Source organism: Schistocerca nitens, chromosome 9, assembly GCF_023898315.1.
Source record: "Schistocerca nitens isolate TAMUIC-IGC-003100 chromosome 9, iqSchNite1.1, whole genome shotgun sequence".
NCBI lineage: Eukaryota > Metazoa > Arthropoda > Insecta > Orthoptera > Acrididae > Schistocerca > Schistocerca nitens.
This window is the reverse complement of record NC_064622.1, coordinates 34,933,063-34,984,147: the sequence shown is the minus strand read 5'-3', so window position 1 is coordinate 34,984,147 and position 51,085 is coordinate 34,933,063. Positions and strand designations below refer to the sequence as shown.

The 51,085-nt window shown below is 42.8% G+C and overlaps 1 protein-coding gene across 1 annotated transcript; it reads left to right on the top strand.

Moving 5' to 3' along the window:
* Positions 1–5,703: 5,703 nt before the first annotated feature.
* LOC126203874 (trypsin-7-like) lies at positions 5,704–45,442 on the top strand. Its single transcript, XM_049938254.1, has 2 exons — positions 5,704–6,170; positions 44,919–45,442. Exons 1-2 carry the CDS (start codon positions 5,781–5,783, stop codon positions 45,315–45,317), a joined length of 789 nt encoding a protein of 262 aa, XP_049794211.1. The 5' UTR covers positions 5,704–5,780; the 3' UTR covers positions 45,318–45,442.
* Positions 45,443–51,085: the final 5,643 nt, after the last annotated feature.

The following is a 51,085-nucleotide window of genomic DNA, read 5'->3' as shown; positions in this document are numbered from 1 at the left end:
GGCTTCCCACTGCAAAAAGGAGAGCAAAGTGGCACGAATGATCCTTGCCACGTCGTTTTTGAGGCCATCGTCTGTTCAGTAGACCCTTAAGTGAATTGCTGATGACAGCTAACCTTGCCCATGAAGCAGAAGCCTAGATCGCAATTTGCAGCATCATACGGGTGTGCGCTGTCCTCTTCTTCTGGGCACCTGCAAAATATTAAACCATCGGCTCTCCGAGTAGTCGGTGTCTGTGTACAGCCGTTCATGCCCCGCGTCGACCATTATGACTCTGCACACTGCACTGCCAGGCTACACTTCACCGAACAGTTTATTCTTAATGTGATTACCCCACTGACAGTGACTTCCATATATCACGCGTAATACTACGGAGTGCCCCTTAATTCTTTTAAAACGCAAGCTATCATTCGTGATTCTGCCCCTCTGTGCCGACTTTGAATTAATTAATTACTTGTATTTAAAAACATATGTGTTCTGTTCTATCTGACGCAATACAAAATTCCTAATGAAATCGGTCTCTGCAGCGTATGGCATTGTTTTAGGTAATAAGGCATCAACATACGTAGAAAATTTGTCTAGAAATAAGAGCAACGAACATGTGATTCTGTTGCGACGGAAAACGCGACTGATTCAGAAACGGATAACAAGATGCCTTCTCCTACAGCAGCAAAGTAATTTAATGTTCGGTGTAACATTCTCAACAGTAGAGTTTTAGAAAAAGAAAAATAAAGGTGCAGTAGATGGTGAAAACGTTATGGGACGAATAACGAGTGTGTTCAGTGAAGAACAACGACAAGAAAACCTTAAGTATATTTTTGAAACGAAAAAGTTGTTTTTTGGATTTACAGCTACGGTTAGCAGTATTCCATTTGACATAGCAGAACAAAATACCACATTATTACTACACTGTAAGTAAAAGCCAAATGACCGCTACGGTCGCAGGTTCGCATCCTGCCTCGGGCATGGATGTGTGTGCTGTCCTTAGGTTAGTTAGGTTTAATTAGTTCTAAGTTCTAGGCGACTGATGACCTCAGAAGTTAAGTCGCATAGTGCTCAGAGCCAATTGAACCATTTAAAAGCCAAATGAATACGAAATACATGGACAAAAGGAAGTAAACTGTTTAATGATTCATAAATAATCGCCATTACTGTTAATACACACTGTGAGACAAGGCGAAAAGAGTAAGTAGCAAAGAAGAAATAGATTTAAACGTCATGCATGATGCGGCACTTTCTAATGCGTCTTAGAGTTTATGACGTCTTATCAACTGAACTACCTTTTTTTCCTTTTTTTTAAATCGTCAGTCTAACCTCTTAATCTCAGAGTAATACTTGGAATATAGTTCGAAATGTAAAAGTACTTACCACTACACTTGGAATGTGGATGGAATGTTAAAGTACTTACCACTACATCCACAGTTCTTTACTAGATAGCCTATATCCTAATCTCAGTTTCCTTCTGCAGTTTCTACCCACTACAGCTCCCTTCAGTACCATGGACGTTACTCCGTGATGTCTTAACATTTATCCTAGCATCCTGTTGCTTCTTCTTGTCAGTGTTTTCCATAAATTCCTTTCCTCGCCTATTCTCCAGAGAACCTCGTCATTATCTTACCACCTAATTTTCAACAGTCTTTATCACAAATGCTTCGATTCTCTCCTCTTCCGGTTTTCCCACAATCCATGTTTCACTACCGTAAAATGCTGCGCTCCAAACGAACGTTCTTAGAAATTTCTTCCTCAAATTGAAGCCTATGTTGAATACTAGTAGACTTCTCTTGGCCAGGAATGTCGTTTTCACTAGTGCTGCACTACATTTTTATGTCCTCCTTGCTCTATCGATCATGGGTTATTTTGCTGCCTAGGTGGCAGAATTCCTTAATTTAATCTACTTCGTGATCACCAATCCTGATATTAATTTTATTGCTTTTCCCATTTCTGCTACTTCTTATTACAACGATATACTTTGGGATAAGTATATTCTGTTTGAAAATTTGTCGCAAATACAGTAAGTAGTAAAGGAGTAATAAATTGTAAGGTCATGCCTCATACAGTACTTTCACTGCATGAAAAGTAGTAAGTCATACATTTTTCCTTTCATCATTTTGTAGAAATCCTCAGCTACAAAAAAAAAAAAATGTCGTAAGTATTTAAAATTAAGGGCAGAGTTTGTTGCAAGTCGGTAAGTGCTCTCATGCTGAAGTACTGGATGAATAATGTCTTCTTTTTCACTCTCATCCCCACTCCTTTAACAGGCAGATGGTTCTTACCCACACAGCGATAGCTGCCTGGCAGTAAGTGTTATGTGTACCAAATTAGTTTGAAATCGGGCGTGAGGTTAAGGAGGAAATGTGGAACACACACACACATACATACATCTTTCTGGTATGTACAAGGGTCACACTAAAAGAAACGCACACTATTTTTTTTAAATCCACCTTTTATTCTACATGTTTGAAAGTTTTACAGTGTGTAGATACATCCTTTAGGAACAATATTTTCATTTCTCCACATAATTTCCATCTCTCTCAACAGCCTTACGCCATCTTGGAACCAGCGCCTGTATACCCGCACGGTAAAATTCTGGACCAGCCTGTTGGAGCCAATGTTTGGCAGCGTGCACAAGGGAGTCATCATCTTCAAACGTTGTTCCACGACGAGAGTCTTTCAGTTTCCCAAAGACATGATAGTCACATGGAGCCAGGTCAGGACAGAAAGGTGAGTGTTTCAGTATTGTCCATCCGAGTTTTGTGATCGTTTCCATGGTTTTTTGACTGACATATGGCCGTGCATTGTCGTGCAACAGCAAAACATCCTGCTTTTGCCGATGTGGTCGAACACGACTCAGTCGAGCTTGAAGTTTCTTCAGTGTCGTCACACATGGATCAGAATTTATGGTGGTTCCACTTGGCACTCTGTCCACAAGCAAGAGTCCTTCGGAATCGAAAAACACAGTAGCCATAACTTTTCCAGCAGAAGGTGTGGTTTTGAATTATTTTGCTTGGGTGAATTTGCATGATGCCACTCCGTTGATTGCCTCTTCGTCTCTGGCGAAAAATGATGGAGCCATGTTTCATCACCGGTCACAATTCTTCCAAGAAATTCATCTCCACCATTTTCGTACTTTTCCAAAAGTTCGGTGCATACAGTTTTTCTTGTTTCTGTGTGAGTCACTGTCAACATCCTAGGAACCCACGTAGCACAAACCTTTTTTAACGCCAACACTTTCAATATTCTACAAACACTTCCTTCCCCTATCCCAACGTAGCGTGACAATTCGTTCACTGTGTTGCGTCTGTCAGCAGTCACCAATTCGTTAACTCCCTGCACATTGTCTGGAGTGTGTGCAGTACGAGACCTGCCGCTGCGAGGGCAATCCTCAATATTACCATGCCCGCTTTCATCACGTAACCTGCTTACCCACCGACTAACTGTACTGCGATCGACAATAGCATCTCCGTACACCTTTTTGAACCTCTGTGGATGTTTCCCACTGTCCCGTTTTCACAGCACAGGAATTCTATGACAGCATGTTACTTCTGACGAACGTCAAGTGTAGCAGCCATCTTGAAGACATGCTGTGACGGCGCCACTCACGGGAACAGGTAAAACTAAGTTTGAAAACAAGCAGGAAGGGTAGATATACATACTATAAAACTTTCACACATGCACACTGTAAAACTTTCACACATTCAGAATGAAAACTGTATTTTTACAAAAATAGTGCGCATTTCTTTTGGAGTGACCCTCGTATTGACGTCATGTCTCTATGTCAGTTGATGTCAACAGACTGATTCAATAAAACTGACTGGCAGACACACTACTGGACATTAAAATTGCTACACAAAGAAGAAATGCAGATGATAAAAGGGTATTCATTGGACAAATATATTATTCTAGAACTGACATGTGATTACATTTTCACGCAGTTTGGGTGCATAGATCCTGAGAAACCAGTACCCAGAACAACCACCTCTGGCCGTAATAACGGCCTTGATACGCCTGGGCATTGAGTCAAACAGAGCTTGGATTGCGTGTACAGGTACAGATGCCCATGCAGCTTCAAGACGATACCACAGTTCATCAAGAGTAGTGACTGGCGTATCCTCTGGCCGTAATAACGGCCTTGATACGCCTGGGCATTGAGTCAAACAGAGCTTGGATTGCGTGTACAGGTACAGATGCCCATGCAGCTTCAAGACGATACCACAGTTCATCAAGAGTAGTGACTGGCGTATTGTGACGAGCCACTTGCTCGGCCACCATTGACCAGACGTTTTCAATTGGTGAGAGATCTGGAGAACGTGCTGGCCAGGGCAGCAGTCGAATATTTTCTGTATCCAGAAAGTCCCGTACAGGACCTGCAACATGCGGTCGTGCATTATCCTGCTGAAATGTAGGGTTTCGCAGGGATCGAGCGAAGGGTAGAGCCACCGGTCGTAACATATCTGAAATGTAGCGACCACTGTTGAAAGTGCCGTCAATGCGAACAAGAGGTGACCGACACGTGTAACCAATGGCACCCCATTCCATCACGTTGGGTTATACGCCAGTATGGGAATGACGAATAAACGCTTCCAATGTGCGTTCACCGTGTTGTCGCCAAACACGGATGCGACCATCATGATGCTGTAAACAGAACCTGGATTCATGCGAAAAAATGACGTTTTGCATTCGTGCACCTAGGTTCGTCGTTGAGTACACCATCGCACGTGCTCCTGTCTGTGATGCAGTGTCAAGGGTAACCGCAGCCATTGTCTCCGACCTGATAGGCCATTCTGCTGCAAACGTCGTCGAACTGTTCGCCCAGATCGGTTGTCTTGCAAACGTCCCCATCTGTTGACTCAGAGATCGAGACATGGCTGCACGATCCGTTAGAGCCATGCGGATAAGATGCCTGTCATCTCTACTGCTAGTGATACGAGGTCATTGGGTTCCAGCACGGCGTTCCGTATTACCCTCAAGAACCCACCGATCCCATATTCTGCTAACAGTCATTGGATCTCGACTAACGCGAGGAGCAATGTCACGATACGATAAACCGCAATCTCGATAGGCTGCAATCCGACCTTTATCAAAATCGGAAACGTGATGGTACGCTTTTCTCCTGCTTACACGAGGCATCACAAAAACGTTTCACCAGGCAACACCGGTCAGCTGCTGTCTGCGTATGACAAATCGGTTGGAAACTTTCCTCATGTCAGCACGTTGTAGGTGTCGCCACCGGCGCCAGCCTTGTGTGAATGCTCTGAAAAGCTAATCATTTGCATATCACAGCATCTTCTTCCTGTCGGTTAAATTTCGCGTCTGTAGCACGTCATATTCGTGGTGTAGCAATTTTAATGGCCAGTAGTGTACACATCACTCCACTGCTGCGAGTTCATTGCGCTTTTGAGGGACACGTAACTGCCTGGTACCAGTCCTACACCACCAGCAGCCTTCAGAGGGAACAGTGTGCTCCGTTAACTGAGTGAGTGTGTGATTCTTCGTCTCACTTGAAGCCACACTTTCTACTTCCCAGTAATTGTATATCACATGAGATCTATACTTGAAAGCAATTGACCAGTGCAGACTAGATAAACGACCAGACGTCTAAACGTTTAACGATAACAAGGCACTTTATTATATCTATATGCATGTTATCGGCACTGGAGACACGATCTCGGCTGATGCTGAATGTCGCCAGAAGTCCCATTGTTCGCGGAGTAATCTGCGCCCTGACGGCGCCTGGGCGGTATAAAAGCGGCCGCTCCGCCCGTGCCTCGCACCCTGCCACTGCCATGACGCTGGCAGTCCTCGTCATCGCCGCGGCGTGTCTGCTGGCGCCGCCGTCGCTGGCGGCTCCCTGGCTCAGGACTCGCGGCCACGTGCTCGTCATCAACGGCACGGAGGCCGACATCGCCGACTTCCCCTGGATGGTGTCGCTGCAGATCCTGGACGACCACGTGTGCGGCGCCTCCGTCATCAGCAGCACGTGGGTGCTGACGGCGGCGCACTGCGTCTACGTGTGCCAGCTGTACGCCGACCGCCACAAGAGCATGCGCGCCGGCTCCTCCAGCCGTGCCAGTGGCGGCGTCCGCCTCGACGTCGCCCAGATGATCAAGCACGCCGACTTCCAGATGCCCACCGACGAGGACCCTGACGTCGACTACGACATCGGCGTCATCCAGGTGAGGGGACATATAACTGTACGTTAGTGGTGCTTTTCTGTCGCACCCTCGACCCTCACCACTAGTCAGCGTGACTGGTTGATGATGAAACGAGCCCACAGAACCTTGTTGTTGTTGTGGTCTTCAGTCCTGAGACTGGTTTGATGCAGCTCTCCATGCTGCTCTATCCTGTGCAAGCTTCTTCGTCTCCCAGTACTTACTGCAACCTACATCCTTCTGAATTTGCTTAGTGTATTCATCTCTTGGTCTCCCTCTACGATTTTTACCCTCCACGCTGCCCTCCAACACTAACTTTGTGATCCCTTGATGCCTCAGAACGTGTCCTACCAACCGGTCCATTCTTCTTGTCAAGTTGTGCCACAAACTTCTCTTCTCCCCAATTCTATTCAATACCTCCTCATTAGTTATGTGATCTACCCATCTAATCTTTAGCATTCTTCTGTAGCACCACATTTCGAAAGCTTCTATTCTCTTCTTGTCTAAACTATTTATCGTCCATGTTTCACTTCCATACATGGCTACACTCCATACAAATACTTTCAGAAATGACTTCCTGACACCTAAATCTATACTCGATGTTAACAAATTTCTCTTCTTCAGAAATGCTTTCCTAGCCATTGCCAGTCTACATTTTATATCTTCTCTACTTCGACCATCATCAGTTATTTTGCTCCCCAAATAGCAAAACTCCTTTACTGCTTTAAGTGTCTCATTTCCTAATCTAATTCCCTCAGCATCACCCGACTTAATTCGACTACATTCCATTATCCTCGTTTTGCTTTTGTTGATGTTCATCTTATATCCTCCTTTCAAGACACTGTCCATTCCGTTCAACTGCTCTCCCAAGCCCTTTGCTGTCTCTGACAGAATTCCAATGTCATCGGCGACCATCAAAGTTAATATTTCTTCTCCATGGGTTTTAATACCTACTCCGAATTATTCTTCTGTTTCCTTTACTGCTTGCTCAATATACAGATTGAATAACATCGGGGTAGGCTACAATCCTGTCTCACTCCCTTACCAACCACTGCTTCCCTTTCATGCCCCTCGACTCTTATAACTGCCATCTGGTTTCTGTACAAATTGTAAATAGCCTTTCGCTCCCTGTATTTTACCCCTGCCACCTTTAGAATTTGAAAGAGAGTATTCCAGTCAACATTTTCAAAAGATTTCTCTATGACCACAAATGCTAGAAACGTAGGTTTGCCTTACCAGCGCATTTAACCTGCACCATCGCTGCTCACCCGTTGCTCGATACGAATCTCGCCGGAAGATTTTTATGCCTCGAGTTGCGATCGTCGTTGCCAGTCACGAAGCTTGAACTGTGATTGCCTGTCTCAGACTCACGCTAGCAGACCCATTGTTTAAAGAACTACACCTCGTTTTACGCGCTTCCTCACACAGCAACTAAGTACTTTTATATCCCCACCCACGTTCCATACTCAGAAAGTCACTGTGTAGTGTGTGGTGGAGGGTACTTATTGTACCGCATATTGAGGTTTCTTCCCACTTCATTCACGTTTGCAGCACAGGAAAAGTAATTTCGTAAATTTCTCTGGAGATGTTGTAATTATTTGAGTCTTGTCTTCGCGATCGCTGTAATTGCTCTATGTAGGGGGCTCCCTTTATTTATATTCAATATTGTCTGACCGTCCTATTTGGTTTGGATCCCACACAATTGACCAGTATTCTAGGATGGTGTTTTATAAGCAGTATCCTTTGTACCTTGGCTGTTTTTCCTAGTGTCCTACCAATGAAACCACCATGTAAGATGGTAATGTTTGTTGTCAGCTTATGAGAGCTATATGCGGCGATTATAAACGTGTACATATTTCAGCCTTATTTGGACGCAACGTTACCTGGGAATACATGCATACGTATCACTGGAGTATTGTAGGGTTCCCGTTAATAGTTCAGCCGTGCACTACAAGCAGATATCGGCTACTAGGGTTGCGGAGGACGCGTGGTGTGCCCATATCGGTTTTTTAGGGTACAGAAGCCCCTCCAAAGACCTATAAGATGCATTCTGGGTCCAGAGAGTGTGACACTGGTCACAAATATTGGAGAAATAAAATGTTAACACAGTATTAATTAACAGTAGGAACATCTACATAAAAGTGTTGGAACTAGTCTCGCTTATAAACGAAAATAATTCCTACATAATACTACGGACAGAAGGCTGGCTCCAACTAGAAGTCAATAGCAATGAAATTCTGCATTCCGATTGGAATGTATATGGCAAAGATAGGCTGAACGTGATGGTAGAGGTGTTTTTTATTCCTATAAAAATACGGTGATATCTAGCGACGTTAGTACAGATTCCAAATGCGAAATAATTTGGGTGAAGACATGCGTTAAGGGTTGATCAAACATTGTTACGAATGCGCTTATAGACGTCCTGCCTCAGCGGTAGAAGTGGTGGAACAGCTAAGGGGAAACTTGGAGAATATTTCGGGCAAATTTCCTGGCAATGTGACTGTTTTATGTGAAGATTTTAACGTATCAGCTGCATACTGGTTTCGGACATAATCATGTTAAATTATTCTAAATGCTTTACATAAAATTACTGTGAGCAGTTAACCACTGAATCGACTTTTGAAGATAATATCTAAAACCTGCTAGTGGCAAATGGACCCTAACCTTTCGACTCATTTAGTGTGGAACAGGGAATCAGTGATCACAAGTCTATTACAGCATCACTGAATTAGGCACTAAGTAGGAAGACAAAGAAACAGATTTCAGTTTACCTGAGCAGTCAGCAAGAAAATGTCGTCTTCAGCACTACCAACACAGAGTATCAATGGAAAAAGTTCAGGAGTGCGCGGGATTAGCCGAGCGGTCGGGGGCGCAGCGGTCATCGACTGTGCGGCTCGTCCCGGCGGAAGTTCGAGTCCTCCCTCGGGCATGGGGGTGTGTGTTAGTCCGTAGGATAATTTAGGTTAAGTAGTGTGTAAGCTTAGGGACTGATGACCGTAGCAGTTAAGTCCCATAAGATTTCACACACAAAAAGTTCAAGAGCAAATGGTTCAAATGGCTCTGAGTACTATGGGACTTAACTTCTGAGGTCATCAGTCGCCTAGAACTACTTAAACCTAACTAACCTAAGGACATCACACACATCCATGCCCGAGGCAGGATTTGAACCTGTAACCGTAGCGGTCGCGCGGTTCCTGACTGTAGTGCCTAGAACCGCTCGGCCACACAGCCGGCGTTCAAGAGCATTCAGCACACAACAATCTTTAGAGAGGTATGTACAGAGGGATGAAAAGACCCGCCGATGTTCGACAGTCATGTTAGAATGCTGCTACTAACGTAAAGAGAGATTCACAGCAAATTTAAACGTAGCCAAGTCCCACGGACAGAGTTAATGAAGCCAAATTTAGCTTAAGGAGAGTCATGGGCGAAGTGTTAACAAAATTTCGAAAGTAAAATTCTGTATACTGACCTGATATAAAATACACTCCTGGAAATTGAAATAAGAACAACGTGAATTCATTGTCCCATGAAGGGGAAACTTTATTGATACATTCCTGGGGTCAGATACATCACATGATCACACTGACAGAACCACAGGCACATAGACACACGCAACAGAGCATGCACAGTGTCGGCACTAGTACAGTGTATATCCACCTTTCGCAGTAATGCAGGCTGCTATTCTCCCATGGAGACGATCGTAGAGATGCTGGATGTAGTCCTGTGGAACGGCTTGCCATGCCATTTCCACCTGGCGCCTCAGTTGGACCAGCGTTCGTGCTGGACGCGCAGACCGCGTGAGACGACGCTTCATCCAGTCCCAAACACGCTCAATGGGGGACAGATCCGGAGATCTTGCTGGCCAGGGTAGTTGACTTACACCTTCTAGAGCACGTTGGGTGGCACGGGATACATGCGGACGTCCATTGTCCTGTTGGAACAGCAAGTTCCCTTGCCGGTCTAGGAATGGTAGAACGATGGGTTCGATGACGGTTTGGATGTACCGTGCACTATTCAGTGTCCCCTCGACGATCACCAGTGGTGTACGGCCAGTGTAGGAGATCGCTCCCCACACCATGATGCCGGGTGTTGGCCCTGTGTGCCTCGGTCGTATGCAGTCCTGATTGTGGCGCTCACCTGCACGGCGCCAAACACGCATACGACCATCATTGGCACCAAGGCAGAAGCGACTCTCATCGCTGAAGACGACACGTCTCCATTCGTCCCTCCATTCACGCCTGTCGCGACAACACTGGAGGCGGGCTGCACGATGTTGGGGCGTGAGCGGAAGACGGCCTAACGGTGTGCGGGACCGTAGCCCAGCTTCATGGAGACGCTTGCGAATGGTCCTCGCCGATACCCCAGGAGCAACAGTGTCCCTAATTTGCTGGGAAGTGGCGGTGCGGTCCCCTACGGCACTGCGTAGGATCCTACGGTCTTGGCGTGCATCCGTGCGTCGCTGCGGTCCGGTCCCAGGTCGACAGGCACGTGCACCTTCCGCCGACCACTGGCGACAACATCGATGTACTGTGGAGACCTCACGCCCCACGTGTTGAGCAATTCGGCGGTACGTCCACCCGGCCTCCCGCATGCCCACTATACGCCCTCGCTCAAAGTCCGTCAACTGCACATACGGTTCACGTCCACGCTGTCGCGGCATGCTACCAGTGTTAAAGACTGCGATGGAGCTCCGTATGCCACGGCAAACTGGCTGACACTGACGGCGGCGGTGCACAAATGCTGCGCAGCTAGCGCCATTCGACGGCCAACACCGCGGTTCCTGGTGTGTCCGCTGTGCCGTGCGTGTGATCATTGCTTGTACAGCCCTCTCGCAGTGTCCGGAGCAAGTATGGTGGGTCTGACACACCGGTGTCAATGTGTTCTTTTTTCCATTTCCAGGAGTGTATTAAGTAATTTTGGTGTTATGTTAAATCAGTAAAGAGGTCGAAGTCATCTGTCCAGACATTCTGTGACCATAATATAAGTGAAACGAAGGACGACAGAAGATGCAGAAATACTAAACGCCACATTCCAAAACTGTTTCGCAGGGGAAGGTGAGACTGGTTTGAAGCAGCTCTCCATGCTACTCTATCCTGTGCAAGCTTCTTCATCTCCCAGTACTTACTGCAACCTACATCCTTCTGAATCTGCTTAGTGTATTCATCTCTTGGTCTTCCTCTACGATTTTTACCCTCCACGCTGCCCTCGCATGTTAAATTGGTGATCCCTTGATGCCTCAAAACATGTCCTACCAACCAATCCCCTCTTCTAGTCAAGTTGTGCCACAAACTCCTCTTCTCCCCAATCCTATTCAGTACCTCCTCATTAGTTATGTGATCTACCCATCTAATCTTCAACATTCTTCTGTAGCACCACATTTCGAAAGCTTCTATTCTCTTCTTGTCTAAACTATTTATCGTCCATGTTTCACTTCCATACATGGCTACACTCCATACAAATACTTTCAGAAAAGACTTCCTGACACTTAAATCTATACTCGATGTTAACAAATTTCTCTTCTTCAGAAACGTTTTCCTTGTCATTGCCAGTCTACATTTTATATCCTCTCTACTTCGACCATCATCAGTTATTTTTCTCCCCAAATACCAAAACTCCTTTACTGCTTTAAGTGTCTCATTTCCTAATCTAATTCCCTCAGTATCACCCGACTTAATTCGACTACATTCCATTATCCTCGTTTTACTTTTGTTGATGTTCATCTTATATCCTCCTTTCAAGACACTGTCCATTCCGTTCAACTGCTCTTCCAAGTCCTTTGCTGTCTCTGACAGGATTACAATGTCATCGGCGAACCTCAATGTTTTTATTGCATCTCCATGGATTTTAATACCTACTCCGATTTTTTTTTGTTTCCTTTACTGCTTGCTCAATATACAGATTGAATAACATCGGGGATAGGCTACAATCCTGTCTCACTCCCTTACCAACCACTGCTTCCCTTTCGTGTCCCTCCACTCCTATAACTGCCATCCGGTTCCTGTACAAATTGTAAATAGCCTTTCGCTCCTTGTATTTTACCCCTGCCACCTTTAGAATTTGAAAGAGAGTATTTCAGTCAACATTGTCAAAAGCGTTCTCTAAATCTACAAATGCTAGAAACGTAGGTTTGCCTTTCCTTAATCTATCTTCCAAGATAAGTCGTAGGGTCAAAATGGTTCAAGTGGCTCTGAGCACTATGGGACTTAACATCTGTGGTCATCAGTCCCCTAGAACTTAGAACTACTTAAACCTAACTAACCTAAGGACATCACACACATCCATGCCCGAGGCAGGATTCGAACCTGCGACCGTAGCAGTCGCGCGGTTCCGGACTGCGCGCCTAGAACCGCGAGACCACCGCGGCCGGCTCGTAGGGTCAGTATTGCCTCACGTGTTCCAAACTGATCTTCCCCTAGGTCGGCTTCTACCAGTTTGTCCATTCGTCAGTAAAGAATTCGCGTTTGCAGCAGTGACTTATTAAACTGATAGTTCGGTAATTTTCACATCTGTCAACACCTGCTTTCTTTGGGATTGGAATTATTATATTCTTCTTGAAGTCTGAGGGTATTTCTCCTGTTTCATACATCTTGCTCACCAGATGGTAGAGTTTTGTCAGGACTTGTTCTCCCAAGGCTGTCATCAGTTCTATTGGAGTTTTGTCTACTCTCGGGGCCTTGTTTCGACTCTAGACTTTCAGTGCTCTGTCAGACTCTTCACGCAGTATCATATCTCCCGTTTTACCTTCATCTACATCCTCTTCCACTTCCATAAGATTTTCCTCAAGTACGTCGCCCTTGTATAGACCCTGTATATACTCCTTCCATATTTTAATAAAATATTACGACAAAAATCTACAAGTGGCAGATGCAGTACATGAAGCAGATGTGGATACAAACTGACGAAATAATACGTCAGAGTGAGCAGTCCTATGAAACGCTCTTCCACAGAAACGGAGTTAACAAGATTGGGTCGATTCTTCGTATCTAACTGATCTGGTTCAGTAACGTTTGAACTAAACTCGAATACTTGTTGCGACATTTGCAACTGTATTGCTACGTGCTCTGGATAACATTAGAGATGTTGATAGAACTGGTGAAAGTATCTGCAATGTGGACAGTCTTCAAGGAGTGCAGGCGTATCTCTTCTTCTTTCTTCCAGTCAATAACCACATTTGCGTGGTCAACGAAGCATTATCCCTGTCGTCAGACGATGGAGAGAATATCTTTACGCTTCAAACAATGCAAGTAATCCATGCAACTAGCAACGCAAATAGCAGTAGGGTAGAGGCTCCTAGGAAGTAGAGAGGTGCCCGCATGACCAGCCGTGTCTCAGTAGAGAGCCTGCAGCGTAAATCTGACTGCAGGGTAAACGTCCTCAGCGAGTAGCGAGATACGGTGTGCCAACAGCGAGGCTGGGGCATAAACCTGCCCTTGAACCTGCACAGTCCCTTGTGGAACACCGCTGCTCGCATCTCGCTTCTGTCTGGGAGCCTTTCCCCTGCAGCTGTTCACATCGTTAGTTGGAGGGATATTGTCTGGCGACAACGATATTGGTCAGTTCCAGGCAAAAATATGTTGAGTGACGTGGACAAAGAAGAAATATGAATGTACACTTTGAATGTAGACTGTCCACATTGCGGATAATTACGCCAGTTCTACCAATAGCAAAATGTTATCCAGAGAACTTTCCCAGAAAATATCGAGGGTCACCACAGACGTTCCAGTTTAATTAAAATAATAGCTGACAAACCCGGCATTGCCCAGGCATTCATTTTGCCAGTTTTCTATAGGAAACGAAAACAAAAAAGTGAGTTTCTACTGAAGTATCGAAAAAATTTCAATTCCATGTATTGGCGAAGAAAACCTTTGAAATTATTAAACAGACTTACAAATATATAGTCATAATGTACAAATGTATAAGTGAAGTATCCAAATTAAGAAACACTATTCTGGGCAGTTTCTGTACGGGGGGGTGCAGGTACTGCGGGCGTCTACGATGCTGTTTTAGTAAACTTCTCTGTGGTAATGCCTTTTCATACATTGTATAGACGGCTATCGCTTTCGGCTACACTCGTTTGTGCTGACAGATGCCAGGGATTTCCATAAGTTGACTCGACTGCAGGAGTATCTTCATCTACATCTGCATCTGCATCCATACTCCGCAAGCCACCTGACGGTGTGTGGCGGAAGATACCTTGAGTACCTCTATCGGTTCTCGCTCCTATTCCAGTCTCGCACTCTTCGTGGAAAGAAAGATTGCCAGTATGCCTCTGTGTGGGCTCTAATGTCTCTGATTTTATCCTCATGGTCTCTTCGCGAGATATACGTAGGAGGGAGCAATATACTGCTTGACCCCGCGGTGATGATATGTTCTCGAAACTTCAACAAAAGCCTGTAAGCAGCTACTGAGCGTCTCTCTTGCAGAGTCCTCCACTAGAGTTTATCTATCATCTCCGTAACACTTTCGCGATTTCAAAATGATTCTGTAACAAAGCTCGTTGCTCTCCGTTGGATCTTCTGTACCTCTTCTATCAACCCTATCTGGTACCGATCCCACACCGGTGAGCAGTATTCGAGCAGTGGGCGAACAAGTGTACTGTAACCTACTTCCTTTGTTTTCGGACTGCATTTCCTTGGGATTCTTCCAATGAATCTCAGTCTGGCATCTGCTTTACCGACGATTATATTTATATGGTAATTCCATTTTAAACCACTCCTAATGCCTACTGCCAGATAATTTAAGAAATTAACTGCTTCCAGTTGCTAACTTGCTACATTGTAGCTAAATGATAAAGGATTTTTCTTTCTATGTATTAGCAGCACATTACACTTGTCTACATTGAGATTCAGTTTCCATTTCCTGCAAAAAAAAAAAAAAAATAAAAAAAATAAAATAAAATAAAATGGTTCAAATGGCTCTGAGTACTATGGGACTTAACTTATGAGGTCATCAGTCCCCTAGAACTTAGAACTACTTAAACCTAACTTACCTAAGGCCATCACGCACATCCATGCCCGAGGCAGGATTCGAACCTGCAACCGTAGCGGTCGCACGCTTCCAGGCTGTATCCCCTAAAACCTCTCGGCCACTCTGGCCGGCCAATCCCTGCACCATGCGTCAATTCGTTGCAGATTCTCCTGCATTTCAGTACAACTTTCCATTGTTACAACCTCTCGATATACTACAGCATCGTCCGCAAAAAACCTCAGTGAACTTCCGATGTTATCCACAAGCTCGTTTATATATATTGTGAATAGCATCGGTCCTATGACACTCCCCTGCGGCGCACCGGAAATCACGCTTACTTCGGAAGACTTCTGTCCATTGAGAATGACGTGCTGCGTTCTGTTATCTAGGAAGTCTTCAATTCAATCACGCAACTGGTCTGATGTTCCATATGCTCTTACTTTGTTCATTAAACGGAACTGTATCAAACGCCTTGCGGAAGTAAAGAAACACGGCATCTGCCTTGGAACCCATGTCTATGGTCCTCTGAGTCTCGTGGACGAATAGCACTAACTGGGTTTCACACGATCGTCTTTTTTGAAACCCATGCTGATTACTACAGAGTAGATTTCTAGTCTCCAGAAAAGTTATTATGCTCGAACATAATACGTGTCTCAAAATTCTACAACTGATTCTTAGCAGTGAAGAATGAATATATTAAAGATTCATGCACAATATTGCATTATTTCACGTATTTCTGTGTTTATGACTTCATATTTGTGTAGGTACTTTCAGTGGAACATATGGATACTGTCTGCGAAATGCGTTGCCAATATATTTAGCAGAAAAGAAACAACAAATTTAAACTTCATTCAATATGGCTGTTTTTCATGCATCTAAGTGATTATGACTTTATTTCCCTTGAATTTTGATAGGTAGGCGGTTCTGACCCTACAGCGATTGTTGCCTGGCGGTAAGGAATATGACCCCACAGCGATTGTTGCCTGACAGTAAGGAATATGATGTGTGTACAAATCGGCCCAGTGGTTTAGGAGGATGTGTGGCACTCTCTCTCTCTCTCTCTCTCTCTCTCTCTCTCTCTCTCTCTCACACACACACACACACACACACACACACACATACCTGCTTTTATAAGATGTATGAATTACCGAACTGGCGAACCAGAATAGTTAAACATATTCAGATTCGAACCAACAATATTAATTTAATTTCTATAGATGTGTGATTCGTAAGCCCACTCAGGCTGTGGTAACATATCTTCAGTTCGTGTCCACATATGTTTCACTTACTGCAGCATGTTTCAGTAATGCAAGCAAACGAGAAGGGCAAGTATAGAACAATGAAACACGCAAGTAATCTTAATTATCACAATCCAGAAACCAGTGATTTCCCTGAGACTTCGTATGATGACTGAGTATGTGAATACCTCCAGGGGATCCACACTGTAAATGGGCGATATAGGACAAGCACGCTACGGCAGCTGTTCCATATGGCCACGGTTCACGTGAGAGCAAGCTCCAACACGTCTCATAATTGATGCCCCTACATGTCAAAAAATCTCACTCACGTTCGAAATGCATTTACAGTCGTCGAATTTATATTTTCGGAATTCATCGGCACTATCAACAGGGCTCTATACACCAAAGCATTTAAATATTCCACCTAAATTATCTGGGAGGCCATAGTATTCGCGAACCTCGACAAATATACTAGTAGTCGAAAGGATGTTCATCAGCGCTCCGGTATCCGGAATGATGATAAAGTGAAACAAGAGAGGTTTATCGTTTCGTAACTAACACCTCACTTGCCGTGTTTCCGAATAATCGCAAACTTAGACATTAACAGTGTCGTAACATTAGCACGACTGCGCTTATGCATACGTCGTATCTGGGAAAGCATTGGTTTTAGGACCCATCTCTACCAGGATTGTCTGCTTGTTTCGTTGTACTCTACTCCCCTTTAATTTGTAACTGAAACGCAATTTAATGTAATAATGTAATACATCCTATATATCGGCTGCTTTTAGATTTTCATCCTGACATTTTACGAAAGAAAAAAAAAAACAATAAATTAGGTCAAACCGAGGAACTGATTCCTAAAAATTATTACATTAATATAATCTGGGATGAGGCGGTTGTGATACTCTGTATGCCTTTTGTCATAGCTAGCTTTGTTTCCACAATCAGCTGAAATACGAGGGCAGTTCAATAAGTAATGCAACACATCTTTTTCTGAAACAGGGGTTGTTTTATTCAGCATTGAAATACACCAGGTTATTCCCCAATCTTTTAGCTACACAACACTATTTTTCAACGTAATCTCCATTCAATGCTACGGCCTTACGCCACCTTGAAATGAGGGCCTGTACGCCTGCACGGTACCATTCCACTGGTCGATGTCGGAGCCAACGTCGTACTGCATCAATAACTTCTTCCTCATCCGCGTAGTGCGCCCCACGGATTGCGTCCTTCATTGGGCCAAACATATGGAAATCCGACGGTGCGAGATCGGGGCTGTAGGGTGCATGAGGAAGAACAGTCCACTGAAGTTTTGTGAGCTCCTCTCGGGTGCGAAGACTTGTGTGAGGTCTTGCGTTGTCATGAAGAAGGAGAAGTTCGTTCAGATTTTTGTGCCTACGAACACGCTGAAGTCGTTTCTTCAATTTCTGAAGAGTAGCACAATACACTTCAGAGTTGATCGTTTGACCATGGGGAAGGACATCGAACAGAATAACCCCTTCAGCGTCCCAGAAGACCGTAACCGTGACTTTACCAGCTGAGGGTATGGCTTTAAACTTTTTCTTGGTAGGGGAGTGGGTGTGGCGCCACTCCATTGATTGCCGTTTTGTTTCAGGTTCGAAGTGATGAACCCATGTTTCATCGCCTGTAACAATCTTTGACAAGAAATTGTCACCCTCAGCCACATGACGAGCAAGCAATTCCGCACAGATGGTTCTCCTCTGCTCTTTATGGTGTTCGGTTAGACAACGAGGGACCCAGCGGGAACAAACCTTTGAATATCCCAACTGGTGAACAATTGTGACAGCACTACCAACAGAGATGTCAAGTTGAGCACTGAGTTGTTTGATGGTGATCCGTCGATCATCTCGAACGAGTGTGTTCGCACGCTCCGCCATTGCAGGAGTCACAGCTGTGCACGGCCGGCCCGCACGCGGGAGATCAGACAGTCTTGCTTGACCTTGTGGCGATTATGACACACGCTTTGCCCAACGACTCACCGTGCTTTTGTCCACTGCCAGATCACCGTAGACATTCTGCAAGCGCCTATGAATATCTGAGATGCCCTGGTTTTCCGCCAAAAGAAACTCGATCACTGCCCGTTGTTTGCAACGCACATCCGTTACAGACGCCATTTTAACAGCTCCGTACAGCGCTGCCACCTGTCGGAAGTCAATGAAACTATACGAGACGAAGCGGGAATGTTTGAAAATATTCCACAAGAAATTTCCGGTTTTTTCAACCAAAATTGGCCGAGAAAAAAAATGTGTTGCATTACTTATTGAACTGCCCTCGTAAGTGCCTGTTTAAAATCGTCAGTTGTTCTCACTCTTGTTGTCCCCTCGTAAGTTCGCAACAAACATTTCTTTCTTGTAGATGGAGGTTTCATTGATAGGATACTCGGATAATGCAGTCAATCTACAGGGAAATAACTTACAAAACAATCGTCCGACCCATAGTAGAATATCGTTGACGTGTGTTGGATCCATATCAGATCACAGATGGGACTTTCAGCACAAACCGACTGCACACAAGGAAGGGTTGCTGCAGTGGTAACATGTTTGATCCCCCAAGAGAGTGTCATGGAAATGCAGAAAAAACCGAGCTGGCAAGTGTTTCGAGGTAGATACAGACTATCTCAACATATATTAACAGTTACATGTTTTCAAAGCAGACAGTTTGACAATATAAAAATCATTACACGACTTTTTTAAATCATGACAATCATATTACTGCGAACAAAAAAGAAATGAAATAATTATTTTTCGCCTAGCAAGTTGAGATCTACTTACTGTTTATTCTAAATGGCATTATTTCAAGGCCACAGCAATAATGTAGACTCATAAATCCAGAAATTTCACAGATGTGCCGTTGCTGGTCCAGCGCTGCAGATGAACGACTTCATATGTATGTTTGAAATGATCTTTTAACTTCAAAATGACAAACAAAAACTTTAAATAATCTTGGCTTGACGAGTGTTATTCTTCAGTACATAAACAACATCAAATCGATGCACTGAACCACAGAGGCATCGCAGCTGCTGCCTCACTGAATCAATGTTAGCACCTTCACCTTACGTAAAAACAGTGGAGTGCCATCTTGGAAACATACGTACGACTGTCGTCTTCTAGAGTGTTTCCCACGACTCTCACCACAACAACTATCCAGATTTGTTTTGCTGTGGGTGCTCCCCTCCGCCCCCCCCCCCCCCCCACACACACACACACACTTTTCCGTCTGCCTCGCCGTTCAGCGGAGGCTGCTGCGTGTATTCTAGTGGCTACTGACGTCACTCCCACAGCGTCAGGACTACGATGTGTCTAATGGTTCAAAAAGTAAACTGTAATCTAAGTTGGTAACTAATAACTGTTCTGTGTATCCAAATGACAATGGGAATCCCTCACAACCTGTAATTTCTCACCGGGTAGAAATTCTGTTTATGGTGTTTTGATTGTGTTTAAAATGGTAGGAACAGTAAAAAATATACAAAATCAAAAATCACTATAAAAATACCAAAAGAAACATTAAAGAGAATATTATGATGATATACATGATATACATCAAACGATTCCATTAGCTCAGGTGATTATAAAACTTTCATTGATTCCGTTTATGTAAAGTCTAATGAAACTTATTGAGATGGCTTTTTTGATGCTTTTGTTAACTAATAGTAATTAAAGCATCGTATTTAAGTGAAAATAGTTTTCAGATTCGAGGTATTTCGAACTCCTATTCCGACCGAAATACATCATTTGCGTCAAAAGGCTTTTCTAGAAAATGTGAAAAAGTAATACGAGCAAGGTTTTTGTATCAGGATTTGTAGGATTAGCTGACCCACAGCAAAAACTATTGCGCTAATGCGAATACGAGGTGGTTTCGACTTCATATACATGTTAGTAAGGCTGTGGAAAATTTCTAAACTAGAAACCAAATATCTAATTTTTAACCATATGAAGATATCTGATAAAGTAAAGTTATTCGAATAAATAAATAACAGCAACAGCTGTCGTAAGAACATTTATTGAACCACTGGTTCACAAGTAGTCCACGACTATAAAGTCATCTCCTCTGACGCCAAACAGTTGAAATAAAGAAGATGCAAAAAGCCTTTTTTTAACCTACATAGGGTAAGCTATCTGACACAACTTTTAATTACATTATAAATAACGAGAGAGAGATCACAGACCTTTTTAAATGTGGAAGCCGACCCTCAATAAAAAATAGATGTCACCTATTCTCAAGCAGATCATAGCATGACAAAGTGATAAAGAAGGATACCCAGAAGAAAATGAAGACTCATCCTGAGAACCCCTCCAAAAGAAACAGTGCTTTCACAAGCAGCGGTGAGAGGACATATGAAGAGAGGCCCGGCCCACAGCAAAGCAGGTACTGGCAATTCAGGAGTAATACACTGAAGTACTACCCTGTCACTCAAGCGCGAAATAATGAACCCAGCTATGGCAGGTCGTAACCTCGATAGTTATATGAATGTGTCAGAATGCCACTTTAATCTAAATTAACATTAAAATTATTGTACCTGCCAGCAAGGAAGCTAGGGTGACTGTACAACGAAACATTGGCACAGATAACATATTAATGAAGAATATGTAAGGTGGCAGAATAAATGAAGGTCAGATTCGCACCTTACATGAGAACTTCATACATCTCAATGGGAAGGTGAATGTGGCACCTCTCTTAATTCGGCGGTAATGAGCAAATTTGCTTACAAGGGAACCTCCCCATCGCACCTCCCTCAGATTTAGTTATAAATTGACACAGTGGATAGGCCTTGAAAAACTGAACACAGATCAATCGAGAAAAGAGGAAGAAGTTGTGTGGAACTATGAAAAAATAAGCAAAATATAAAAACTGAGTAGTCCATGCGCAAGATAGTCATCATCAAGGACAATGTAAGTTTAGGAGCGCCGTGGTCCCGTGGTTAGAGTGCGCAACTGCTAAACGAGAGGTCCTTGGTTCGAGTCTTCCCTCCAGTGAAAACTTTACTTTCTTTATTTTCGCAAAGTTACGATCTGTCCGTTCATTCATTGACGTCTCTGTTCAGTGTAATAAGTTTATTGTCTTTGTTTTGCGACCGCACCGCAAAACCGTGCGATTAGTAGACGACAGGACGTGCCTCTCCAATAGGAACCGAAAACATTTGATCGCAAGGTCATAGGTCAACCGATTCCTCCACAGGAAAGCGCGTCTGATATATTCTATACGACACTGGTGACGGCATGTGCGTCACATGACAGGAATATGTTGTCGACCCACCTAACTTGCACACTTGACGAATGGGAAAAAAGATTCTTCTACCTTGCCCGATTTAGGTTTTCTTGTGGATGTGATAATCACTCCCAAGAAAGTGATGAAAACATAAGAGTTTGTCAGATAAACTGCAACAAATGAATGCAACAGTTTCACAGTCGCACAGTTTTCCCTGTGCTCTGTCAAAACATATGTTTTTTACGTTTTCAAATGTTTCTGTGTGTAGACCGTCAGATCCTGCATATGTCCAAGCAAATCTGAACATGGCCTGGAATTTTGGAGAGCGAAGTTGATTATGTGTGAGTACCTGAACTTTGATAATTGTCTGAAAATAGAAAATTAAACTTTTCACTCAAGAGAATACTTCAACCAAGGACCTCTCGGTCCGCAGCTTCTCACGCTAACCAAGGGACCACGGCGCTAGTAAGCTCACACTTTCCGTGATGTTGCTTACCTTGCGCACGGACTACTCAGTTCGTATATTTTGCTTATTTTTTTCATAGTTCCGCAGAACTTCTTCCTGTTTTCTCGATTGATCTGTGTTCAGTTTTTCAAGGCCTCTCCATGTGACAACTTATAACTAAATCTGAGGGGGGTGCGATGGGGAGGTTCCCTTGTTAGCAGTATGTAATGCAAAAAGGGATGACATTCAACCGATGCTAATTAACACACCGTTCCTATAATGCATGTTTGAGCAGAAGGTCAAACAAGCAGCGATAGGTGCTTTAGTTTGGAATTCAGAAGGACGTCGCAGAGGCAAGGCCACGCTACAGGGGGAACCACGGAAACTACTTGAAGGCGTGTCCCAGGCGGAAAGTCGAGTACTGGCCAGGTGACAGATGGGGAGAGCGAGTATAACGGCGCATATGAGGGAGGACAGGAAAGAAAGCTTTTAGAAAACTGCATTTCGAAATTCCAAAGGGATACGAAACAAGACCAGTGACGCATTTTCGATCATGTGTCCAGCAAGTGGTACACACATGAGAGAATCAATTTACGCTTTTAGGCATTTGGAACAGGCACAAAACTTCCGATTGGCAGAAACGCGCTAGGAAGGAGAAAGGAGCCAAAGTTTCGACGCAATTTAATGGTAGTGGCCTTGCGATTGGTAGAGAGAGTTTCCACAAAATAAGAGGAACGATCCTATTGGTCGAAAAAAGCTGTGACGTGAAGAACGAAAGAACCCAGGTGGGGAGAGAGTTCGGCTACGAGTAAGACAAGACGGAAATTTTCAGGGACTCTTCTCTGAAGTGGCGTCAAGTGCTGAATGGAGCGCATAACGCTCTGTATCACGCAGAGGAGTAATTTGTGTGAACACTGCGTTCATAGTGGCTGATATCCAGCTAGAAATTAGCTGTAGCATCGTTTAGCTCCAACTGTGGAGAAACGAACCAGTCAATTAGTTAACTGTTCTTGTGAGAACTGAGGGGGCGTTATAATATGTACACTGCTCCAACCATTCGCGTGTATATCGCCACTTTCTAAGACCGTGGATGAGTACATGTTCTCTCGCGTAACGAGAAGCATAGGGAAAGTTTCTGCTGGAAAATTCAGTGAAGACTTTAGTTTTAGTAAAGACTTTAGTTTTATAGAAATTTCAGCGGAAGAGAGCAGCCTAGCAGATGGCAATTCATGAATACATGTTCTCTCGCATAACAGAAAACATAGGGAAAGTTTCTGCTGGAAAATTCAGTAGAGACTTTTGTTGTGGCGTAACAAGACAGCCACGCCACTCGGAAGTAGCCGAAAGGCACGCGTTAACTCACGCAGGCTAGTAGATAGGTCTGAAACAGGATACGTAATGAATGCTATAAAGAGAAGTACGTAGCTGCTGGAATACTTAACTTTAATCCATCATTGTTGTACATCGCTCTTGACGATACAAGTGAGACTCTTTAGATACAAGCTATGTAATGCTAATGGCGCCTGACTTAGCTGAAGGCTATTCTAACTATCTGCTCTACAAATGAGCGAGGCTTCGTCAGTGTGCATCGCTAGCTACGTCGTCCGTACAACTGGGGCGAGTGCTAGTCCGTCTCTCGAGACCTCCCGTGTGGTGGCGCTCGGTCTGCGATCACTGTCAGTGGCGACACGCGGGTCCGACATGTACTAATGGACCGCGGCCGATTTAAAGCTACCACCTAGCAAGTGTGGTGTCTGGCGGTGACACCACAACTTCAGTTTTAGTAAAGACTTCAGTTTTATAGGAATTTCAGCGGAAGAGAGCGGCCTAGCAGATGGCAGCTCATCGCAGCATAAGGAAAATACAGCGTGCAGAGGTGCTGACTTGTAGGTTCACCACCTTGCGTCCACTGTAAACTCGAGCAACCTTGGGTAATCTTTTGCTCAATTTGTCACACAACTAACCATCCACTGTAGACTTGATTGTTATCCTAAAAGCAGTACCGAACTTTGAACCGCAATCGCACTATTTCCGTAGTACTGACCAACATCGTAACGTGAGTGTAGGAACGGTTTTGTAAAGAAATCTTTAGTTAAACTTTAATACTGTAGTGTTTAGGATACTTTAACCTTCTGACAGTTAATGTTTAACATTGTTGTGTTTAGGATTATTTCACTGTTTGATGTTGGCGTTATCCTGCCAACTGTTTTTTGTTGTCACATTGAAAACTGTATAAAAGAGTGTAATTTTGTGCTAATATCAAAGACCTTGTAAAAAATAACTAGACTCACTGATGGCGCTGCAGTCGCGGGATAATTTGAACCTTCGGCTGGACGCCATTATAGTGGTTGTAGTCTGATGTGTTGTGTAGTACTGTTGTTTATGAAGACCCTGATTCAACGTTGTATATCTGTTGGGACGTACATACAGTATTTGTTACTCGTAATTCTACTGTCTGTACGTCCCAATCAAAAGAAGTACTATGGTGAAGAGTCGTGCAGCGATTAATTGTACAAATAAATTCGAGAAAGGAACGAATATTACATTTCACAGGTACGTGGATATTTTAAGTTGTTTTGTATGTCAGTGCACTTGCTTGATAAATGTTTTTGTAACACGGTATTAGCATAATATCTGTGCATCTATTTGCAGGTTTCCTTTCTCAAAACCACAGCTGTTATAAAAATGGTTACACGCTATCAGGACGCAACATTTCCGACCGACAGAATACCATTTTATATGTTCTGACCATTTTGAAGAAAGTTGGCTGATCTGTAGTGTTTTCATGGTCTAGGTTAGGTTGAAACTTGATAATTTGGTCGTGAGTTGCCAAAGCACTACGCCATATATAACGCACTTCTCGTCATAAAATCTAAAGCAAGGTAGAGTCAGAAAATATCTATTAATATAGTGGGCAAATCTTCGAGTATTTTGATGCATTTTGCGTACATCTATCGTAAATGAACTACGAAAAATGCTAGGGGTCCAGTACGTAACTTTTAGCTACGGCAGATTCCATGTAGTACGTAAGATAAATTCATAAACAGTGACTAGTTGCTGTTTGTTCATAAATTAAGAAGTATATTGTAGTAACGTATTTAAATGAGGCATTATGTTTGTGACCTAACTCAAGGGGAGCCATTTTATAACCAAAAGCGATGTATAAACATTCGAACTCGGCGCGTCAGTTTACCACTCTAATGGCCGCCGGCCAGCTATTCAATTTGTCCGCTCTTCACAGTCGACCACTCGTGCGGTTGTGGGGGCCTGGCTAATATTGAGACATTAAACAGGTCATTTCAACTTAAACAGTTGTCTTCAGTCCTAGAATAAGTAAACCAGAAGTATTGCACCTTACAATTAGAAGTAATAAAATCATTAAAAACAATTCCGGAACCCACCCTCAATGGGCATCTTGGTGGATAATTATTATTACCTACAAGGAAAACATGCGAATGAGATCTGACCATTACGTGGAGGTCACTTGTTCTTTCTAGTACACTTCTCAATCACTTAGGTCTGTTTTCATGATTCTTAGTTTAAATACTTAGTGTATTCTACACATCTGGTTCGTTTTTCCTCTAAATACAAGTGATATGTGTGCTAGGTACCTGGACCTTCACACTGCTGCTACAGTCACAGGTCCGAATCCTGCCTCAGGCATGGATGTATGTGATGTACTTAGGTTAGTTAGGTTTAATTATTTCTAAGTCTAGGGGACTGATGACCTCAGATGTTAAGTCCCATAGTACTTAGAGCCATTTGAACCTACACCTTGGAGTCCAATCTTGGCCTTCGGTTTCCTCAATGTTGTTGGTAACTCTCAGGTTACACAATTTTTTTTTAGTTTATAATCTTTCTTGCTTTTGTATTTGCTTATACGTTGTGTTTGGCAGCTATTAAGCACCTACCTTCCTGGCGCCTCACATGAGGGCAAGCTGCTTTGGCTCCTGCCCAGTTATATCTTGCCGACAGCTGGCGACGGATGTTCCTTTCCAGTCACAAGTAGTCGTTCCGTGCGCCTGTGAACCGACGAACATTTATTGACATTGCGCTGTCTTGTAAGCGTATGTTGGATTGCTAAGCTCGCAGTCTGACATACACAACGCTCGAGTTCCAATTCGATCCTGGTTCACCCTTGCTGCTCGGTCTGTGTGTGAATACAGACTCATTGGAACAGCGGTCGCATATCGGCTTGGTTGGTGAGCATCTTGCTCGGTCATGTGACGTGCGTGAGCCCACTGGTTAAGCAAACACACTTACAAAGGGGGTGTTCCAGTAGTAGAGGCGTTATTGGGTTCTTTTGCCGATGTGCCACTGCAGCACTTGCATATTGGTGTGTATGTGTTTAACACGTGTCTACCACATACGTGTAGTGCATGGGCGAGCTAAAGTTTGGTTATGATGCCTTTCATTGAGCCCGCTAAACTGGTATTTATTGCCCTTATTTACGTGTGCTGGACAAGGTGAAGTTGTTTTGTTAAGCATGAACCATTTGAGTCTTTCAGGCTGTACGTCAATGGTACCCTTTTTTAGCCTGTTGTTACTTTGTTTAAATATCATTTAAACTGAAAGGAAACATTTTTGCGTGTAAACTATGACTGCCCAGTAACTGGCATTTAAAATTTTTTTCCATGTAATGTGGTTACTTGCTTGAAGTTTATGGTTATTGAAAAGATATTCTTTAATGAGTAGTGTGTGCTTTCTTAGAAGTTCAGTATTTTGAGCACACATGTTAGCACGATAGCAGGGATCCCATTTTCTTAACAGTACAACTTGTAGTGGTGTACTGCCCCCACTTGTTCTTATAATCTTTGGTTATGAGGGCTTACTGGTTGATATGATCCGTTTCGTAAATATTCTTGAGTATCTTCTGTAATGATATTATTGAGATCTCAGTCTTTTTAAGATTATAGCTTATTTGCTTAAATATTGTTTTAATAGCGAACTCTTTTTTGCTAAAATATTATTCCTCACTAACTAGCATTATTAGTCTCAATTTTTTTTTAATTTCTTTTGAGCTGTAAGAGTCATTCATCCTGCTGCCATAAGGAATCGCATCTGATAAACACCAAAGAGGAATGTTTGAGTTTTTATGGAAATTTATTTTGACATATATTCTCAAATAAACGTCTTTTATAGTGCAAATGTCACGTATTACCTCCCAGCACCTTAACGCTCCCAGCTAGCTGCCCCATTTCACGTTGTTAATCAGTGATTGTTGCAAATTTTGTAACTTCTATTATTTTTGTTTGCGCTGGTCTTTGATAATGTGTGACAGCTCCATTTAAGTCAGTATACATGTATATTACTATAATACTTGATGGTTCATTCGACTGGAATTTTGTCTTTCATGGACACTTGGGTTCGACACAACCCTGTTGTACTATTTTTATTTTCATTTTACTGGAAATAAACCTGTTCTACTAATATGTCTGCATCGATAATATGTATACGTTCCCCTACAATTTGTCGCTTCCCCTACAGGCAAATCACTGTAGATATTACTCTGCCTACACAGTATATCGTTAGCGTTAGGGAAATTTACAGGCTTTTTTTTTAATGTTCCTGTGCGAGGGTTTCATTGTACAGATGTCCCCTACCTTCCTTCCTGGCAGGTGTCTTAATTTCAACGTTAATTTAGATTAAATTGGCATTGTGCTGCGTCTTGCGACTACCGAGGCTACGATTTGGCGTAGCCGAGCCTATCTTTTCACGCTTGCGGTACTTCCGTTTACGAGGTGCATTCAAGTTCTAAGGCCTCCGATTTTTTTTCTCCGGACTGGAAAGAGAAACATGCGCATTGTTTTAAAATGAGGCCATGTTCATTGTCAATACGTCCCAGAGATGGCAGCACCGTAAGGCACATGGAATTTTACCGCCAGCGGCGAGAATGAGAGCTGTTATAAATACTTAAAATGGCGACGTTTTCCTTACTTGAACAGTGTGCAATCATTCGTTTTCTGAATTTGCGTGGTGTGAAACCAATTGAAATTCATTGACAGTTGAAGGAGACATGTGGTGATGGAGTTATGGATGTGTCGAAAGTGTGTTCATGGGTGCAACAGTTTAATGAAGGCAGAACATCATGTGACAACAAACCGAAACAACCTCGGGCTCGCACGAGCCGGTCTGACGACATGATCGAGAAATTGGAGAGAATTGTTTTGGGGGATCACCGAATGACTGTTGAAGAGATCGCCTCCAGAGTTGACATTTCTGTGGGTTCTGTGCACACAATCCTGCATGACGACCTGAAAATGCGAAAAGTGTCATCCAGGTGGGTGCCACGAATGCTGACGGACGACCACATGGCTGCCCGTGTGGCATGTTGCCAAGCAATGTTGACGCGCAACGACAGCATGAATGGGACTTTCTTTTCGTCGGTTGTGACAATGGATGAGACGTGGATGCCATTTTTAAATCCAGAAACAAAGCGCCAGTCAGCTCAATGGAAGCACACAGATTCACCGCCATCAAAAAAATTTCGGGTAACTGCCAGTGCTGAAAAAATTATGGTGTCCATGTTCTGTGACAGCGAGGGCGTAATCCTTACCCATTGCGTTCCAAAGGGCACTACGGTAAGAGGTGCATCCTACGAAAATATTTTGAAGAACAAATTCCTTCCTGCACTGCAACAAAAACGTCCAGGAAGGGCTGCGCGTGTGCTGTTTCACCAAGACAACGCACCCGCACATCGAGCTAACGTTACACAACAGTTTCTTCGTGATAACAACTTGAAGTGATTCCTCATGCTCCCTACTCACCCGACCTGGCTCCTAGTGACTTTTGGCTTTTTCCAACAATGAAAGACACTCTTCGTGGCCGCACATTCACCAGCCGTGCTGCTATTGCCTCAGCGATTTTTCAGTGGTCAAAACAGACTCCTAAAGAAGCCTTCGCCGCTGACATGGAATCATGGCGTCAGCGTTGTGAAAAATGTGTACGTCTGCAGGGCTCTTACGTCGAGAAGTAACGCCAGTTTCATCGATTTCGGGTGAGTAGTTAATTATAAAAAAAATCGGAGGCCTTAGAACTTGAATGCACCTCGTATTACTCCAGAATCGTCCCGGCGTACGTCCTCTCACCGCTGCTTGTGTAAGCACTGTTTGTTTTTGGAGGTTCTCAGAATGTATTTTCAGTTTCTTTTGGGTATCAATCTTTATCACTGGGATTCTTCTGTAAGGGTTATATTTCGCATATAGTCAACTGTCAAGTTTCGATGCTTGTGTTTTTATCTGCATGAGGGTAGAAGGCACTTATGTTTCATTGACAGAGGATTTCTATGTCTAAAAAGTCCGTGTTGTTTTGTTATTTATAATGTAATTAAAAACTGTGTCGTATACTGTGTAAGATAACTAAAAATATAATTGCGTCTTCTTTACATTAATTGTTTGGCACCAGGGAATGTGACTTTTGAGTCACGAAACTAATTGTGAACAACAGTACATCAATAAATCTGTTCATGGCATCTGTTGCAGTTATTTATTACGATCTTACTGGTTAAGGACACAATGAAATTCCGTATGCCTATAAACCAGTAAGATCGTATGGTGACACGTACTATCGCGATGTTGGATGTTACACAAATGCACTGAAGATGGTTATTAATAACCGAAATATAGATATGTAACAGTTAGAAAGACTAATGGGATTGCGACTGATTGCTGTGTGCCCCTCCTTCCTCATAGTCTATGGTCGTTGCACTCAACAGTTCGTTATGGAATCGAAGTTCATTAACTGTCTGTGCACGAGATCCAGGCTGTTTTTGAGGAGGAGAAACAAGACGCAACAGAACCACGTTTTGACCCACATGAAGCTGATGTGTGCTTGAATTAAGGTTCTAGTGAAGAAGATGGGGGTGGAAAGGCAGACAGTCTCGGACCAATGCAACAATATGTTGGTGCAGAAACGCATTTGACCCATAAAAACAAGTTAAGTGGTGAACATGAGAATAAATTCTCCCACGATGACAAACCAGAAAATGTCAGTTCAGATGAAACTGAACAGCTACAGATCAGAGATTGGAGAAGGAAGGCTGTGCAAAGTGATAAAGCTGTATTTGCTGAGAGTGGTCGTAGTAAATACAAAACCTTGTCTGCAGTTCAATGATTTGAACTGTTTTGGAGTGATGAAATAATCAAAATTCTCATTACTGAATCAAAAAAAATACGCTTCGTTCAAGAACTGCCCAGATCCCAAAATAATACATGAAGAGATAAAAGATTTTCTAGGAATTCTAATTCTTTCGGGATACTATCCTCTACCTAGTAGAAGGTGTCACCGGGATTCAGGATGGGACATGAGAAATCATATGTTGCGAAACATGACGAGAAGGGACAGATCTGAAACATTTGCGACATTCATTCATTCATGTCATAACACATAAATCAGTGTAACTGATAAAACGTGGAAACGCCGGCGATTAACACATACGCTAAGAAAAAGTTTTCACTTTCAGTCTGTGTAAGATTTGGATTATGTAGTGTATCACAGAAAGTGAGTGCTGTTACCTAAACATAATATAAATTGAAAACTTCTTTATTTAAATTTTACTTAAACTGCTGAGTGCTTACTCAATATTCTTATACTGCCGAGTGACATTGTCTATACAGTCTCTTTGCTTGTCTTTATCGTTTCAACACTTGAAACTTCCCCTTTTTAAACAATTTTACATACGACTGTGCTTAAACTGACACACAATATTTTTTAGCGCAACGCAATCTGACTTTCAAAATTCCCTACAAAAGAATGGCCCTGACTAACATTAAACTATACCTTTCACAAATCACTTACCTCACAAAAATCTTCGCTGCTCAAGCTACTGCAATACAGCGAGCGCCACTACTGGCAGCTAAATAAAAGATTCAAACTATGGAAGGCACTAACTACTGATAGGGATAGTTAGCAAATGAAAGATATTAATAGAGAACAAACAATGTATTTACCTTGATATCATCATATATATAGCAGTTCATGACAAATTACAAAACTCCGCCATCTCTCTCCCCACATCCACCACTGCTGGCGGCTCACCTCCAACTGCGCAACGCTATGCGCTGTTCACAGCCAGCTGCCTAACACTACAATGGCGAGTATTACAACAATGCAAAGCAGCCACAGACTGCACACAGCACAGCCAGTGATTTTCATACAGAGGTGGCGTTACCAATAAAAAAACCTAAACAGCCTACTTACATAGCCCCCATGCTCCCCACAAAAAATTTTACAAATTGGTTTGGGCAGTGCCCAATACAGATTTGAAAAAATTTTTCATAATTACAATAACAAAGAAATCAAATGCACACACTTATTGATACAATGTTGGTCAAAAGCTAAAATTTTCTCACAGTCCATAAAGACAGTCCTGATCGTTCATGACGGTAAAATAGCAGTGTTTTTCTCAAAGTCTGAGCAGTAAAAGAAAATACACACGGAAGTAGTGGATTTCCATGCAGTCTTGAAGAAGTATCGTTGTCCTTCCAACGGAAAGACAGTGCTGACTCTTGACATGCAGACAGGTATTGGTCCACAACAGAGCAAACCCACAGCGGAGTCAGTCGAAGTTTTGAAGAGTATTGGTGGGTAGGTCATCACAGAGCAGACCCACTGTAGTCCTGGTAGAGATTACGGTATTGGTGGGCCACCAGAGGCGCAGACCCACTGCAGTCCTTGTGGAAATAATGGTATTTATGGATCATCAAAGATGCAGACCCACTGTAGTCCTTGTAGAGATGGCCAGCAGCCATCCGTTGTGACTGTGCAGGTGCACAATCACCATTGAAGAGTCTTGCGGATAATATAGCAAGTCCATAACCACCACTTGTGCACTCACAAAGTTTTTGGAACTGTCCTTAGAACCAGCAATGCTGTTATCCAGTCCCTTGCTGAATTATTAACACACATACAAACACTATCACTCCCTACTTCTCACATATTTTGCATATGCTATGACCAACAGAAACGTGTGCAGTCAAAATATACTTAATTTGAAGACCTGGTGTCAATTACAATTTTATAACATAAGAATACAATTACAAGGTACAAAATACATCATTCAAGAACATAACAATACAGATAACATTTGTAGTACAGGCTTTACAAAAGAATAGAAATAGACATATACGTCAATGTTACAGGAATTATGACATAAGTTCATACATAAAAGATCAGAATAACTTTCGAAATATCAACTTCACACATGAGCATTAACACAAAACATAATAAATAATATCTAAGCATCTTTACAAGGTAAATAACATATTATTAATGCCAATTACATTTGAGGATAACAGTATTCCTCATCATAGTGAATGCAGCTTAGTATTAGAAAAATTCTACATCATAAGTCTTATGAGGTAAACATATAAAGACAGGAAAAACATAAATACACAAGGGAACACAAACACATAGTGGGATAACACAAAAGGAAAGGATAGGGTTCGTTTTCAGTGTAACTTTTGGTACTGTAGTATTTTGCGAACAAAACCTTTTTTGTTCTTGGAGATCTCCCTTCGTTCATCATTATTCCCAAAAAGTCCTATCTATATCTCCTTCCTGTATTCTATTCATATTTCTTTCAAAATAATTATTTCTCAGTGCAAAATACTCATTTTTGCCATATCTGTTTCTTGTGGCTTCTCAATGCATTTCTTCCAATTCATCATAGTTAGTTTCTTATATAGTCTACCCCCTCTTAAGCTAACTTAAATCTACTGAGCTCAGATATATATACCAAGGGACGAGGCAATGCAGCATCACATAAAACAATTAATATAAACAGCAATGAAAAAACGCAGATTTGCGAAGCATGCAGCATTAAGAAATTAGCAAAGCAATTGTAATATTACAACTAATCTAAGGCAATGTGCAGCAAACAATAAAAATAAATCATTAGTAAAACTGGCTTAACAGCGTAATACAAAGTCAAATTCAATAACACTATGCCTGGCAAACAGCAGCAACTTATACCTAAACATGACATAGCTCAAGCAGAAAAAAATAGTACACTAAAGATAACAATGCAGATAAGTGAAATGTATAATCACATCTTAATGTCTAAGTAATTAAAGTGGTGCACCACAACAACTTATTGTAAAAAAAATATTACCATGTACTTGAAAAGAATATTATGTATGCATTTACTGTTACTAGTCCCTCCTTATTGTTCTTTCCTTTCCAAGTGCTCCTTTTTTGAAAAATGTGGATCACAAAATTATTATTTAATAGATCTGTTGACAGAAAGTGTTCACATTAGCAAATGCATTTAATTTTATTTTATGAAACCAATGCTACAAGACAGCTGGAAACCAGATATCAAATGAAATAAGCAACTATGTACAAAGTAAAGCATAAAAACATCGTTCAATAGCCATGTGGCATTTCATAAGTAGTAAAAAAATATCTCATCTAGAAAGACAGTAGTCATAATCAGGTGTGTAGACAAACTATTTCTTGTCATTTCATTAGGCATTTCAGTAAATATCAGAAAGTACGATATGTTTCCAAGTAATGAGCGTGTCGCATTTGCGATGCTTTCTCCAAAGGAACGTCAATAGCGAGGATAATGGCCTCCCCTTTTTTTTTCTCTACCTAATGGCTTTTTCTCCGGGCGGCTGGCCCAGCTGCGCGCCACAACGCATTACATCAAGGTCACTTACCTTTCTTAACGAAATATTTACGACAGCAGTTTTCGCTACAACGACAGTCTCATATAAAAATTTCATAGGTCAAGAATTAGCGTTGCAAATCTGTAGAAACAAAATCTTATTGATATAACAGTGTCCAAAAAAATTTTCGTCGGCATTGTGATACATTCACGCATTTACACACATTTCATAATTCTAAAAGTATGATTCTCGGTTTCCAACATACGTCTTCACAAGGCAGAGTTCCTAACCGCTACTCATTACTCCTTACCTTATTACACATATATATATTCATCGACGCTTCTTTAATAATTCATCATATGAAATACGTAGCATAATCAAATTCCTCACATAGCATCAGCTTCTTGACCATAAGCATACCTCAGCAGCATAATACACATCGTCATCATAACATCATAAAACCTCAGCCAAATCTCAAAATCGTCGTAGCTTCCTGGATATTTTAAAACCTAAAAAAATTCTCTGCTCATTTCAAAAGTGTTATCTACCTCAAACGTACTTCAAAAATCATGATCCCATACCAAATACATAATTCAAAGCTCACGTAGTATCACAATGGTTCTGAAAAAATATGAACAGTTTACAAAGTATAGACAAAATACAGTTTCATAAGTGTGAAGTTATCCAACTGTGTAGTGGCGTAAACATCTGTCACTGACGTAGTAAAAAAAATGTTTGTTTCTCTGTTAAATAATCAGATAGCTGTGTAATTTGTGTGTTAGAGAAATATGGTACCGATGTGTAAAGTTGTATAAGCAAATACCATATTAGCTAGGGCTCCTTGTGCGTGCCAAACACATGGTACACAAAGTAAGCGTGTACCCCCCTGAGGATTAATGTAATTATACCCTCAGGTGTTACAGATTTCAACAATGGAATGAAATGTATCACGGAAAACTTTCTTTGCAATTCAAAAATCTTTAAAAATAAATGTTTTAAGTACAAAATTAATCACTCAAATACGTGTCCTGTAGCGCTAAACTGTGCGTCATGTTGTAAGATAATCTCTGTGGAAGTCTCGTAGTTATCGTCCTCCGAAAGCTAAGTTCTGCAGAAGTCAATGTACTTACCTCATGATAAACAAAAGTGAAATGTTTTGCGTATAGATATCTTAGATATTACGCTTATTGTTGTGATGAAGAAAGTACTGTGCTGTGACGTATTGTTGTGCCACGGAAAAGGCTGTCTCATTGTAGCTATACCACAAAAGTTAAATACTAAAACATGTTTTACTTTCCAGAAGAATTCAGAAAAAATTTGCAGATATAAAACAGATACACTGCAAAAGCAACATTGTAAATTGTCACTCATTAGTAGCGTCGTGATAACATCGTGTAGCTGTCACATAAACTAACCACTGTGTCCTCTGGTATCTCACAGAAAGTACTTTAAATCCAGAATGTTTTTTTTTTTTAAGTAAACCAAAATGTTGCATGAAAATCTCATTAGCGTTGCCGGCATATGTTCTAAGTATGTGATCCTTATAGTCGTTACGTGATAGTGGAACTAACAAGCAAGAATGTACACACACAATAACACTGTGACGCCTGTTCACTATAACAATGCATTCGTAATTTCTGTTTCAATAAGTTCTCTTGGTTCTTGACTGGATATTTAACTTCAAACATTGTTGCATGTTAACAGATTCCAAATCTGACAAGCATACTAGTAATCTAAAGTGAAAAATTTTATGGCAAAGACTAAGTTAAAAAGCAGATTATCATTCAAGAAACGGTTTTACATGTGAAGTGTGGGGTAATCCTTTACTCTTCATAGTACTCAGACTTTCAACTGAAAAGCAATTGTCATGTTTTATACATCGGTAAAGAATGCTAAAATTTTTCTCAAGGCTAGCGTCTTATGTTATTTTTCTCGGAGCCAGCGGGCGCACGCGGCTGCCTGCTGTGCGAGTCATTGTCTGTCTCTTTGTTGGCGCGCGCCGTTATTGGGATTAGGAGACCTAACTTCTACAAATTCACTTTGACGAGAAGGCCCTGCTTTGTTTAAATCCCGCCAGTTCTGATGCAATTCAGGTCTGTCGTTACGAATATATCGTCTGTCGTCATGTCGGTAGGTTCCGTAGTTTCTTCCTTGTCCGTCACGTAGTGGAGAATTTCTCCCTGAATCGTAACTGTGCGCCGAACTGTTGCGTCTGAAGTTATTCTGTCTCCCTTGATAATAATTGTTTTGGTTCCCATATTGTCTGTTTCTATGATTATCTCTGTCATATTCATAATTACGGAAGCGCGATCTTTCTCTGTAACTATTACTCTGCCAGTGGTTGTCATACGGGTGGTGTCTGTTTCGGTCACGATTTACGTTGTAAGAATAGCCTTGTCGTGTCCAGTTATTATTTCTTTCATCGCGGAATTGCGACGGATGTGACCTGTAATTGTTGTATTCCTGTTTTCGCATCCGGCGACTGTCTGTGTCAATTTCTAAATCTTGTAGGAGTCCCTGAAAAGCTTCAATGTCGTCTTTGCAACGTCCTGCCAAAATAATATGTCGTAAATGCTCAGGCAGTTTGATTAAGCAAATGCGGATGAGTTCTGAGGGGCTGTATGGGTTTGACAGGTACTGATTCTCGTGCAACATATCTTCAAAATATTTCACAAGACTGGAGAATTCAGATTGTTCGAAATGTTTCATCATTGTGATGCCATGTTTTACTCGGTCTTGTGTGGCTTGAGACCAATATGCTGAGAGGAAGGCATGGTAAAATTCTGCTTCACTATGACAATCGTGAATGACCGATCGCATTCTTACAGCTGGTTCATTCTCTAAGTAGCCACACATAAATTCTAATCTGTGTTCTAATGACCAGTTGGGAGGAAAACAATGAGAGAATTGATGGAGCCACGCTTGTGGATGAATGTCGTTGGCAGAATTCTTAAACGTTTTGAATTTACGTGTAGTAATGAACAGCTTATAGTCAAAATCATCATGTCGGCGAGTCGCATATCGGTCATTGTTAGATCGTGTCGGCCGTTCCATCTCAAAATTCGGTGCACATTGCCAGTTTCTTTCATAACTTCCGAAATGCCCTGTGTTATTATTTTGCGTCTTTTCCGTATTTCTAAGTCCCTCTTCCCGTGTTGGAGCGCGAGTGTCCTCTGAAATACGTAATTCTTGTACTACTTGTGCCAACTGATCTTGCACTTCCCGGATTTCTCTTTTGTACTGTGTATTGATTTGATTTTGATTTTGTTTGAATTTTCTAATTTGTTCGTACTCTTCAGTGTCAGTGAAGGCTACAGGTGTTGTGTCATTCAGATCCTCATCTACCTTTGTAGATAAGTTAGTGACCTGATCCGTAAGTTCGGCTACTTTCTCCGATAGTGTACTTATTTCCTCAGTGTGTTTTTCTGAACCAAGTTTCAGAGTATCTACTGTGTCCTTTAAGTTTTCCTGAGTTTTTGCAAGTTGCGTAACCGAATCGGTAGATGCAACTGAGTCAAATTTAGCTTGCAAGGTCTCATGATTTTCGTGAACAGTAGTTTGCAGTTCCTTTATGGCTGCTTCGTGATTCTGTAGTGCATTTTCATGCCGCGAAAAAATAGGTTGGAAATGCTCACAAATTTGTGCTTTTACGTCATTACAGACTTTTTGACATTTCGATTCAATGTGATGTAACTCAGTAGTTAAATCCTCACGTGTTTCTTTAAGAGTTTGCTCCAATGAGTCTAACTTTTGAAGCTGTTGCTGTGTTTGTCTCTGATTTAGTTCCATTGTGTCTAACTTTTGAAGCTTTTGCTGTGTTTGTCTCTGATTTTGTTCCATTGTGTCTAACTTTTTAAGATTTTGTTCCACTGTGTCTAGCTGTTGCTGTGTTTGTCTCTGATTTTGTTTCATTTGTTGCATTAATTGCAATAATAATGAATGAGTGTCTGGAATCTGTTCCTCTATGCTTTTCGGCAGTGCATTTGCACCGGCAACATTCACATTTTGACTAGCAGAAATTGTGTCTTGACTTATTTGAGAAAACGGTGAGGACGCAAAACCTGAATCTACAGTATTTGCAAAATTGTGTCCTGTCATTTCGGATTCCTGAGGCGAGCTATTGCCGACCGATCGATCGATAATGCTTCCCTGCTCACTAATTGTTTCACTGTCCACGCCATTGTTTGCCACCCGCTCCATTTCCCTATGCATGGTTACCAAATTACTACTTTGAATATTAGTTAATTCATTACTCGGTGGCGCTAACACACTGCTTTCGTTTTCACTGTCATTTCGCAGTTTACTTTGGAGCCTAGTATTACGTTTTTCACACGCCATTATTGTCACAGTATTTCACACAACAACACAGAAAAACACAATTTGAAGAGCAAAAATAAGAGAACACATTAACATAACACTGAAAATAATATCTAATTAATTGCAGCTGCGAAATACTTGGTGGAAATCTACATGCATGCCACAACTGTTTTACTGCACAACAATGAAAAACTACAACTACAAAGGAAATTCTCTCTATAATCACGCGCTGGCAATAAACAAAAGCTACACTAATTACACCAACTACAAGGAAAAAAATCAGAAGATTCCAGTGAGGTATCCTCAGCTAAGGGTCGACATATGAAACTTCCCCTTTTTAAACAATTTTACATACGACTGTGCTTAAACTGACACACAATATTTTTTAGCGCAACGCAATCTGACTTTCAAAATTCCCTACAAAAGAATGGCCCTGACTAACATTAAACTATACCTTTCACAAATCACTTACCTCACAAAAATCTTCGCTGCTCAAGCTACTGCAATACAGCGAGCGCCACTACTGGCAGCTAAATAAAAGATTCAAACTATGGAAGGCACTAACTACTGATAGGGATAGTTAGCAAATGAAAGATATTAATAGAGAACAAACAATGTATTTACCTTGATATCATCATATATATAGCAGTTCATGACAAATTACAAAACTCCGCCATCTCTCTCCCCACATCCACCACTGCTGGCGGCTCACCTCCAACTGTGCAACGCTATGCGCTGTTCACAGCCAGCTGCCTAACACTACAATGGCGAGTATTACAACAATGCAAAGCAGCCACAGACTGCACACAGCACAGCCAGTGATTTTCATACAGAGGTGGCGTTACCAATAAAAAAACCTAAACAGCCTACTTACACACTGACCTACAGAATTTGCCCTGACTAACAGAACTCAAACTTTTCCTATACATTAATTACCCACAATATTCAACTGCAACGAGATCTGACTGCTTTCAAATTAACTCAAAAGAATGGCCCTGAATAAGAAGATATCCTGACAATAACCTATACATTCCATAAGTCACTTACGCTTACAAAAATCTTCATTACACGAACGACTGCAATACAGCAAGCACCAATACAGCCAGCTAAATAAAAGATTCTTACTGCTGAAGGCTCTAACTACTAATAGGCATATGGTTAGCAAAGGAAACATTTTTTTTACCTTAATAATGTGACGACAAGTTCAATTAAATATATAATCCTCCGTGACATCCAGTTGCAAAAATTGTATAATCATGGATAATATTCAATCTCGAAGTAAGACACGTCCAGATCGTCCGCTAAGCTCCATCAATGCTGACTACTCACTCCCAACTGCCATCACTGCTGGCTGTTCACCTCCAACTGCAAGTCCGACCAGCCACAGAGAGTCTCCTAGAGAGTGCGCACAGCGCAATCGGAGATTTAATACAAAGCGCTACATAGTGCTTCCAACATACAAACACATAAACAACCTACTTACAAAATGACATACATTGCATTACTCTATTGGATCACGTATTTCACGTAAAATACACTGAAGAGCCAAAGAAACTGGTACACTTACCTGATAACGTGTACGGATTCCGCAAGCACGGAGAAGTGCCGCACACGACGTGGCATACACTCTACTAACGTCTGCCGGCCGGGGTGGCCGTGCGGTTCAAGGCGCTACAGTCTGGAACCGCGCAGCCGCTACGGTCACAGGTTCGAATCCTGCCTCGGGCATGGATGTGTGTGATGTCCTTAGGTTAGTTAGGTTTAAGTAGTTCTAAGTTCTAGGGGACTGATGACCTTAGAAGTTAAGTCCCATAGTGCTCAGAGCCATTTGAGCCATTTGGGTCTACTAACGTCTGAAATAGTGCTGGAGGGAACTGACACCATGAATCCAGCAGGTCTGTCCATAAATCCGTAAGAGTACGACGCACGTTGCAAGGCATCCCAGAAATGTTCAATAATGTTCATGTCTGGAGATATCTTCTGAGTAGCGTAACATGTATGTTACACACTCTTTTATTAAAATTAGTAACTGTGTTTTTGTTGTATTTTTCTTTGTTGCCTGTAAACAAACATATACCTCATTTGTAAAATTCATAAGTCAAAATTAATTCAGGGTGAAATAGGTTAATTATTGGCATATTGTATCATCATCATCATTTAAGACTAATTATGCCTTTCAGCGTTCAGTCTGGAGCATAGTCCCCCTTCTAAAATTCCTCCATGGTCCCCTATTCAGTGCTAATATTGGTGCCTCTTCTGATGTTACGCCTATTACACTCCTGGAAATTGAAATAAGAACACCGTGAATTCATTGTCCCAGGAAGGGGAAACTTTATTGACACATTCCTGGGGTCAGATACATCACATGATCACACTGACAGAACCACAGGCACATAGACACAGGCAACAGAGCATGCACAATGTCGGCACTAGTACAGTGTATATCCACCTTTCGCAGCAATGCAGGCTGCTATTCTCCCATGGAGACGATCGTAGAGATGCTGGATGTAGTCCTGTGGAACGGCTTGCCATGCCATTTCCACCTGGCGCCTCAGTTGGACCAGCGTTCGTGCTGGACGTGCAGACCGCGTGAGACGACGCTTCATCCAGTCCCAAACATGCTCAATGGGGGACAGATCCGGAGATCTTGCTGGCCAGGGTAGTTGACTTACACCTTCTAGAGCACGTTGGGTGGCACGGGATACATGCGGACGTGTATTGTCCTGTTGGAACAGCAAGTTCCCTTGCCGGTCTAAGAATGGTAGAACGATGGGTTCGATGACGCTTTGGATGTACCGTGCACTATTCAGTGTCCCCTCGACGATCACCAGTGGTGTACGGCCAGTGTAGGAGATCGCTCCCCACACCATGATGCCGGGTGTTGGCCCTGTGTGCCTCGGTCGTATGCAGTCCTGATTGTGGCGCTCACCTGCACGGCGCCAAACACGCATACGACCATCATTGGCACCAAGGCAGAAGCGACTCTCATCGCTGAAGACGACACGTCTCCATTCCTCCCTCCATTCACGGCTGTCGCGACACCACTGGAGGCGGGCTGCACGATGTTGGGGCGTGAGCGGAAGACGGCCTAACGGTGTGCGGGACCGTAGCCCAGCTTCATGGAGACGGTTGCGAATGGTCCTCGCCGATACCCCAGGAGCAACAGTGTCCCTAATTTGCTGGGAAGTGGCGGTGCGGTCCCCTACGGCACTGCGTAGGATCCTACGGTCTTGGCGTGCATCCGTGCGTCGCTGCGGTCCGGTCCCAGGTCGACGGGCACGTGCACCTTCCGCCGACCACTGGCGACAACATCGATGTACTGTGGAGACCTCACGCCCCACGTGTTGAGCAATTCGGCGGTACGTCCACCCGGCCTCCCGCATGCCCACTATACGCCCTCGCTCAAAGTCCGTCAACTGCACATACGGTTCACGTCCACGCTGTCGCGGCATGCTACCAGTGTTAAAGACTGCGATGGAGCTCCGTATGCCACGGCAAACTGGCTGACACTGACGGCGGCGGTGCACAAATACTGCGCAGCTAGCGCCATTCGACGGCCAACACCGCGGGTCCTGGTGTGTCCGCTGTGCCGTGCGTGTGATCATTGCTTGTACAGCCCTCTCGCAGTGTCCGGAGCAAGTATGGTGGGTCTGACACACCGGTGTCAATGTGTTCTTTTTTCCATTTCCAGGAGTGTACTTCAAAATCATTCTTAACCGATTCCAGGTACCTTCTCCTTGGTCTTCCCCGACTCCTCCTACTCTCTGCTGCTGAACCCACGAGTCTCTTGGGTAACCTTGCTTCGCCCATGCGTGTAACATGACCCCACCATCTAAGCCTGTTCGCCCTGACTGCTACATCTATAGAGTTCATTCCCAGTTTTTCTTTGATTTCCTCATTGTGGACACCCTCCTGCAATTGTTCTCATCTACTAGTACCTGCAATCATCGTAGCTACTTTCATATCCGTAACCTCAACCTTACTGATAAGGTAAACTGAATCCACCCATCTTTCGCTCCCATGCAACAAAGTTGGTCGAAAGATTGAACGGTGCACAGATAACTTAGTCTTGGTACTGACTTCCTTCTTGCAGAAGAGAGTAGATCGTAGCCGAGCGCCCACTGCATTAGCTTTGCTAGACCTCGCTTCCAGTTCTTTCACTATGTTGCCATCCTGTGAGAATATGCATCCTAAGTACTTGAAACCGTCAACCTGTTCTAACTTTGTTCCTCCTATTTGGCACTCAATCCGTTTATACCTCTTTCCCACTGACATTACTTTCGTTTTGGAGATGCTAATCTTCATACCATAGTCCTTACATTTCTGATCTAGCTCTGAAATATTACTTTGCAAACTTTCAATCGAATCTGTCATCACATCTAAGTCATCCTCATATGCGAGACTGCTTATTTTGCGTTCACATATCTCAATCTCACCCAGCCAATCTATTGTTTTCAACACATGATCCATAAATTATATGAACAACAGTGGAGACAGGTAGCAGCCTTGTGTTACCCCTGAAACTGCTCTGAACCATGAACTCAATTTACCGTCAACTCTAACTGCTGCCTGACTATCTATGTAAAGACCTTTAATTGCTTGCAAAAGTTTGCCTCCTATTCCATAATCTCGTAGAACAGACAATAACTTCCTCCTAGGAACACGGTCATATGCCTTTTATAGATCTATAAAGCATAGATACAATTCCATGTTCCACTCGTAACACTACTCCATTATTTGCCGTAAGCTAAAGGTCTGGTCCTGACAACCTTTAAGAGGCCTAACCCCACACTGATTTTCATCCAATTTGTCCTCAACTAATACTCGCACTTCCCTTTCGACAATACCTGAGAAGATTTTACCCACAACGCTGATTAAAGCGATACCTCTGTAGTTGTTAAAATCTTTTCTGTTTCCATGTTTAAGGATTGGTGTGATTACTGCTTTCGGGCAGTCTGATGGAACCTGTCCCGACTCCCACGCCATTTCAATTATCCTGTGTAGCCATTTAAGACCTGACAGTTGATGAGTTCCGACTTAATTTCATCCACCCCAGCCGCTTTATTGCACTGCAATCTATTAACCATTTTCTCTACTTCCTCAAATGTGATCATATTTCCATCATCATTCCTATCCCATTGTACATCGAAATCTGAAACATTACTGATCGTATTTTCACCTACATTGAGCAACTCTTCAAAATATTCCCTCCGTCTGCCCAAGGCATCCACAGGATTCACCAGCAGTTTTCCTGACCTGTCCTAAATACTTGTCAGTTCCTTCTTACCTCCCTTTCGAAGACTGCTACTTACACTCCAGAAAGGTTTTCCAGCAGCTTGACCCAAAGTCTCCAAACTGTTTCCAAAGTGTTCCCAAGATTTATTCTTGCATGCTTCAATTATCTGTTTGGCATATTGTATTTGCTAAGAAAAACTTATTACTATTTTACAAAACATTTTCAACAATATATTCTGCTGCTCGGTTAATTTTACATTCTGTTTGTGTCATCTACCTCATATTGCACCTTATTTGTTCGTGAGACCCATAAAATATATAGATACAGGCTCCCAGGTAGATGCTGTTTTCCTTGACTTCCGGAAGGCGTTCGATACAGTTCCGCACTGTCGCCTGATAAAGTAAGAGCCCACGGAATATCAGACCAGCTGTGTGGCTGGATTGAAGAGTTTTTAGCAAACAGAACACAGCATGTTCTTATCAATGGAGAGACGTCTACAGACGTTAAGGTAACCTCTGGCGTGCCACAGGGGAGTGATATGGGACCATTGCTTTTCACAATATATATATAAATGACCTAGTAGATAGTGTCGGAAGTTCCATGCCGCTTTTCGCGGATGATGCTGTAGTATACAGAGAAGTTGCAGCATTAGAAAATTGTAGCGAAATGCAGGAAGATCTGCAGCAGATAGGCACTTGGTGCAGGGAGTGGCAACTGACCCTTAACATAGACAAATGTAATGTATTGCGAATACATAGATAGAAGGATCCTTTATTGTATGATTATATGATAGCGGAACAAACACTGGTAGCAGTTATTTCTGTAAAATATCTGGGAGTATGCTTGCGGAACGATTTGAAGTGGAATGATCATATAAAATTAATTGTTGGTAAGGCGGGTACCAGGTTGAGATTCATTGGGAGAGTGCTTAGAAAATGCAGTCCAGCAACAAAGGAGGTGGCTTACAAAACACTCGTTCGACCTATACTTGAGTATTGCTCATCAGTGTGGGATCCGTACGAGATCGGGTTGACAGAGGAGAAAGAGAAGATCCAAAGAAGAGCGGCGCGTTTCGTCACAGGGTTATTTGGTAAGCGTGATAGCGTTAAGGAGATGTTTAGCAAACTCAAGTGGCAGACTCTGCAAGAGAGGCGCACTGCATCGCGGTGTAGCTTGCTGTCCAGGTTTCGAGAGGGTGCGTTTCTGGATGAGGTGTCGAATATATTGCTTCCCCCTACTTATACCTTCCGAGGAGATCATGAATGTAAAGTTAGAGAGATTCGAGCGGGCACGGAGGCTTTCCGGCAGTCGTTCTTCCCGCGAACCATACGCGACTGGTACAGAAAAGGGAGGTAATGACAGTGGCACGTAAAGTGCCCTCCACCACACACCGTTGGGCGGCTTGCGGAGTATAAATGTAGCTGTAGATGTAGATTCTCAGCATTCCCAGTAGTTCACAAATACGTCACTGGACTAGCATTCCGGAGGACGACGGTTCAATCCCGCGTCCGGTCATCGTGATTTAGGTTTTCCATGATTTCCCTAAATCGCTCCAGGCAAATACCGAGATGGTTCCTTTGAAAGGGCACGGCCGAATTCCTTCCCCGCCCTTCCCTAATCCGATGAGACCAATGACCTCGTTGTTTGGTCTCTTCCCCCAAAACAACCAACCAACCTTAAATACGTTTCCACACTCGCAGTATATGTAATTTGGTCTTCTTTCATTGTACGCAGGCTTCTGAACCGTTCCCGCTGGGCATGAACATACAAGTGGTGAACCTCGCCGCCGACGGATACGACGCCCCGGCGGGCCTGCCGGTCACCGTCACGGGCTGGGGCGACACCGGCATCGACTACGACCCCGTCTACCTGCAGCGGGCGGACATGCACGTCGTGGACCGCGACACCTGCCGGGACATGTTGGCCGACGTGGCGCCGGTCACGCCGCGCATGGTGTGCGCCGGGGACCCCACCATGGCCGCCTGCCACGGCGACTCTGGCAGTCCGCTGGTCTACGGGGACACTCAGATCGGCATAGTGTCCTGGAGCCGGTCCGACTGCATCAGCGCTACCGCCGTCTATGCGGATGTGGGCAACCTCCGGGCCTGGATCAGGAACAACACTGGAGTTTAACAGACACAGTGTATGCCTTCACTATCTGTACCCTGCAACATATGTTTCCCTTGATTATGAATGTATAATCTGCTTTACCCATGTTATAATAAATATCCTACAAATTTATGCCTACAAACTGAAAATCTCGCCTGCTATTTCTGTCCCAGCACATGAAATTTCCTTGTATGTCCCACAAGAAAACATATACACCCACATGCTGAGTCATATCTTCTAAACACAAATATCTGGTTCTTTTCATGGTTTTAGTTTTTCAAGAGCTCAGATGGAAACCCAGTTCTAAGCAAAGATCGGAAAGCAGAAAGGTGGAAGGAGTGTATAGAGGGTCTTTACAAGGGAGATGTACTTGAGGACAATATTATGGAAATAGAAGAGGGTGTAGATGAAGATGAAATGGGAGATACGATACTGCGTGAAGAGTTCGACAGAGCACTGAAAGACCTGAGTCGAAACAAGGCCCCTGGAGTAGACAACATTCCATTAGAACTACTGACCTCCTTGGGCGAGCCAGTCAAATGGTTCAAATGGCTCTGAGCACTATGGGACTTAACATCTGTGGTCATCAGTCCCCTAGAACTTAGAACTACTTAAACCTAACTAACCTAAGGACATCACACACATCCATGCCCGAGGCAGGATTCGAACCTGCGACCGTAGCAGTCGCGCGGTTCCGGACTGAGCGCCTAGAACCGCTAGACCACCGCGGCCGGCGCGAGCCAGTCCTGACAAAACTCTACCATCTGGCGAGCAACATGTATGCGACAGGCGAAATACCCTCAGACTTCAAGAAGAATATAATAATTCGAATCCCAAAGAAAACAGGTGTTGACAGATGAGAAAATTATGGAACTATCAGTTTAATAAGTCACAGCTGCAAAATACTAACGCGAATTCTTAACAGACGAAGGGCAAAACTGGTAGAAGCCGACCCCGGGGAAGATCAGTTTGAATTCCGCAGAAATATTGGAACACGTGAGGCAACACTGACCCCTACGACTTATCTTAGAAAATAGATTAAGGAAAGGCAAACCTACGTTTCTAGCATTTGTAGACTTAGGGAAAGCTTTTGACAATGTTGACTGGAATACTCTCTTTCAAATTCTAAAGGTGGCAGGGCTAAAATACAGGGACCGAAAGGCTATTTACAATTTGTACAGTTATAAGAGTCGGGGGGCATGAAAGGGAAGCAGCAGTTGGGAAGGGATTGAGACAGGGTTGTAGCCTCTCCCCGATGTTATTCAATCTGTATATTGAGCAAGCAGTAAAGGAAACATAAGAAAAATTCGGAGTAGATATTAAAATCCATGGAGAAGAAAACAAAATTTTAAGGTTCGCCGATGACATTGTAATTCTGTCCGAGACAGCAAATGATTTGGAAGAGCAGTTGAACGGATTGGACAGTGTCTTGAAAGGAGGATATAAGATGAACATCAACAAAAGCAAAACGAGGGTAATGGAATTTAGTCGAATTAAGTCGGGTGATGCTGAGGGAATTAGATTAGGAAATGAGACACTTAAGGCCGGCCGGTGTGGCCGTGCGGTTCTAGCCACTTCAGTCTGGATCCGTGTGACCGCTACGGTCGCAGGTTCGAATCCTGCCTCGGGCATGGATGTGTGTGATGTCCTTTGGTTAGTTAGGTTTAAGTAGTTCTAAGTTCTAGGGGACTGATGACCACAGATGTTAAGTCCCATAGTGCTCAGAGCCATTTGAACCATTTGAGACACTTAAAGTAGTGAAGGAGATTTGTTATTTGGGGAGCAAAATAACTGATGATGGTCAAAGTAGAGAAGATATAAAATGTAGACTGGCAATGGCAAGGAAAGCGTTACTGAAGAAGAGAAATTTGTTAACATCGAGTATAGATTTAAAGCGTTTCTGAAAGTATTTGTGCGGAGTGTAGCCATGTATGGAAGTGAAACATGGACGATAAATAGTTTGGACAAGAAGAGAATAGTAGCTTTCGAAATGTGGTGCTACAGAAGAATGCTGAAGATTAGATGGGTAGATGACATAACTAATGAGGAGGTATTGAATGGAATTGGGGAGAAAAGGAGTTTCTAGCACAACTTGACCAGAAGAAGGTACCGGTTGGTAGGACATTTTTTAGGCATCAAAGGATCACAAATTTAGTATTGGAGGGCAGCGTGGAGGGTACAAATCGTAGAGGGAGACCAAGAGATGAATACACTAAGCAGATTTAGAAGGATGCAGGTTGCAGTAAGTACTGGGAGATGAAGAAGCTTGCACAGGATAGAGTAGCATGGAGAGCTTCATCAAACCAGTCTCAGGACTGAAGACCACAACAACAACAACAGTTTTTCAGGAATGATGCAGAGCTTAGATGTCGGGCAGCCAATGCCGCAAGAAGCCAAATCATCAAGCCGGACATCGCTGTACTATACACGTGGCGATTTTGCAGGCTGATGATTGTGTTGACACCATTGTGCCATGGTGTTAATTGTTATGATACGTGTCAGTGTTCAATTATAGATCTTCAGACATCAAAATTCGTTAACTTCGCAATATTAATTTAATTCTCTGTTAACTGAAGTAGAAAGTTATTAACCGTTGCAAGATATAACAGCTCTGTTGACGTTCTACAACAGTTTTTATTTATCACTTATTTTGTATCCTGCCTGGAAGGCGGCGCGTGGATTTGCTCCCGAAAACTGAAGGGTAGGCCGAATGTAGGAAGGTAGGAGGAGCAGGTGAAGGTGAAGTGCTTCGGCTCTGCGTGTAAATTTAAATCCCCTTTACCATAGGAACAATATGAATACATAACTTTGCACTGAGGAGGACGTAGGTGCGAAGCCGGATGTATGAAAGCTCACAAAAGTTACACAGGCAAAATCTGTAGTGGCTCGCCCACTGTGAAATAGAAACAATGTTGCTTGGTCGCCTACTCGGAATCAAATGGGTAGAATCTGGATCGACGCTCGTAGAGCTGCACAGCGCCGGCTAGAGGTCGCTGTCGTCGGTGTCGTAGTAGTAGTGCCAACCTTAGAAATTTTACCTACGCCGTGGCATCGTAGCTATCGATATCACAACTTATATGTGTCCAACTTAATTGACTGTCTTCAGAGAGCGTGGCAAGATATGAAAACATGTGTGCCTTCATGTATTATTTTTATTAATACAATTTTTCGTAGACTTCTCATTGAAAGTTATATTGAAACAAGATTAGTGAAGAATCGTCGACTGGGCATAACTTTTCCAGTGGGTAAAAGTAACTTTTCTTAATGACACTACATACCCAAGTTGATTAATATAATATTTTATGGGTTCGACTCTAAGTTGGTAAAGGATGGAATTGTCAAGTGAATTGTCTTTATGTCACCTTGGTGAAATAATTTAGCCGCAACTAAGGATGAGCTAGAACATTCTAACATTCTGCGTGGTGTCTGTTTGTTCTATATCGTGTCTCCCTACCACTTTCGCGCAACGACGCTCTGAGCGTGTTTTTTAGGAAATTGATTAGTTTGAACCTGGGACCTGTTGCTGGTAAGGAGACGCCAGACCACACATGACATGTAGAGTTCAGAAGAGTTCAGTGAGACTAGCGATGATATAACCAAATACTTAATGATTTCAGCGTCAGCTCCACTGCACTCCCTGTAAAAGGATCTTAATACTAACTAAATTTAGTGGAAGGGGTTCAAGGCTTTCCTATTTTTAGTTAGCTGGTACAATAACGTCGAAAAAGCAGTTAATTTTACCATTGGAAATTTTATTCTGCTCACAAAACATTGTTTATAAATTGCACTATTGATAAAAGGAAATGTTTTAATACAGGATGGTAAAAACCAACTGTGTTCAACAAAAATGTGAACGAATATTTCCTGAATGGGTTTCCAAGTTCTACAATGGATCGAAGGATGACATATGCCATATCACATCTATAATCTAGGTTTAAATTAAGTTTCACAAAAGAGAAAACTATCAAAATGGTCTACATTGACCCTCAATTATCTTTAATTACTTATCTAACTTGTCGTAAATTACAGTGGCTGATGTGGCTTCTCAATAACTATATAACAGAAAAATCATCGCGTTTCAGATTTTTACTTCAAGTGGCAAATGTGAACACCATGAGCTTTAATTGACGATCGACACTAGTATTACGCAAAAAGGGGGTGTAACAGATGAGACTTCTGCAGTTCTGAGTGAAGCTTTATGCGCTGTTATGCGGCATCGCGTGCGTTCATTACCTTGTCGGTGTTTGTCAGGGGGCGGCGGGCAGCACAGCTCTGCTCACCTCGCCATCTCGGAAGCAACTCTCTCCTAACTTCTCCTTACTATAATTTACCGAAGTTGGTTTAAAAAAACTATCTGGCTGTGTTTTCATCTGACCAGTCAGGGTCTCAATGTTAACCTTAAGCTCCGCCTACAAAAATTCTATCTATCCAATGAGAAACGTTATACTTTTCGTGGTGAGGCAATGTTTTTAAAGTTTGCAACGTAACAGAGAGGCGAAAAAGTCTCACGCTAAAACTTACAGCTGGCGTGGTCCTTTTAGTGTTATCGTAATATTTATACTGTTCTTCTGGAGGGCTCTATCTTTTAACATGGGCTGGGTGGTGGTCCTGACGTAACAGAGACGCGAAAAAGTCTCACGCTAAAACTTGCGGCTGGGGTGGTCCTTTTAGTGTTATCGTAAGATCTATACTGTTCTTCTGGAGGGCTCTAGCTTTTAACATGGGCTGGGGGGTGGTCCTAGCGGTTAGCTGGCAACGTGGGTGTCCGTCCCCTATCGTAGGGCCTTCCAGCTTAAAACGGTTCTGCTCTCGGCTTCTGTTCTCGTTTCTCCCCTCGGAACTGCGTCTGTCTCACGATGGGAAGGTATGACATGCATTTAGGCATTCTTGTGTTAGTCTGTGGTATTCCATTTGCTCACTCGTTACTCGTATTACTTTGGTTAACTTAATGTCACGATTTATTCGGAGCTATGTGACATACTACTGGATTTGCTTATCATGTCAGGGTTTTCATGGAAGGTGTTGGATTTGCCTGACACCTTACAACATACTTCCCATAGAAATAATGTCAAAAGATATTTTTTGAGCATCTACCCTAACAAACAGCAGACACCCAACTACTGAATAAGGAATGACTGAAAGAAATAGTACTTGTGAAGTATCTAACAGAGGGAAAAGCTAGTTTTCATTTTGCCTCTTTAGCGTTTAGAAATGGATAGGAACTGCGCTTCTTGAAGTCCGTCAAAGGGTTAGTGAACTGTGAAACATCTAGAAGCTGTGCTGGCCAAGTTCTAAATGCCTGAGGCTGCTATTCTAAGTTGTAGTGATACCTATGGTGCCGTTGGAATCTCACTAAGTCGTCAGATACGCAACATCACACCCGTTTGTCCTCACTGGAGGGTGACTGGCAGCAGAGGTGCGTTTGTATTTCTCTCAGAGAAGAATGTTGAAAATGGCCGGTCTCTTCTACCCTTACCTCTCAAGAACATGTAGGAAATACTTCGCTGTGTTGGCAGCATATCTGAGCCAGCACAGAACGGCTTGTATGCTGGGCCAATGGCCAATTTTCGTGCTAGGGTAGGAGAACCAGCGTTATGTGGATAGTCGGGCCAATTAAGAAAATAGGATGCATGTTGGAAAAGAATGCACGTGTGCACTACACACGCTTTCCGAGAGCTCGTGTCCAAGATGTGAAGGAGGCTCTGTCGGCCGCTCTTGAAAGCATTGGTTGCAACCGGTTATCAAAAGTCGGCACGAATTACGCTTGCCACGTGGTTTCTGATGTCATCCCC

Coding starts and splice junctions, on each gene's coding strand:
- LOC126203874 (XM_049938254.1), top strand. CDS start 5,781: ATGACGCTGGCAGTCCTCGTCATCGCCGCGGCGTGTCTGCTGGCGCCG. Junction 6,171..44,918: donor ACGACATCGGCGTCATCCAG/GTGAGGGGACAT, acceptor CATTGTACGCAG/GCTTCTGAACCGTTCCCGCT.